The sequence below is a fragment of the Thamnophis sirtalis genome, unplaced genomic scaffold, assembly GCF_051295495.1.
Source record: "Thamnophis sirtalis isolate CommonGarterSnake01/CBP01778 unplaced genomic scaffold, rThaSir2_p1.2 scaffold_1, whole genome shotgun sequence".
NCBI lineage: Eukaryota > Metazoa > Chordata > Lepidosauria > Squamata > Natricidae > Thamnophis > Thamnophis sirtalis.
The window spans coordinates 9,153,460-9,217,578 of record NW_028261381.1 but is presented as its reverse complement, the minus strand read 5'-3'; the positions used below and the strand labels follow the sequence as shown (position 1 = coordinate 9,217,578).

General features: G+C 38.1%; 2 protein-coding genes across 2 annotated transcripts in view; one reads left to right on the top strand and one right to left on the bottom strand.

Annotated features, from left to right (window-relative positions):
• Positions 1 to 3,399: 3,399 nt before the first annotated feature.
• Positions 3,400 to 36,369, bottom strand: BOLL (boule RNA binding protein). Its single transcript, XM_014052742.2, has 11 exons — positions 36,319 to 36,369; positions 27,277 to 27,420; positions 25,666 to 25,757; positions 23,163 to 23,217; positions 21,672 to 21,747; positions 20,175 to 20,299; positions 13,413 to 13,484; positions 12,755 to 12,802; positions 10,793 to 10,921; positions 7,465 to 7,563; positions 3,400 to 3,578 (listed from the first exon to the last, which is right to left on the bottom strand). Exons 2-11 carry the CDS (start codon positions 27,403 to 27,405, stop codon positions 3,420 to 3,422), a joined length of 984 nt encoding a protein of 327 aa, XP_013908217.2. The 5' UTR covers positions 27,406 to 27,420; positions 36,319 to 36,369; the 3' UTR covers positions 3,400 to 3,419.
• Positions 36,370 to 60,764: 24,395 nt separating this feature from the next.
• PLCL1 (phospholipase C like 1 (inactive)) overlaps positions 60,765 to 64,119 on the top strand; it is a 235,793-nt gene continuing 232,438 nt past the window's right edge. The window contains exon 1 of the mRNA XM_087707449.1: positions 60,765 to 61,552. Coding sequence (XP_087563575.1) covers positions 61,289 to 61,552 — 264 coding nt within the window. The 5' untranslated portion in view covers positions 60,765 to 61,288. The remainder of the gene's footprint in view (positions 61,553 to 64,119) is intronic.

Here is a 64,119-nt window from a genome sequence, read left to right as displayed (position 1 = left end):
TGTGCCTGTACAAAGACCTTTTACAGTATTTATTAACAGAACTGCTTACTCTGTGTGTGTACAAAAAAAAAGAAGAAGAAAGCTTTAATAGGTCTTTAATAAATGAACCTGCTTAGCTCCCATTGTTGCTATAATATGTAATGCTGAGGACTATGTTTATTTGGAAAGACAAAAAAGAATACTGTAATCTTCTGCACATCACCTTTGTGTCTGAAATTGACTAATGGCTACAGAAAACGTTCAGCTAATAGGCTTACAAAACTTTCAATGCTGACAAAACATTTTTTCTCTGCATCCATAGTATTTTCTTTAAGGCTGTAGTAATTATAGCAAATGCATAGATTGTAGTGCAATGAAGACATTTTTTTATCAATTTAGGCATAATATTTCTATGGCTAGGCAAGCATTTTTAAAAAAAAATATTGGTTATGATTTACATTTTTATGAAAGGCTTTTTATGATGATATATACATGCCTGGGAAAATATCCCTATATTATAAAATACAATCCTAAAGCCCACTTGTAACTGCCAAATTAAAGGTATTTTTAGAATAATGTTGTATCAACCATTTGAAGAGCACCTTCTTGTATTGAAGCTCAAAAGAAAGTACTTTTTCAAGTTTCTTATATAAAATAATACTGTTTAAAAATACTTTCACAATAATAAAGAATTGGCATATATAAAAATAAATTTCCACAGTAGAAATATACATATTTTACTGAAACAGCTTGTCACTTCTGGGTTTTTTAAAGTTGCCACACTACCAAAATTATTCTAAACCCCTGAAATTACTATTTATTTTACTTAACACTTAGAACCATGTGTTACTATAAACTTGTATTGTAAAACTACGCTAAGATATAGGTAATATAGGTTATATATATATATATATATATATATATATATATATATATATATATATATATATATATATATATATATATATATATATATATATATATATTGCAAAGCCATGTGTTCTGTTATTTAGGACTAAGGTTTAGTTAGAATGTATTTGTTGAGTACTTTATTAAATGGATTTTTGGGGATATTGAAAGCATAAAGAAAAATTGAAGTGGTAGGTCAAATGATTTATTATTAAACTGAACATTTTTCTGGTTCATAAGGTAACATTTGGTGTTCATTTTTTAAAAAAATTTCAAAACAGGCCATTTTTCCAGTAACAGGAGGTTTCTGTTTATTCAACATTATAGCACTCTTTTTCTCAAAATATGGAGTTTTAATCATATTGACATATTATTTAAATAAACTATCTCTAAATCCATGGCTAGTATGATTCCACTTTGTATTCTTAAATAAACATTTGAACAAAAAATGTAAGTTCCATGTATTAAAATATTATAAATCTAGCCTTTCAAGTAGCATATAGTTGTCTGAATATTAAACATACTCAGGAACTACTGCTTTTTATGGAGAAACATAATAAGAAATAGAACAGTAATAGTTTTGCCCAGGTAGTATTCCAAGCTCTGTGATGTGTGAAGTCTATGAAAAACATTCATATATTTTGACAAGAATTGTGATAATCCGTTATAGAACCAAATTAAAGAAGGCAGTTTTAATACTTTTGGACATAATACATTTAAAACATTTGGGACCTGCTTCTTAATTATTTCTGTTATTATATTTAATGGCATGAAATAAACTTTTGACCAAATATGAAACAAACTTGATGTTTTTACTGTTCTTTTATGTAGAATTAATTCACGTGGGAAATATGTATTATCTTACCTGATAGGTATATCAATAACTGTAACACAATATTTGGAATATAGAATTTCAAGTCTATTGTTTTCCAAGTGCTTCCTTGGATATTCTGAAATATTTTCAGGAAATTAACATTTTTTTATAGTCTACAAGGAAAAAAATGGGAACCCAAGCAAAGGATTTAAAATTAACCCTGACTACTTGGATGTTTCATGATAGTAATAAGACCATAATAACAGAACACATGGCCTTTTCATGTCTATTTCTATATTGCTTACGAGAATATTTACAACTGAGCAAATCCTTTCATATATATAAAGCCATTTTAAGAGATGTCAACACCTTTATATATATTTTAAAACCTCTGCAAGTATCAAAACACAAACATTAGTATGGTATTTTCAACAATTCAAAATACTTATATTTGTCATAAAACTACTAGGTCTGTTATCATAAACATTTATACAAAAGGTATAAAATATTTCTCCGGTTGATCTTTTGTCCTGAAGATGCACACCTGTTTATTACTTACAAGAAGTAATTAGTTCTTAGTTACTAGAAAAGCAAGTGTTAGGAGTCTGAATATATACTTAAAAAACTTCAACTATATATTGCATATAGGCATCCAATATAATGTTAAACAGAAAAGGAATTTAAAAATAAATTACTTAAATATTGCTGGCATAACTACCATTGTTTTAAAACAATCCCTTAAAAAGTATTAATAAATAAAACCTTCCAACCAGAAAAATAGTTTTAAAGCTGACTAAACAAATTAAAATATGAAAAATATTTCAGTTAAAATTGGAAAATAATGGAAAAATATTTGACTGTTAATTACAAGAATGGGCTTCCACAGTAATTAAGTGTTTGTTTATTTATTCTGATATATTGTTTGAGAGATTGTAATAAAAACTTTTCTGATCAGTGTAGTGTTGTGTGATATAGTGTAGAGGAATATACTAGACATGATATAGGCAGATATCTTATTTGATTCTGCACTTAAACCGGGGAAATGCTATATCTAAGTGTATGCAGTATTATTTATGCCTGTTGTAATCTCAACATTAAACAAAATACATGTATATGTAATGTTTAGAATTTTAAGAAAATTATCAGCCACAAAAAAACAGAATGTTATGTATATATAAGCTGGCAGTCCTATAGTTTTTAAAAAGGGACTTTGAAAATCTTAAATTATCTTCCAACTTACTGAAATTAACTTCAAGATGTAAAAAAGATTTTTTTAAAAATATATAAAATAAATTGAACTGAAATGGAAAGATTGGAGAAAATGATGTAATTTTGGTATTAACTAGATTTCAGTGAAACTAACAAAAATGTTTTTTGTTGTTTTATTACGTCACCCTTGCAATTTATCAGATGAAGATAAATGCTAGGCTTACCTTACAACATAAAGATGCTGGTTTTAAAATGTATTGTTTAAAACAAGCAATATATGCACAGTGTGCATATTACAAATTGGTTTGTGTCACAATAGTAATATACCAATTGATAACAGTAACCATGATTTTTATCCTGCAGTTTATGTTTACTAACTTTATGTTCATAAGAGCAAGGGTTTTTTAAATACCCTTACACAAGAGAAGAATTTTGCATTCAGCAAATATAAGATGCTATAAAATTACATACCTTTAAGAGTTAACATATTTGGTAGATACCTAACATTTTATTTAACAGAGTCTGTAGAGGAAGAAGTATTGAGCATACTGTCATCTGATCTGTAATCTTTTCTAGGGTGAAAATGAGGAGTTCGTGCATATCGAGGTTTCAAACTCATAGATGAAGGATGAGAAAAATTTCTTCTCACTGAATGTATCCTGGATTCCTAAAAATAATAACAAAACAAAACTCACATTCACAAAAACCACACCGCTTTATTCTGTAATAGTTTAAATAAAAGCATGAAATTCTGCTAAATCTGTTCAATTAAAAAAAGGAAGTTTCCAAAAGGAAAATGAACATATAGAAATACAGCCTGAAAAGACAGACAATAATTTACAACATGTTGTAAACAATCCCATTAACTAAATTCATTTCTTTACCTTGATAAACTACTAACAAAAATAAATTGAATGCTGGTATCTTTAGTTATAATTTGTCAAACTGAATCTCAACATAATTAACATATATAATTTTCAAAGTAAGCAAGCTAATGAACAGCAATGAGCAGTAATATGCAGATAAAATACTTTTAGCAATCACAAAACCACATAACTCCATAAAGTATGTAATTAAATTAATCAAAGGTTTGGGTTGCTTTCCCAGATACTAAACCAATGAAGGAAACCTCAAAGATAACAGCAAAGCACTGATTTCTGAGGAAAAAAACTTCATAAAAAAGAATCTAACTATGAGATAACATAAACTCCAATGACACATTTAGCACTATACTTGACACTATATAATAAAATCTTATTTCAAAACAATTTCAATAAACTATGGCAAAAATAAAACAAAATTATATTTAAGTGAAAAATCTTTAAAATTTTTCTGGCTAGGACTTAAGGCATTAATAAAAATGAACATACTAGCCACTCTAAATTTCTTACTTCAAACTGCACCTTGATTTCTGGGTAAATAAATGCAGGATTGATAAAGGTCAATTAATTCTTTTATACGGAATGGGAGAAAAAAAAGCAATAGTAAAATTCAAAATTTTGCAAGAAACAAAAAACAGCCCAAAAACTGTTCTCAATCTTAGTTATCTATTAAAAAGTTGGACTTACTTAAAATCACAGATAAATCTAATGATTTCGCAACTAGCACCATCATTAAATGCTTTTTATTTCAAAGATAATTATAGTAAGAAAGATCTAATTACATATGCAAACATGAGACATCAAACTGGACTCAAATGGAACTCAAGGCATGACAAGAAATGCTTATTGAAGGAAGAAATCTATTATGGTTAATATATTTGCGAATAACTTGAAAAATAAAGAGATCCTAAAAGAAAAAAAGATGTACTAGAGAAAGAGAACAGAAGTTGAATTAAACAATTTATTAGCAAGTATTACGGATTGCTACCTTTAAGTAATAGAGAGATAGGCTTTGGATTCTACCTGAGTGACCTGTTCCATTTTCACAAAGAACACTTGGGAAAAGGTGGGTTACATCTTCAAAGCCTGAAAAGTACCGTGTTTTCCCGAAAATACAACCTGTCCTGAAACTAAAGCCCTGTCACATTTTTCGTGTGGGCAAAAATATAAGCCTACTCCCAAAAATAAACCCCCTGGACAAACCCCCACCTCCGGCCAGGCAGAGCACCGCTCACCGACATAGCTGTATCCTGAAGGCACCAAGCCGCAGGAGCCGGTGGGGGGGAGAAAGGCACTCACATTGCTTGCTGCCTTCGGGATACCACTAGGTTGGGGAGTGGCGTTCTGCCTGGCCGGAGGGGGGAATTGGCCAGCTCTCCCTGAAGCAGCTGCTGCCACTGCACTCCGGGCATAACGGCTTCTCTGGTTCCAAACTCCCTGCCAAGTCTTCCAGCAGCGACCGCTCTAGGAGTGCGTTCTATGGTTGTGGGCTGGCTGCTGGAAGACTCTCTAAGAGTCTTCTGGACAAAGAGTCTTCCCTGAGCCAGCCCACAACCATAGAGCACACTCCTAGAGTGGCTGCTGCAGGAAGACTCGGCAGCAGAGTTTGGGAGTTTGGAACTGGAACTGGAAGACATTATGCTCGGAGCGCGGCGGTGCCTGCTGCAGGGAGAGTTGGGCCTGGACATGTTGAGGATAGGGGCATGCCTGCTGGGGACGGAACAGGCACTCGCGCAACCCCCTTCTCCAGCCTGGCAGAGCTCCATGCACTGACCTAGGGGGTATCCCTAATATGCTAAACTGCGGGAGCTGGGGAGTGGGCAGAGCACCACATGGCTTGGTGCCTTAGGGATACCCCCTGGGTCAGTGAATGGCGCTCTGCCCAGCTGGAGAGGGGGTTTGCCGGGCGGTTGCTCGTGAGCTTGGTCACCTCATGGCTGCTTCGCCCCTGAGGCTGTGCCCGACTCTTCGGGAGCCAGTTCACAAGAGAGCAGCTGCCCAGCAACCCCAAAACAATAAGCCCTCCCCTATAATAAGCACAAGTCCATATTTTGTAAGTAAAAAGAAAATAAGACCCTGTCGTATTTTTGGGGAAACACGGTAAACATTTGGCATATATCTTGCCAGTCTCATCAGGAAGGCATTAAACTAAAAAAAAAAAGGGTGACGAAGGCCCAGAACATATACTCAGCCAAGAACTGGGGTCAATAAAGTAGAATGCAAAGGGAGAAGCAAAAGGACAAGACTGGGACTCTGAATTTCACAGAAAACTAAAACAGTAGGTGGTGCCACTCAAAACCTGAGTTTTCTACATCAATGCCCAGAAGATATAGAATTAAAGAGATTGCTAAGGAGAAATATGATGTGACAATATATATGTGAAATTTGATGTAATAATACTTGTAACTAGTGCATGCCAATGGAATGGTACAAGTTACCATATTTTTGGAGTATAAGATGCACCGGAGCATAAGACGCACCAAGGTTTTGAAGAGGCAAATTTTTAAAAAGTAGATAGGTAGGTAGAGGGATAGAGAGGGAGAGAAATACAGTAGGTAGGTAGGGAGAGAGAGAGAAAGAGTAGGTAGGTAGGTAGATGTTTCCAGATGTATTTATCCATGTGCTGGAGAAGGAAATCGCTGACAATCTGCAGCACTTGATCAACGTAATTCTCATCAAACAGTTAAAGAGCTTTCCAAAAGGGGAAAAAAAGATTTTGCACTCTGCAAACCTCCCAAAAACAGACTGTTTTTCACGAAAATGGGTCCGTTTTTTAAAAAAAGGCATGAATAGCTGGGTGGGGGGCCGCAAAACTGAGCAAAAAAAGGCCCGTTTTTTTGCAAAAACGGGCCTAGTTTTTTTTTTTTTTTCAAAAAAATTGCATGCATAGCCTTATGGAGGCTTATAGAGTGCTGCTGGGGCCTGGGGGGCAAAAAATGGCCCCTTTTTTACTCATTTCTGCCCTCCCCAGCCCCCAGCACCTCTCTGAAAGCCTCCATAAGGCTATGCATGGCCATTTTGATGAAGGGGCGGGGCTTCGGGAGGCAAAAAAATGCTGTATTCAGTGTATAAGACGCACCCAGATTTTCAGCCTTTTTGAGGAAAAAAGGGATATCTTATACTCCGAAAAATACGGTATTTAAAAGGATCAGAATCAATAGAGTGCTGTCCTGCATGTAAACTATACTTGCACAGAAACTCAAGAATCAGTAGAATTTTTAGTGGATTCCCTATAGCAATCTGTATTCTCTGAAAACTTGCTTTGAATTGCAGAAACAAAAGAGAAAAGAAATTAAAATATATTGCTAGGTTCTTGAAAAGAGGTTAAGGTTCAAAAATGTCATTATGTTGTTACACTATATTCCCAAAACTTGGAATTTCTACATTATATGGAAAATATTTGGACAGATTTGCCTGGGGGTACAAAGCAGATGATAATAGATTTCGGAAAAATGATTATCTTTTACTAGAAGGAAACCTCTGAGGACTCAAAACATGCCTAAATAGCAACAGCTTTCCATTTATTAAATCTGGATCCAAATCCAACCTTTTTTTTTTGTTTGGAGAAGAAAGTATTATGCTCCTCCCCTTTTTTTGCAATAATATTTTCAACTTGAGTTTTTCCTGATTTCTAAAACACGTCAACTGGTACAAAAAAATTAGAAGCCTTACTTTAATAGTCTCCGATTGCATCACAGGGGCTGGCATGGCTATGGCACTTGGAGCATAAACTTGGTGATATGCTGCTTGAACTCCATGATCAGTATATGGCTGGTAGGCAAACAAATATTTCAACTTCTTTTTAGAATTAAATATATCTTCAGTATATGAACAACAATCAAAATTGGATTTTCAGTTTAAACCCTTTTTCACATTCTACTAAGCTAGAAGTCAACTAGTCAACTTCACTGATTCTAGTCTTAACATTCTGCCCTCCAAATTTACATTCTTTTTAATTTTATCATCATGCAACTTGGGTTAGTCTTTTGGACTGGAAAGCAGATTTGGAATTCTATGAAAATATTCTTTGCGTTTCAATAAATTGATTACATGTGGGACAGGGAAGCTTGCCTATGTGGTGACAGCTGCATTGTCACTTTTTATTAGAATGTAAAAATTTTCTGCATTCTATCCAGCAGCTCTGGTTTATCGCTACCATTTTTTTAAAGGAAGAAAATACTTGAAAAACTCTGGTGTAACACCCAGCAGCTTTATTTTCTACAAAAGCCTGTATATTTATATAAACAACACTTAGAAGCATTCTTGTTAAAAAAAAAAAAAAGGAAGGTTGAGGCGTAAACAAATGACTGCAAATCTCTCTGCAGTCAGTCAATTGTTCTCTTGACTTCATCTTTAAGTTCTTCATGTTCCCGCACTAACACATTTTGGTATTTTAACCATTTTTCTTTGTCCATTGTTTCTTAAAATGTTTCTTGTGCTGAGACCAATACATACAAGATGGGCTTTTATTTATTCCAAATGCTTAAAATGACACTTCTCACATAATGATTTAAAATCTACATTAATTTTTAGTTTGTTGTGCCACCTGAATCTCAGGTTATATATTTCTTTTTGTAACATTTTCTTACTTCTCAGCAATACCCACTCTTTCAGCCAAATCAAATCACTCCCTCAAAATACAGTTTGAAATCAGCAATCCTTCTCCCCCCATCTTTTATACATTATGTTATACATTACATATATATGTATGTATATGTTTATGTATGTATGTGTGTGTGTGTATATATATGTATGTATGTATGTATTGTGTCACAACCCCTGGTATGCCTATATATATATGTATGTGTGTGTGTGTGTGTGTATGTGTGTGTGTGTGTTTTATTTGTGCTTCCTCCCATAATTGGGGCTTACCAGGGGTTGTAACACTCTCTCTCTCTCTCTCTCTCTCTCTCTCTCTACATACATACATACATACATACATACATACATACATACATACATATATTTAGTCACAACCCCTGGTATGCCCCAATTATGGGAGGAAGCTAACTGCTTCCATTATCTGTCAATCGGCTCGTCACAAGAGTCCATCATGACAGAAACCCAATATTTTTACTGTTGCCTTTTGTACATTTGTGTTGTATTTTTGCTGATAAATAAACAAAGGGAGACTAGTATAGATCTATTTCAAGCTATTTAGTCTCATCAGCTAGCCATACCCTTACTGGTATTCGAACCTGTGCTATATTACATCTTAGGCAGACGTCTTCGCCATTAAGCCACAGGCTCTCCTCCTTATCAGCTGAAGCCATGGAGGAAGATATGTATGTATGTATGTATGTATGTATGTATGTATGTATGTATGTATGTGTGTATACATACATATACATACATACATACATATATATACACACACACACACACACACATACATACATGCACACACACATCTTTAACTTTTAGCATTATTTGCTATGTTTACGGGTATATACAGTTTTTCACTTTACTATATTTTCTAGGTACTTTTTATGTATTAATTTTTTGTCTAATTTCTAGTGAACTGTACCACCTATTTCAGATCTTAAAGTATTCTGTTTCCTCTCTATCTTTTAATTCCATGGTTAATTTATTCATTTCTGCACAGTTGAGCACTTTTTTTTTTAATTATCATTGCATTTGAAGGAATGTTTTCTTGTTTCCAATTCTGAGCAAAAGTAATTTTGGCTGTGGTTATTATATGGAATATGATATATTGAATTTCTTTGCTTAGGTTTCTCTTTATAATCCCCAGTAGAAACAGTTCTGGTTTCATCTCTACTTTTTGTTCCCTAATTTCTTCTAACCATTTTTTTATTTTCATCCAATATTTATTAGTTTTTGGGCAGGTCCACCACATATGGTAGAATGTCCCTTGTTCATGATTGCATCTCCAACAGTTTGCCAACATATTAGGAAACATTTTGGCCAATCTTGCCGGGGGTAAATGCCAACGCTAAAACATTTTGTACATGTTTTCCTTATAAGCTGCTGACATCATCAGTATATAATTTTTCTCACATAATTTTTCCCAGTGTTCCAATTCAACGTTGTATCCAAATTTTTGGCTCCAAATTATCAGTCTCTTTCACTGTTTCCTCTTCCATTTAAAATTTTAAGAAACAGTTGTATGCTTTAGTTATCATTTTTCTTCTGTCCCAAATGAACAGTATCTCATTGAGACAGACCCTGGATGATAATTTGTAGAGTCTGCACACCTATGTAATGATAATAGGCCTTCCAATAGCAAAAAGGAATATATGTATATAAGCTTTCAAAATGTGTTGAAATCTATAAAATAAAAGCTAGTTTATAGATTGTTGGTGATCTGGAGTAATAAAAATTAAATTAAGAAGTGGTAATACAAAAAACACAATGTCCTATACTGACAAAAGATAAATCAGTAGGCTTAATTCTAAACAGCTCCCTCCAAATTCTTCAAGACAAAGAGACTGCAATCAATAAACTGAGGAGCAAATTCTGTGTGATTTGCCCATTTTCCCCTCCCCCAAACAAGGAACTAACAATACTTTAAACATATACTGCTTTTTTTACTTTACCTGGTATTGATGAATACTAGTTGTTCATTTTAAGAAAAGGCTACAGAAGAGCACAAATCCATAATAAAGCTAATCCTGCCCCCTGGTGGAAAACCCATTATCTAACTTGAAATAAGTGTTTATATTTACAAGATACACAATCTTGAATTTAAAATGCACCTTTCTCCTGCCTCCCAAATCTTATTGTTCCAGGTTCATTTATCATCTGTTATTTTTGATAAACTTTATTTCTTAAAATATTCATCTACTTTTACTGGGGAAATTTATTCTCCTTTTCAAAGTCAGCAATAGTGTAGTAGGCAAACTGAGTGTCCTTTAGGCAGGTTTCATTTGAAGCTGTGAGCATATTTTCTCCCTCAGCTCAAAGTTGAATTTTCTGTGGATAATTCTAAAAATCATAGATTGAACAGAGCAGATACAAATATTTTACTGAATATAAATACCTCTGGAACTGCAGCTTCCATTAGGGAAAGAGGAGGAGGGACACATCCACCATCTTGTGCAATTTCCAATGGTTGATAAGTAATTTCAGAAGGATGAAGGTAAAAGAATGAAGTAGGAGAAGCAGGTGACTAAAAGAAATAAGACAAAAACTGTGGATAATTAATATGTAAATCATATAATTCAACTACATTAGGAAATTAATGTAAACTTCATTATTACTTTGATTACATTTTATATATACATAAATAAAATGTCTCCACAAAATTGAAAAAGCCCTATTTTGAAATAATTGAAAAATCTATGCCAATGTAGGTCATCAGCCAATAAAAGTAGATTTAGTCAAAAAGATTTACAATATATCTCAATATGGTTAAAACATTTTGGTTAGAATATTTTTTTCTCCTTGCTACTTCAACGTTTTTCTTTTTTTTCCCCACCAGTCAACCTTGTTCTGACATGCAAAACACGACTATCCCATACAAAAGTTTGATTTATAGCATGGGTTTCTCTGACTTATGCAGAAAATCAACAAAAAAGTTAGAAGATGAATCCCATTATTCATTCAGCAATTTCATATCATCATAACCCTTTTATGGAGTGCTGCTTTCTAGCATCAGTCTATGGCAACTGCTTTCTGAGCAACTCACAAACCAAGCAAGACACAGAAAGCTGATTTTCTTTCAAAGTCCTCCAGTATGCATATTTTATTATGCCTTAATTTTAAATAAGTATAGAGCCTTTCCCTACTACTGAATTGAAGTGCTATCTGTTCATAATTCAGCTGGCAGACAAGCTACACTAACATTATATTTGCTCTTTCCACTGCTGCTACCATTGTTGATGCCTCTATTTCGACTCACAGATTCCTCTCCAAGGTAATGCAGTATTCTGGACATTTTTCTTAAAACATCAGTATAATTTAAAGACTTTAAATCTATCACGCTTATCAGCTGAGAACAAAGTGAAGGCAATGACATGGAACGCAACAGAAAAATGATTTTACCAGGGCGTGCATGTATAGTGAATGTGAAAGGCACATAATTTGAGCTGTGAATTAAATCTATTAATAACAACTATGTGCCTTAAAAGTTATTTCAGAATGCTTGAAATTCCATAAAGGCAGTGCTTTAGTAATTTGTAGTAATTGTTATAAAACCTTTTTTAAAATCCTATTGAGCTATTATTTAATAAAGATTGCATACTTTCTTTAAAAATGGTATATTTTGAAAAAATATGTGCATGCATATGTGTGTGCAACTAGCTCTTAGTTTGAATAGCTTACTTTAAAAGGTTCTATTTTTCAACTTTCTTCTCCATGCAAGTAGTCCATTTTCTATCTTCCAAAATATTATAAGCAATTAAAAAGCAATCCAAACTCTACGACATTTGATTAGTGTCAGCTAAAATGCACCAAACAATAATAGAGAATGCAATGTTTTTCCATACAAATAAAATGTCTTTCAATTATTTGGGGAAAGTTTTAAGGTCAAAATAGCTGGGTTCTAATCACAGAACACTATTTGACATTGAAACATTCCTAAATTCGAATGGTTTGATTCAAAATATGATCCATATCCTTACGTTCTATGTTAATTTGTTAATAACATTTTTTTTTAAATCTTGAAATGATACAATCTTTCTCAATATAACATGTGAATTCATCTGTCAGAGATTCACTGAAAAGTGGGTGACTGAGGAACTTAGCACATTATCAACCTTAATTCTTATAATCAGTTGCCAGGAATAATCAGAAAACTATGTGGTGTTTTCAACATGATACATCAAAATCCTGTTTGTAACTATGATTTCAACAAACTATACTTAGTGATTACTCAATCATAAAAAGTACTAATAACTAATAATAAATACTACCGTATTTTTGTTCTTTTGTAAGAATTTCATATGGAGATTAAACAGAATAGCAAAATGTGGGAAGGAGATTGAAAAATATTTCAACTTACCTGGGGAATACTCCACTGCCATTGTCCAGGAAGACATTGTGCAGGAGCCTAGGATAGATAAAAACATTTTTTGTTAATACTCTTTCTAATCAAAATTCTAAAGCAATGTATACTATACATTCAGGCAATCTTGACCATATGTTTAATGACCTGGAGATCATTAATGTAATGGAGATGCTGAAAAAACTGACTTACAACTGGTCATCACATAACCATTGCAGCATCCTGTCATGCGATCATGATTCGGACACTAGGTAACTGGCATATATCCAGGACCATATGATCACCATTTCCTAGCTGGCTTCTGACAAGCAAAGTTAATGAGGGAAGCTGGATTAATGATGTGATTTGCTTAATAACCATGGCAAAAATGATCATAAAATCGGGTGCAACTCACTTAAGGACTGCCTTGCTTAGCAATGAAAGTTCCAGTCCCAATTATGGTCATAAGTCAAAAACTGATAATACAAACTTTAAATAAAATAAACATTGAAACCATTACAATTAATAAAAAAGCTAAAATACTATTAATCAATAACATACAAATGGAATACATTCATAATTTTTCAGTGTTTTTGTTACATAAACAAAAAGAAGTGTAATTAATGATTTCCCTTATTTACAATCATATTGAACAAATGCAATCTTTCATTGTTACCTGATAGTGATATGTTGGTTGTTGATAAATTGGTTGAGCTAACATCACAGGAGAACTAGAAATTGAGCGTGACTTTAAAAAGAAGAAAATAACATCAATTAGTATTTTGCAGAGATGGAAATTACCTGTAGGCACATGGTGAGTCAATGTCTTTCTAGCTTTGGCTGGTTAGCAAGACAGTTTTTGCAAGGGAAATAAATGCTAGATCCGAGCTGGCAAAATCTCTCTGGAACAAGGGAGAGATTTGTGGTGATCATTGATATGACTCTGTATAGCCACTCATGTGTAGATCATGAAATTGCAGTTTTTATGGTTGGCTTATGAGTAGACTGGCGGGGATTCAGGATTACATCAAGCTCACACTCATAAACCAGACTTTATGGATATCACATTTGACAGGATCTTATATCTTAAATCACTTGGTTTTTAAAAATTGTTTGTATATTAGAGAGTGTAAAACCTTCAGATCAGCAAGGTATTATTGTATTCATCAGCTGAGTTTTTATCCCTTTAAAAGATGGTGTAAATTTGACTTTAAAAGTTTTAAGGATACTAGATAGATTTTGGAAGATTAATAATTAAGGGGACAGAGGACTTAGAATTATAGTTTTGAATTATTTCGAATATATTTTCTGATGGGAAAATGTAGATTGCGTTGATTGTTTTTTAATGATAAGGAGACCTTGAAGGTTGGACTATAGAGCCAGAGGATAAAGAAAATGGAAATTGAAGGCTTTGGAATATCTCCACATAGGTTTTTTGACAAAATCGTTGAAATGTTTGATAAAATTGACAAAGCATAATAAAGTTGGATATCTATGAAAATAATTTGAATGGGAATTTAAATGTAATGGAAATAGATCTGACGACTTATTACCTAAAGGAGATAAACAGATGCTAAACAGGAAACTGATTTGGACTTTTTCTTCTGGATATAAAAGAACTCTGCTAAGATTAGGAGAGACTTTTTTTAGAAGTGACAAAGGGATACTTTACTAATTGATACAAAAAAAATATGTTAAGTTCTGAAGAATTTTCACTTTGAAGCACAAATGATAGGACAAACTCTAGGACTTTTTTTTTTTGAAGGAGTTAAGTATAATTTTAAAAACTTAGAAAAGGTTTGCAAAATTGGCTTATTATTGTTAAAAATAGCTATATCTGTTTCCCTTTACTGGACTTTTGATGACAAAAGATTTATTGACCTAGAATTTGGACTTTATTTTCTTTATTTAAGAGATATGCTTTGGGGGAAAGAGAGATTATGTTTTATTTAGACAGTGCAGAGCTACCAAAATTGTTTTTATCTGCTAGGATGAACAGGGAAGTTACCATACTTTTCGGTCTATAAGACACACTCCCCCCACCAAAAAAGGGGGTGGAAATCTTAGAGCGAATGTTGCCAAAGCCCTCCTACCTGCCATCCTCCACCCTTCGGCCTCTTCCTCCCAGCAATTTGCCTCCTTGCAGCAAAGAGCAAATAGCCTGATCAGCTTCAGTACAACCTGACTTAGCTTGAGCAGTTGATTGCCAGTTGGATCGGCCTCCCGGAATACCACCAATCAGCTGTTCCAGGCTGCGGGGATTGCCTATCACTGCCTCCGCACACCGTATTTTTGGCCTCTGCATACTCCATTTTCGGCCCATTCCAGATAGTGGGAATCTCCACCACCTATTGCCACTGAATGGCAGTGGTGATCCCTGCCTCCTGGAATGGCCCAAAAACCAGATGTGCGGAGGCTGAAAATGGGGTATGGAGGTGGCGGTGATCTCCGCAGCCTGGAACAGCCGATCAGCGATATTCCGGGAGGCCGATCCAACCGGCAATCAACTGCTCGTGCTAAATCAGGCTGTGCTGAACCTGACCAGGCTGTTTGCTGCAAGGAGGCAAATTGCTGGGAGGCAGAGGCAGATTTTGTTTTCCTCTCCAAAAGCTAGCTGTGTCTTATGGTCCAGAGCATTTTATAGTGCAAAAAAATACGGCACTTATTTTCTCTTTTCTTTCTTTTCCCTTTTCACACCCCTCATTTTTTCCTTTGTACTTTTCTTTTTATATTTTGTATTGATTTTTATTTTTTATTTATAATTCTTAATAAAAATACTTGAAAAATGTATTTTGTTCAGGTATACTCAGGGTTTAAATGTTACTTAGAAATACAGTGTACTCATGGTGTATTGAGATACCCTTCACTTTTGTCAATTTTATTATGCTGCAGCTTGATTCTATAGTTGTTGAAATTCATTTTTTCTCATTAATCTACACTCAGTGTCTGATAATGATAAAGTGAAAACATTTTAGAAATGTCTGTTAATTTATTAAAAAGAAAAAACTGAAATATTACATTGGCATAAGTATTCAGACCCTTCATTCTTTGATACTTCGTTGAAGCATCTTTGGGAGCAATCACAGCCTAGAGCCTTTTTTGGTGTCATGCAACAAGTGTTGCATACCTGGATTGGGAGAGTTTCTGCCATTCTTCCTTCTCAAACTCAGTCAGGTTGGATGGCGACTGTTGGTGGATAGCTATTTTCAGGTCCCTCCAGAGATGGTCAATAGGGTTCACGTAAGGGCTCTCGCTGGGCCACTCTAGGACATTTAGAGTTGTCCCTAAGCCACCCCTGCATTGTCTTGGCTGTGTAATTAGGATCGTTGTCATGTTGGAAAGTTAACCTTCAGTGCAGACTGAGGTCCTGAGCGCTGTGGAACAGGTTTTCATTGAGGATATCCCTGCACTTTCCATCATTCAGCTTTCCCTCAACCCTGACCAGTCTCCCAGTCCCTGCTGCTGAAAAACAACAAAGCTTCACTGTTGGGGATGATATTGGGCAGTTGATGAGAGGTAGCTGGTTTCTTCCATACGATACCATAGAATTGAGATTGAAGAGTTCAATCTGTGTGCACAATTATTAAGCATGCTGTATTTTGGAGGATTAATTTTATTATTGAACAACTACAGTGCTCTTGGTCAATCCAAAATGAAACCTCAAACCTGAATATTTAAGAAAATAAAAGTGAGGTTATAGCTTTCTTAGGAGAATATCTATGTCTGCACAATTATTGGACAACTATTAGTGTGCAGAATTATTATGCAACTAAATGAAAAATTAAATTTTCCCATCTCATTTATTTTCATTTGTAAAAGTGAGAATAATAAACAAACAACTCAAAATTTACAAATAAACATTTCTGACAGTTCAAAAAAATCAGTGACCAATACCGACCAATACCAGTGACCTATTGACTATTTGCAACAAAACACCCCAATATCTTAGCAATTATAAGAGTGCTGCATCCCTCTGAAAGACTTTTTACAATTTTTGACTTTTCAGAGTTAAATCTCTTTTTAGCCCATTTTGTCTGAGGAAAAGAAGTTGCTTAATAATTATGCATACCTTGATATAGGATGTTGATCTCCTTAGTGTAATGAAGATCTCCCTCATTACACAAATACATATCACCCGATCATAAGCATTTAAGTTTATATAGCCTGGAGGTGGAAAATATGCATACAAAGGATGATATGGTCAAAATACTCACTTGCCTAATAATTGTGCCTTCAGTGTAGATTTGATCAGACCAGAGAATCTTACTCCTTACAGTTTGAGAGATCTTCAAGTGCTTTTTTGCAAACTCCAAGTAGACTTTCATGAAGTGAGGAGAGGCTTCCATCTAGACACTTTGCCATAAAGTCCAAACTGGTGGAGGGGCTACAGTGATGGCTATTCTTCTTGAACTCTGTCTCATTTCCACACAGGATCTCTAGAGCTCATTGAGTTATTAGTCTTCTCTCTTACTAAGGCCTTTCTTCCCCTATTGCTGAGTTTGACCAGGTGACTAGCTGTCAGAAGAGTCCTGGTTGTGCCAAACTTCTTTCATTTCAGAATTATGTAGGCCACTGTGCTCCTAGGGATCTTCAGTGCAGCAGAAATTCTATTGTAGCTGTCCCTAGATCTGTACCTTGCAATAATTCTGCCTCTGAGCTCTGCAGGCAATTGCTTTGACCTTATGGCTCTTGTTCTGCTACAGTTTGCATTGTTAGCTGTGAGGCCTTCTAGAGAGAGGTGTCTGCCTTTCCAAATCATGTCCAATCAATTTAATTTACCACAGGTGGACTTCAGAAAGATGTCAGCAACAATCAAGAGAAATGGGAGGCACAAGAGCTAAATTGCAAATGTTGTTCCAAAGGGTCTGAACATTTATGCCAATGTGATATTTTTGATATTCAAATTTCTAGCTTCTATAATATCTCAAGACCTAAAATAGACCCCTAACATCAAAAACGTCCTCAAAAAAGCACAACAAAGAATATTCTTTCTGTGCTAATTCAGGAAATTCAAACTGCCCAAGGAGCTGCTGATACAGTTCTACAGAGCAATTATTGAGTCTGTCCTCTACACCTCTATAACTGTGTGGTTTGGTTCTGCAACCCAACAAGAGAGACACAGACTTCAGAGGATAATCAGAACTGCAGAAAAAACAATTACTGCCAACCTGCCTTCCATTGAGGACCTGTACACTGCATGAGTCAAAAAGAGGGCTGTGAAAATATTTACAGACCCCTCGCATCCTGGACATATATTGTTTCAACTCTTACCCTCAAAACGACGCTATAGAGCACGGCACACCAAGACAACTAGACACAGGAACAGTTTTTTCCTGAACACTGCTAAACAAATAATTCCCTCACCACTGTCAAACCATTCACTAAGGCTGCATTACTATTACTATTAGTCCTCTCATCGTTCCTATCATTCATCTCCTCCTACTTATGATTGCAGAACTGTAACTTGTTGCTTGTATCCTTACGATTGATATTGATTTTGATTGTTTCCTGATTGCTTACTTGTATCCTATGACTTTTATTAAGTGTTGTACCTTATGATTCCTGCTGAATGTATCTTTTCTTTTATGTACACTGAGAACATATGCACCAAAGATAAATTCCTTGTGTGTCCAATCGCACTTGGCCAATAAAGAATTATATTCCATTCCATATTTCAGGTTTTTCTTTCTTTTTAATAAATTTACAGACATTTTTAAAATTCCGTCTTCACTGAGTGTAGATTAATTAGAAAAAAAATGAATTTCAACAACTGTAGAATCAGGCATAACAAAATTGACAAAGTTGAAGGGGGTCTGAGTACTTTCTGAATGCACTGTATACTTGCATTGTTAAAATACTAGTTTTTGTAAAAGAGGATGAATAAGTTTCATTCAGTAACTTAATGCACATCTTGTCTAGGATTGTGTGCTCTACCTGCTTCGTCATCCATGGCAGACTCCCTCATCCTTTCATTTCCGGAGAACCTTGAGTGAATCTTTGAGGGAGATAGGCAGTTCAGAAATGTGAAACATAAATAATTTGTATACGTATCTTTTTTGCCTTCAAACCAGTCTTTATTCCTGGATACTTCCTGGATACGTCTCTACAGTTTTCTCAGCAAAATTTCAGAAGTGGTTTATCACTGCCTGCTACCTAAAAGCTGAGAAACAATGACTGGCCCGAGGCCACCCTGTTGACTTTGTGCTGAAGGTGGTACTAGAACTCATGAACTCCCGGTTTCTATCTTGATGCTTTAACCAGTACACCAAACAGGTTCTCATATGCATCAATACTAATTTATTATTAGAATTTGGGGTTTTTGACTTTTCTTAGATCCCTGTAATAGCCACTTGTGGAACACTACTTCTGTAAAATAAAAAGGTTAAGACCAGAAAAAAAAAGTTTATTGTGACATCTATGTTGTGGAACAAGCTTTTTCTAAAAGTTAAATGGGCCTCCTTTGTATCAGCTTTCTGGAAGCTCTTCCAGAGGGCTTTTAAAAAATAACCATTTGCCTTTTTTCTTAAGTTTTATTTTTTTAGTATTTAATTATAGCTAACAGTATTATAGATCTGTATTTGTGTATAATGTAGTGTTATTTTGTCTTATTGGGTAAACTTTTATTGTATTTAGGAGTCTTTTTAAGACTTGGCAACACACAAATTTCATAAATAAAATTTGAAACCAGTTTTGAAATAAACTGAAGTTGACTATGATAAATATTAACCATCATAAAACCACTATACTGTTTTATACATAACACTTATCTATAATTTGGTTTGTTTATTTTGGGTTTGATGTGAAAAGTAGTTGGAAGCAGTCCACTTAGTTAATCATGATTTAGTCTTTGTTTAGTGCTGTTTGTGAATGCAGTATTCATCAAGCCAACACAATGAGGAAGCTGGCAAGGAAAGTTGCAAATTGCTCCATTAAGTTGCTCCTGATTCTTCACCTGCCTGCAGCATCTCCCCCACCCATAACAGCCTCTGCTGGCTCTTCCTGCCTTCTGTGAAATATGGACAATTTGATTGCCCTTTACCCTGATGCATGAATGGTCTGTATTGGTTCTCCTCAGTCTTCACAATTTAGGTGTGATCTGTGCTATCCCTCCTAGGCCTCCTGCATGGCTTGTGCCAGCTTTCTCAGGCCCTCCTCCCTTCCTGCCTTCCTTAGGTGGGACTCCCATCTCTTCCAGCTTAATGACCCACATATTTTTAGGTTACAACAGCAACCCAAACTTCTCAGGACTGCTATCGTAACCCATGAACTACCTGCATTATTATTATTTGCAACAGCTGCATGGAATAAAATGGCAAAGGCAACACTGTTATAAATCTGCTGCATTAACCACAGTTTACAAAGCATGGTAACACAAAGAGAAATAAAATAAAGCAAATAACTTATCAGAAAATCTGATATTCCTATATAAAAGAATTACCCATGGTTGAGGAACAGACGTAACTTCAGGAGTGTGAAAATAAGCTACTCCATTATGGTAAGTGTATGGATATCCAGTTGAAGTTGTTAAGTACATTGTTCCAGCTGCTGGCATTATACTGGAACCTGAAATAATGACAGAATAAAAATTTGTATCTTTTTATTTTATCATTTTGTGCTCTTAGAATAACAAGTATTTAGTTAGTAAAAATCAGATATATAACATGTGTAAGTTTGAAAATTTGGCGACAAAATAATTAATCAGACATGGAGGCGTCTATTAAATTTCCTAAACAGGAATTTTAAGTGCACACAAATCATTTTATAGGTAGGATTTTATTGATGGAACAGAGAATTAGAGTGGTAATTTTCCTAGAGTCAATCAGTTTGGTGGCTATAACAAATCTAAGTCTAAATCTGCATCATGAGTAACAGGAAAACACGGTACAGAACTTAGAATATAATTCTAAATTAGGCAATAGTGATAAACCGGTAGTCCCTGACTTAAACCTACAACTGGGATGGGAATTTGTTGCTAAGCAAGGCAGTGATAAAGCACATCACATGACTACATCACTTAGCAATGAGGATTTTATACTCGACATTGCCACATTAATTGAATTCTGTGGGTCATTAGCTAAGGACCCGCCCCAATCCAAGCTAATCTAGGCTTCCCTTTCAAGGGACATACAACAGATCCTGGTACTTGCAGCCATTGCAGCACCGCCCAGTCACATAATTGTGATTTCAATCAGCTTGCAATTAAGTTGCAGTGTCCTGTGGTCACATGACTACCATTTGCAACATTCACTGCCAACTCTGGACACCCAAAACCAATGGGGAAATCAGGAGAGGGTGCAAATGGTGATCATGTGACTGAGATGCTGTGACTGTATGGGAATTAGGTGACAGTAGCAAGTGGGATTACTGGAACTCCTATAGTAAATCAGTGCAGTCATGTGATGTCACGCTTTACAACTGTGTTACTTAAGTGACAGAATTCCTGGTCCCAATTATGGTTAGTAAGCAAGGACTATCTGTAGAACATTATTTCACCACAATGCAAATGAAATATTTATTGTCTTTAGCATTTGCATGGGAGAAGTGTGTGTCTAAAAATTTTCCATGGTCAACAGGTTCCACTTCAGGCAAATTTCAAAGTTTTATAATATCTCTTTATCAGGTTGAAGGGAAATATTGTGGTTGTCCCTTAGCAATTTGAATGGCTGAAAGTGAAGAGAAAAGAGTAGTAGGTGGAGAAATAACCCTCATGTGGCCAGACTGAATGCCACATGGAGAGATTCTAGATTGTTGATGTAACATGAATAAATAGGGTGAACCAGAAGGCTCATTTCATTTCATTTCATTTCATTTTCCCTTTATTCATGTGCAGCAAATAGTCTCTTGATTTTAGTAGCTTAATGGTTATGTCTAGTGCTCTGCTTGAAAGGGATTTCACTGCAGCCTGGGCAAAGAGGGAGATAAAACAAATACATACGAGGAATCCCTACTTGTTGTTTTCTTATTGCTGGACCAATGTTCAGTTTCTTATCTTTATAATTTAATTTTTCAGCCTAAACAAAACAAAGGAAATTTGTTATTTATATTACTTACTTCTAAATCTTGTTTTACAAAATGTTTACAAGCAATCCAACATTTTTTTCAGATATTTATTTCAATAAATATCTTACAAAAAATCTCTTGCAATTTTTTGGGGGGATACTTGGTTACTATTACAATTCTTTTGTTCAAATAATTAATATTACTATATAAGGATTTTGAGAATGTAAAATTCAAAAGATATGAATTCAAAATATAAAACAATCCCTAGATCCCCCCCCCCCTTACATTTTCTTCAGGGTACTGACTTTAAATTATAAACTCCTTAATATCTTGGAACCAAGGGTTTTGAAGGACTAGGAATGCCTATTTCTTTATGTTCCTTTGACTAAAATAAAATTGTGTTGGGGGGTATTTGACATGCCATATCATGTTAAGCATTTGATAGCTATCCAAAAGTAGCTTTCTTCAAGTAATTGCCTGTTGCCTCTAGTCCTGGGTCTAGGACAATTTGCCATGGCCAACTTGCCACTGTAACTTGCTACAGCCAACTCATCATGGTCAACTCGCAGTGTGACAATTCAACACTGTATTAATTGTTTCGTTCAGTTATTTTTATTATTGGTGACCACGTTTTCTTCAAAATTATTACTACCGCGTATATTTCTGGATTGATTTTATTTTATTAATATTGGCTACGATTCCATCAAAATTAACATTGTATTTGTTGAATTGTCCCATAGTGAGTTGTCCTGTAGCCAGTTAGCCGTGGCGAGTTGTATCATTCTGCTAGCCCTTCCCAATAAGGTAAGACATTGTCTGTCATCTTTATTTTTTTCTGTGCCATGTAAAAGCAATTTCAAACTTCTAGGTCTCCTGCTGTGATTTTTAACTTTCTACTGGACAATCAGTGCCCCACTGGGTCATTACCAGAGTTATTTTCTTATCTAATGATCATAGGAGGGCAAAAAAGCAGTGGGAGTGACTTCCAACTTCCTGCTGGCTTCCCCATTGAATCATTGTGGGAAGCTAGAAGGGAGCATCAGAAAACTTCTACCCTCCCTTAATTGCCATGGATACATTGACTGGAAACGAAGACAGCTTAAAAAAATCTTTTTGCACATTTCAATCCATTTCTCTGCTTTTGAACATCCCATTCCTATAACACAATGCCCATGAGCATAAGAGTAGTCCAAATGTCTATGGTATCTGAAAAAGACCCTCTGTATCTCCTGTAAGTAACTTGCACAATTCTCTCTTGTACCCATAGCTTTAATATTGATTATACATTATGGCAGCTATTTTTTGATGGTGTCTACCAAATCTGAAAAAATAATGTTCCTACAGACTTCAAATAACGATCTTCACAAGTATGTAAACATGAGAAGATTACTACTATCTATGTATATAAAATAAAATAATCATTTACCTCTTGTAAAATTTTTTGTGCATCTTCCTGAGTTTCAAATGTGACAAACCCGTACCTAAGTAAAATAACAGAAATTATTTTCCTTAAAGTACATTATACATGCACTCTTTCAAAAAGTTAATGTGCCTGAGAATTTTGAGACACTCTGTAGTTATAAAAAAGGAATGTGAAGCAACAAAGTGTTTGTTTCAGCCCATCTAATGAGAACAAGGCTTTTAAAAAACATTTACCCCAAAGAGAAAACAGATTATGAAAAGAAACATATTACTTCCATGTGTTTATAGTATTTATAGAAGAAAAAGTTTAAGCCACAGGCCTAAAACAGTGCCCCCAAAACAAATTCTTATTAACAAGAAAAAAAAACACTATCTCATAACACTATCTTCTTCCTATGTTAATCAAAACAGAATTCTAGAAGTTAAGAACCACAGCACTTTACATAAACACTATCTTCTTCCTATGTTAATCAAAACAGAATTCTAGAAGTTAAGAACCACAGCACTTTACATGTGGAATTGAAAAGTGAAGATTTTGTTGTAACTCTAGCTTGACAATAGACATATACCCAAGTAAGGCTTATGTGAGACAAAAGCAATAATAGATAAAACTCAGAATGGTATGCAAATAAAACTAGCATAAATGCTAATATAAACTTACACCCTTAATGCTTTGGTTAGGTTGTACATTTTTTTGTTTGTCCTTTTTAAAAAATGTGTGATTTCTGGAACTGTTCTGATTTACATTAGGACAGTGTAGCAATATTTGATTCTAGGTCAAATTTCCAAATTCACTAATGCTGAAGAAAAATACATTCAATATAAACTGAAGCTGTAATTAGCATAAAAGATATCCTTCTGGAATTACTTTCAATAAAATCAATCTATTTTTCAAACTGAGAATTCTTTCATTTCAATTTGCTATTTTTATGAAACTTTGCATTGAAATATATGTATCTGCCAACTATAATGATTTTTAAAATAAGGTTTCAAGTGAAGAAATAATTTATTTGCATAAAATGACATATAGCTTTTCAGTGGGATTTGTATAGATGAATAGGATGCTTATTTTTAACTATGATATAATTCTTGATACAGTTGAATGGCTGTAGTGAATTCCAAATGAAAACCATGCAGCTGAAGTTCTTTTCCTTGATTCTTTGAACCAATTATGCTTTACATCATATTCTAAATACAAGAAAAGTAGGACTGTAATCAATCAATAATAGAAAATAAGTTTATTTGTCCAAAATCTTCACGTGCTCTTGGCAGGGTGGCAAGTTATAGTAATAAATGAATATGCCTATGTATCTCAATAAAAGTATAAAGAAATACCACATAGGCAGGTATGAGTATAGCCATAGAAATAAACAAGTGAAATGAAGCACCTTCTGATAAAGATGTACTTGTGATCAGTACAAAGAAAGTATCTATCACAGAAATAAAAATAATTACCTAGAATTCGAGCCTAAATAAGAGGAAAGAGCTTGAAATGCAATGTGGGTGAACGTTTTGCCTTGTGAGACAATTTACTTATATAGCTAATCCTTGTTTAGCAACCACAATTGGAAACAGGATCTTGATCATTAAGCGAAGTTAGGTGAAGCCTTTGACTGTGCTTATGATCTTACTTCAGTTTTCCTTTGCTTTACAGACCTGCAAAGGTTGTAAATTACTTTTTCATCACTGTTGTAACTGCTGTTACTAAACAAGGAAGTTGTTAAAGGGATGGAGAGAGAAGACTATTTGCAAAGGATGAGACTGTCCTCATCTATTTAGTACAGTAATGGAAATAGAAATTAGCACTCTTTACATAGCTGTTACTGGTGTTATTGTACCCTTCCTATGAAAAGATTGTACCAAAGAAGAGACAATTAAAAGATATAGCCATTATATGGTTATTTGCAACAACAATGAGCTATTATTTTATCTGCCTGAACATTGTAAAAGGATATGCGATGTCTAAAAATAATGTCAATGTAAGCTAGCTTGGTGAATCAAATATATTTCTTTCTGGGATCAATTTTGTTCTCCATTGATTGAGTGTAGGAAACCTCTACAATTCTGCAAAACAACAGTATTTTTCTAGAAATATTTTGGAAACATTCAGTCATATGGAAGTGTGATCTGTAATACTTCTAATTATTCAAGAAAATAGACCTGTGGTAACACCTATTACAGGCAGTATGTTTAGTTTGGAATATCATTTCAATATCTTCAAACTGAATAATGAAGATTGAAGAGTAAATCTGTGAATATTGCTACTAAACCTAGAAGATGATAGCCAACACTTTAGGAACAGATTAGATTGGAAACAGAAACATAGCTGATGAAACTACCAATATATATTTTTACTAAAAAACCTAACACAGTTTAAACTTTAAACTTATTTCCAGATAATTTGCTTACAGAATTATAGGACTTTTATGCCATGTTCTTAATTTTTGGAAGACTATATACGGTCTCTCATCAATATATTAACTTAATAAATGTTTTACTTTACTAACCCTTTTGATACTCCAGCTCTGTCATTTACTATTTTTACTTCTTTTACACAGCCGTATTGGGAAAAAAATTTCCTCAGGTCATTCTCGTTAGTCTATTAAAATAAATAAAAGGGGGAGTGGGAAGAGAGAAAGAATAAGACTGTATCTTATAATACTAGTAAATCTAGTTAAAATACAATTATCACTTAATAATGACATTCTTTTAATAACTGGCATGTTTGTTCAATCAAAACTAATTTCAATCTATCCATTTATACACTATTTTGAAAGTTACATTACTTTCCAATTATATTCTTCAGCAGTTTGAACAATAAGGATACCTACAGTCTTTTCTAAAGTGGACCAATTGTTCTAGACTTATCCATATTGTATATAATTTCCACTTCCATCTCCTATGGTATTCTGAAATGTGTTTTTTTTTTAAAAGGGAAATAATAAAAGGAGAGAAAATTCAGCAGTTTCTTTGGATATATTGGCATGCCTGATAATGGTTTTCAAGACCATTTTCCAGAAAACCTACTCTGAAAAGACACACAAAGAAGTGTTATTACAGGAAATAAAATGGGAAGGATTCAACTTTTTAAAAAAATGAATCACTTTGGAAGCGTTTTGTAAAAACAAAGTGCTAAACAGGATACAACAAATAGCAATTGCACTGAGACTTACATACTACTTCATAGTACTTTACAGTCCTCTCTAAACAGTTTGCAGTCAGCATATTGAACCCAACAATATAGGTCCTCATTTTACCGACCTCGGAAGGAGAATGGAACAGCTGGCAGTCGGCAGAATTAGCCTGCAATACTGCATTCTAACCACTGTGCCATGATGGCTCTCTCTATAAATTGAATAATATATTTAAGAGTTAATATTTCATTATTAGCACTTTTAAGTTTTTAATGCTGGGTGCATATTTAGATATTTTACTAAGCTATGATGGAAGGGAATATATTTTCAAATATGTATGTTTTCTGTAGTGTCTAAGAATATAGATACTTTTGCTTTTGCTCTTAATTAATTGCAACACTGGCCTTTGAATAGATTGGAAGTGGCTAGTATACACTTCTCTCAACATACATCTTCTCATTCATAATTGCTTATAGGGAAAAATGCACACTTTTCCATAGAAAAGTGTCAATAGAAGGTCCTGTGGATGAAAGCAGTGAGAGGACGTTACCTGGATATTTTCAAGGATACTACTTGGATATTTTCAAACTCAAGGTGAATAATTTGAAAAACTAAAAAGTGAAATACTTCTGAGTGATTTTATGGGTGAATGAAAGATTTAAAAAACAGTTAAAAAAAGGTAGAACTATTAGAGAGCATGGCTAATAAGTTAGGATGATTCCCTTCACAAAGACACTAGTAAATTTGTTCTGGAAAATCCCGAGCCTACTGAAATAGAGTGGGAGACTGGAATCTATTATAATGACAATACCATTTTATTAGACAGCAACAGCAACAAAGGGATGAGAAGGGGGAGACGTAACACTTATTTTCTGTATCTACCAGACAATAAAATGATAAGAATAAATTCTTAGATATATGTAACAATATAAAAACAATTCTATTACAATAAAAGTTGGACTGTTATTCAGTCATCCAAATTACCTTAAAATCAATTCCTCCAACAAAGATTCGATTAGGAATAACTGTTCCAAACCTTGGGGCACTGGTGGTGTTATTTAAAGGCACCGGCGACACAGTCTTAGGAGATGGAGACAAAGAATCAGTTTGCATCTGATTTGCAGTTTGCTGTTTAAAAGAACATATTCTTGTTAAATATATTTTCAATCTAATATATTATGGATTTTCAAAAAATTAAAATGAGGAAAAAAAACAAACAAGTTATAATCATTTTTAGGGAATGGAAGCATTTTTACTTTAATCCAGAAGTAATTTAATGCTACAATACCAAAAGTTTATCTCTTGTATTATGTTTTCATATACAGGTAGTCCCTCAGTTACGTGCCCTTCTGTGCCTTTTCTCGCCGGCAAACTTAGGCCTGTTCTGTGCGACTGCACTGAAAGCCTGAAGCAATGAAACAGGCAAAGAAACCGGGACAGAGAGATCTTTGCAAGATAAGTGAGTCTCCACAGGCAAGTGTCTGTGAAGACCCAGCTGAGGGGGGCGGGGGCGGGGATAGGCAGGGTGAATGTTGCAGAGCCTCTGTGGTAATTCGTAAGAGCAAACAACTGCCATGGTGCTGCAACATTCGTAATTTTGGGACTTTTTTATAAAAGCTAGGGGGTGCTAACTTCGAACATTTGCTAAGAGAATGCTCATAATCTAGGGATTACCTGTACTGAACTCTTAATTCTATAAAGTTCTAAAAGTTATTATTTTATGTGTATTAAATATTGTCTTAACTTAAAAGAATAAAGTTCTTTAAAAAAATATGTATGAACATTATGCCTGCTTTATTAAATAGGATATTTGTATCCTCTCTTTTCTTAGAACAGTTCATCTGTACAATGAAACTTACATTTAACCTAGAAAGTAAAACACTAATTTAAAATAAAAATTTGAATTCCTCATAATTAAATTGTACATTAAAAACATTTTTCATTTAGCTTTTAAAAAATATATCATTACTTAAGCTATACATTTCAAATTGTTTCGGAAGAGTTCCACTGCATAAAAATGAAGTTATATGAAATCAGATATCTGACAAATAGTTAATATCATATATATATGCTTTTTTAAACAGGGATAAAATAACAACAATGGAGAGAACTCTATCTATCTGAGAAAGAGCTTATTTACTATTAGAATGGGTCCCAGACTTTTGATAATTTTTAATAAATCAATTTGCATGTTTTCTCATTTATAATGCTTGCTTCTAAACTTATTTCAAAATACTGTATGTAAAGTAACAAACATATTTTTGAAACCTTCCAACATCAATGAATAACTTGTTGAAACACAATGAAATTACAATAGTGTTATCAAATAAGAAGATATTTTTAAAAGTTTTATCATTTTACAGACTGTTATATAATTATGATGCAGTTTGAAATGTTAATGTTTCATATTTCTGTTTGTTTTGAAATATTTGGCATTATATATAACACTGTGAAATTGACAAAACTATATAAACACATGGATTCAAAGTTCCATACAATATAATTCAAGTAATATTGAATATACATATAGTATTGGTTTACATATGATTGGGTATATTTTTGGCAAATGAGTGGATTCTTCTAATTAACTATAGATCATCAATAGTTGCTTTAATGAGGAAGCCTTACTTTTTTTTTTTTTGAAGAGACACACCTTTGCAATATACTGTTTGGGATCAAGTCTGACATAATAAAATAGAGGTTCTCCTTACAAATTACACATTGATCATAGAGGTCTATTTGTATATATGATCATTCCTATCACATACAGAAGAATATGTCTACTTTGCTTGCTATGAACACGACAAATTCAAATGTTTCTGAAGCATAAGGTGAGAGAAGGGCTATTTCACAATGTATTTTAAATGCATGGTAAACAGTTTAAAAAGCATTGAATTCAGTAGGATGATAATGACAGACATGATGAAAAGATAAATATTGCTGTGGTTTTTACTTTCTCATTTATTTCTTTTACAATGGCAAACAATTGTACTAGAATGGTTCTAGTTAAGAAACTAATAGATTCTACACTACTGTTTCCGGATTCTGTTAGTAGTTTTCCAATTGGTATGCTTGGTGACCGAACCATACATTTCATTTACACCAACAAGATCAAACCAGTTTCCATATACAACTTAATAGGATATAGGATCTTGATTAGTAGGAACAATAAAACTAGTAGGAAAAAACTGACAGAATTATATATTAGACCTTATTATCCACTCTATGCTGTGATTATGCCAAAGAAGTTCTTTTCTATCTAGGGCATTTGTAATGTAATCTGCAAAGCAATGCTGTCTCAGACAGTAAGTGGTTTATTACAATCAGAACTGAATTGGAACGGGTTCTACCTTAAGTGAATTGTTATAAGAAATTCAGCAGATATTTGAAGAAAAAATCAGCAATATTCATCATGACTCCATACACATTGTAGCTCTATTATTGGAGGCAATGAACTATTCAGTCCACATTTTGAGTATTAAAACCTAAAAATGCAATCAGGAATCTGATAACTTGAGGACTTATAGGGAAGAAATGGCAAACTGAAGCAGAGTTGTTAACTTCAATAGAATGAAGAACCACCATGTAGATCCGCATTTAAAATACAATTCTTCTCAGGTCAAGGAGGGGGCTTGAAATCGCCCACAAATGCTCCATAGTGCTACCCTTCATGAGGAGAATATAAGATACCAGCATCTGGAGTCCTGAGAGGGAAGGAACATTGGTCTTACCTGAGACATTCTTTCTCCATGCGCTGCGGGAGAATCCAAGCATGGTTTAATTTCTGCCTATTTGCTCAGAGACTGACTTAGAAAACAATTCTTGACCACGCCTCCTCTGGTCAACTGAGCTCAGTTTTTTCAACAATGGTGCAGCCGTTCAGTAAAGATGGAATCGTTGAAGGTAAAAATCCTCTCCTGGCCCTGGACCAGATGGATCACAAGGGCAGGTTTGGATTCTCCTGCAGTGCACAGGGAAAGAACATCTCAGGTAAGACCAACGTTCCTTCATCTGTGCGCAAGCATGGGATATACCCAAGCTTAATGTTTCAAGGGCAGACTGGTCCAGGGTCCCGAAAGCCAAATGAACCATCTGTAGCACTCACCACCCGAAAGATACCTCAGTCGAGGTGAACATGTCCAGTTTGTAATTTTTCATGAAGGGCGATGGGGAAGACCACATCGTCGCTCTGCAAATCTCTTTGATTGAAGCTTGCGTAGCCCATGAGGCCATTGTGGCAGCACTCCTGGTTGAGTGTGCCTAGACACCGGTCTGGCCTGAAGTTCATAGGCTTTGGCTAAGCAAGCCTTTAACCACCAGCCTACGGTGGATGGAGTCATTTGGAAGGAAGTTGTTTGCTTGATGTACCTACGAAGAGCCCTCCTGACATCCAGATGGTGCCATTTCCTCTCTAGAGGGTGAGTAGGCTGTGGACAGAAGTCCGGGAGAATAATTTCCTGGGCCCTATGGAACCAGGAGTTTACTTTAGGAAGGAAAGAGGGATCCAGCCGTAGTACAATTCTGTCCAGGTGGAAGATGCAAAGATCCCCGCAGACCGATAGAACTGCCAGTTCCAAGATCCTCCTTGTCAAGGTAATGCCCACGATGAAGGCGATCTTGAAAGTCAATAGACAAAGGCTGATTGTCCGCAATGGCCTGAACGATGTAGAGTTGATGGCTTGCAACACTATGGCCAAGTGGGGTAGCAAAGAACCACAGGAGGCCTCAGGTTGGATGCCCCCCCTCAGGAAACTGCGTACCCTTGGATAATGAGCAAGGGTATGGCTATCTCCACCTGCCAGAACCGTGGATAAGGCGGTCACCTGCCTGCAGAGAGTGTTGGGGGACAAACCCTTGTCCAACCCCTCCTGCAAGAAGTCCAGATCTGCGGAATCGATGCTGAGAGAGGATCGATATGATCAATGTGGCACCATCTGCAAAAAACAATCCAGGTGGCATTATACATTCGAATAGTGAAAGATTTTCTGGCTGCCTGGATAGTTTGAATGACCTTCCTGGAAAATTTATCCCTTCTTAGGATGTCTCTTTCAAGTGCCAGACGGCTAACTGGAGCCAATGAGGCTCCGGATGGAGGAGTGTCCCCTGGCTGAGGGATATACTGTTGTCAGGAATTCTCCAGGGCAGGATACTAAGAGGTTGACCAGGTCTGCGTACTAGGGGTATCTGGTCCAATGAGGAGCAACGAGAAGAACCTCCGCTTTCTCCGCTAGCACCTTCCAGATGACCCTCAGGATGAGGGGAAGGGGAGGCGTACAACAATCCCTGAGGCCACGGGCAGCGGAGAATGTTGACTCCCTCTGCCCCTGGCAAAAAACCTCAGTAGTTGAGTGTTTGTCGGATGAGTGAAGTTCACTGTCAGTTGTCCAAATCTCCGGGACAGATCCTTGAACAGGTCCGGGTGAAGGCGTCACTCTGAATGGTCCATGGTGGACCTGCTCAACCAATCTGCCTGCAAGTTCGTGAGCCCGGATATATGCTCCGTCCTGATGGAAAGGGTGTGCATCTCCACCCATAGACCCAGTCTCTCTGCTTCGAGCATTAGGGATCGGAAGTGGGTGCCCCCCTGGTGGTTGATACGGGCCTTTCTGGCCACACTGTCAGTGAGGATCAAGACATGGAGGCCTGTTACCAGTTCCTGGAAATGCCAAAGTGCTAGGTGGGCGGCCAAGAGCTCCAACCAGTTTGTATTGTTCAATGGCTCTTGTGGGCTCCATTGTTCCTGCGCCACCTGAGTCTCTGGTTCTCTGAACAAACACCCTTTTGCAGATCAGGGAATGTCCACCATTTTAGTTGGAGAAGCACCTTCGGTGGCCGAACCCTGCTGTTGGAGCTGCTGCCGCCGGTCTGCTGATATGGGAGCAGAAACCACTGCATGGTCCACAGGTGCAGCCGTGCCCAGGTAATGATGTCTAGGCAGGAAATCATTTTCCCCAAGAGTTAGGAAAGAACCGTCAAAGGAACTGACCGCTGTGTCCGAAGTTGGTTTACTAGTGACCAGATGCTGAAATGCCATTCCTGGGAGAGGTAGGTCTTGGTATTTATCTCTGCCGCCAGGTGGAGAAGACTAGTGGAAGGCTCTCCTCCCCTTGAGAGAAAACCAATAGCTGCTAATTTAGGAGAATCCAAGCTTGGTGATATGCCTTTTGCTTTGGCTGAGCTTGAGAAAGGATAATCAGGTCTCACTAGGCTAGACTGAGTTCAGCAGAAGAGGCGTGGTCAAGACTTTTTTTTCTAACTCAGTCTCTGGGCAAATAGGCAGAAGTTAACCCATGCTTAGATTCTCCAAGCAGCGCACAGAAGGGAATAGCCATCTTGCTGAAATCATGGTTAGTGCCATCAAGAGGACAATGGTTTTGCATGCTTTTCTAATCACTTATGGAAATTGCTTCTTAACTGCATTTTAGGTATTGGGAACCTTTTGGATCATTGTTTTAAAGTACCAGATGAGTTTCCTTCAATTTTTAATGAAAGACATTTGAAATACAGGCAGTCCTCAACCACAATTGAGCACAAAATTTATATTGCTAAGTAAGATAGTTAGTTTTGCTCCATTTTATGACCTTCCCTGCCATAGTTGTTAAGTGAATCACTGCAGTTAAGTTAGTAACACAGTTGTTAAGTGAAACTGGCTTCTCCATTAACTTTGCTTGTTAGAAGATTGCAAAAAGTGATCACATGACACCGGCTACTGCAACTGTCATTAAATGAATGCTAGTTGCCAACCATCTACATTTTGATCATATGACTGTGGGGATGCTACAACGATCGTAAGTGTGAAAAAGTTATATCATTTTTTTCAGTGCTGTTATAACTTCTAACAGTCATGAAATGAATGGTTTTAAGGGGGAAACTACCTGTTCAAGTTTAGACTTAATTATTTTGGAATCACCAAAGGACTGATTAGAACTTTGATTCTAGAAAGTTAAAAGTGGGCTACGGGTCCAGATAGATTTGAAATAAGATTTTGGTATTACTAATAAGACTTTTCTCATGAGAAAATGTTTTTGTTTTGAATTCTCTAAAAAAAAACATAATAGGATGAGACTATGAAGGTTAGATACTAGAGAAAACCAGAAGTACCTAAAATTACAATTAAAGGAGAATACTGACATTTTAATTACTAATTCAGAATGAGCAAAATATTTTAACATTGGAAAATACTGAAGTTTTTTTTAAAATGGAGTTAATTTTAAGAGTGTCTACTTCCATTGATAGACTGCTTCAAAGAGGTTATGAAACAGGATCAAATTTTACCTGACAAGATTGAGATTGATCTCAAAATGGATTTTAAAAAGACAGGCTACAAAAATTATATGGATGATGCCACATGGACATACAAAAGAAATCAGCTTAATAATTAAGAAGGCTGTACAAACAACAAAACAACAAAACAACAATGACCTGGATAATTTTCCTATATTGAATTTAAAAAAGAGGGTAGTTAAAACTTTGAAGAATTTTGGGAAAAGAGACAAAGAAAAAAATGAAAAGAATTCAACTTCTAGAACATTATTTGAAGGGACTTGTAGATCATTAAAAGTAAAATGAAATTGGTTTATTTGATCAAGGTTTGAATACATATGCTGTTATTCCTAGTAACCTGTAATGGGTTTTAGCTAATTAGGGCTGAAACAAGATTTTAAGGATTTTTAAAAAAATAAATAAGGGGGTATGGGAAGAAGAGTTCATTTATTGTATTTTAAGATAGGGTGAAAAGTTAATAGCTTATACTTGTGATGAACAGGGAACTGATTTCTTTATATATTTATTTTATTTTCCTTTACTGTCTTCTTTTTTGTTATTTTTCCTGTTTTTTTCTTTTATGTACCTTTTATTTTTTAAGTTTGTATTAGTTTTAATAAAAAACTTTTAACTTTTAATAAAACTAACTATAAAAGGGAATCTAAATACTTGCATGTTGAAAGTTTGTTGCTTCTAATAAATAGGGGACTACTATTTGTATCTTTAAAGTTACTATTCTTTCTTTAGCTGTCTATATAGTACCACAGTACTAGGTTCTTTTGAAAGGGGCAGCAACTGGGCCACTTCTAGAAAAATCTAAATACGAATGAATGGAGAATAAAATCTTTAGCAAGTTATCAATAACCAATTTTAAATAGTGGATGATGAAATATACCTCTTTAAATTCCATTTGAATAAATGGGGATTTAAAATACCTTGGATCAAGATGGGCCATGCAATTAAAAGTCTCATCTTTTAAAAAACATACACTGATAATGTTGCAAATTAAAAAGGGGGGGGAAGGGCCTCTCAATTGTTCAGCTAAAGCCACCATATTTAACCCACTGTAGAACGTCCCCTACCTTGAGCACCCCATGGTTGGGAATATGTAATCTTACTTAACAATAACATTATTGTTATGTAGTCTTACTTAACATAACATTAGTTATGATATCTTTCTAGTTCAGCTGTTTAACCTATATACATTATTTTATAGTGTTTCTGTTCCTACTTGGATAGCAGATTACAAAAAGGGTGGTTTACTCTGTGATAGTTATGTATCAGAATTCTTCATTCCATATTATCATCTGACCTATTTAACATCCATAGGAACTATGGGATAATATGCAGTACAGGAAAATGAGTGAAGATTTAATTAATATTCATACAAAACCAAACAATGGGCGAGATATATGACTTACTGGAAGAGAACAGGAGCACAGTAATTAACAGACTAAATCCAGTAACTAGTCAATCCTGACAAGTTATAGCAGCATTGTCATCAAGTAGTCAATTTCTCTAGCTAAGATATTTGATTTGAAAGTGATACATCTCTTGAACATCAAATAAATCAGAAGCATCCCTAACTGAAGAGTGGGAGAGAGAGGGAGAGAGCCTGGTTTAATTTAGTCATGTTCTGGTAATCTCCCAGTAGGTAGCTGTAACTTGTGATGTACTGGATAACATATAAAATGTCTTGGAAATTTCCAACAGATAGACAGCTCAATTTAAATCACAGTATTTAAAAAGCAATCTCCTTGAATATGTTCTTCATAAACTCTAGGTTCCTACAACAATTTGCCACCATGGCCAAACCCCAAATTTCAATATATTTGAAAAACACCAAACTGGAAAAGCTTCCCAATCCGTAAAAAGAGGTTTTTCTCCAGGGTTCTTGTTGAATGAAGCTTGGTGAGAATCACCAGAAAATACATTTCAAGATGCAATATTTTTAGAATGTCCAATGAAGACACAAAAACAATCATGTCAGGAATCAGCTTCCATGTTTTATAGTTCAGACCAGAGAATTTTAAATGCCTGTACCTTACTATAGGAATATTTTTTAAAAAAATCATGAGATATTTAATTCTTTGTTCAATTATGACTGCCCATCTCACCAAGCAACTCTGGGCACTTTAAATGACTGTTCAGTTTAAATGCAGACGTTAAGCAAATGTGTTACCGGAGTGCTTCTTCGGATTGAACTTGTTTTCCTTTATAAAAGTGCCTGCTTATTTTTTTTTAATTAACTTCCTAACAAAATAAAACATTCTTGAGCATCAAAATTTTTAAACCTTTGATGAAAAAAAAATTGTGGAAGAGATAAGGTGTAAAATATTGTCCATATTCCCTGCATAGATCTGTTTCGTGTTTTCCCCACGAATGATGAATGAATGTTGCTTACTATTTTACTTCTATGTATTGTTGTGTCTATTGTCTGTATACCCCCCCCCTTATTTTATGTAAGCCGCCCTGAGTCCCCTCAGGGAAAAGGGCGGCCTATAAGCATTAATAAATACCAAATACCAAAATTTTCCTTTTTTGTGTACTTTGTATGCGCATAAATCACACCGGAGTCGCGCTCAAACCGAAGGAGAATTTTACCTCCACCTGCCCAAATATTTAAAAAATCCCCCCCCCCCGTCACCTAAAATAAAGAGCTGGAACTCCTAACGAAATCGAGAATATTGGATCGCTTTCGGCAGAATAAAAAAAGACGGGTTTGCAAAAGCAAAGCGAAAGGCTAGCGCCTCTAACACTTACAGGGCGCGGAGAAAGGCAGCACAAGGCAAGGAGCCTCGACTCTCCGCCGCCCGAGAAGAACCGCGGCTCTCTTCCCTCCCAACCCCCCCCCCACCGCCCCCAACCGCCTTCCGCTGCCGTTAGGGGGCGCGCGCACAGGGAGGGCCGTTTCTTTAGCCCCAGCTGAGGGCCCCTCCCATTTGCGAGGGGAGGGGTGGGGTATACAGAAGCGCCTCAAGGAATGGCGGGGAGGGGAGGGAAAACGGGGAGAAGGGGCGCTGCGCCTTTCTTGCTCGAGAGTGCTAGGGAGGAGCAGCGGCGGCGGCGGCGGCGGCGGCAGCAACGTTCCCGAGCGCTCGCGTATTTTGGCGGGAAAGCGACGTCAAAACCATTCGTGCCTCTGAGTCTGAAGTGATTTCTCGCCCTTTCCCCGCGTCGTCAACTTCCCACCCCAAAGACGACTTGCCGCTTCCCTCCCCGTCCGATCCTAGGGCCCCATTTCAAGCCTAAAGCGCGCCTTTCCCTCAGGAAAACCCACCCCCTGTGGGCCAACTATCCGGCCCTCGGCGGCGCGAACTCTGTCCGATGGGGGGTCGGAGTGTCCTTTGAAACGCTGCAAGGTTTCGTACTAACCGAGGAATCGGGCTCCATCGTTCGCTTCACACGTACAGACACGGCACGCCTCAAGTTCTGGGCAGCACGTTTCCCGCACGCAGCTCTCCTTCTCACGCAGCTGCTGCGCCTCCGTTACTAAGGGGCAAGGCACGAGAATCGGGGTGGGCGGGCGCGGCAAGCTTTCTACAGGTGCAGTGGCCCCTCGCTGGGCCAAGAGGTGGGGCTGAGGGAAAAGGCTTGTAGCTACGTTTAGGCTGGCGTCGGGAACTCTAAAAGCGAGGTGGGCGGGAGGGAGGTTTAATATCTAGCTCTTATTCATCCCTTCCTGTTTAGTTGGGCCTCTTGAATAATTTCAAAGTTTTTTTTTTTTTTTAGACAAAACCCGTCATTTTTTTAAAAAAAAATCTGTGTTAAATATTAAACTTTTGGTGGTGTGTATATTCGTATGGAATATTTATTGGAGCTTTCTAGTTTCCAATTTTATAAAGCCTTATATACACAATCCTTAATTCCAGCAAATTCACGTTTTTGAATGTTCTTTAAATTCACATCTGAGCCATTAGGGATAGAGTGGCACACAAATGTTACAACTGAATAAATAAATAAATTTCGTGTTGGTTTGACCTCCTATTAGCTGAGGAAATAAATTATCTATATTAGTGAATTTGATCAAGTGGTAATTTATGTCAGTGACCGTTGTCATCCTTACTCAGCTCACAAATCCATGGTTTGTGCATCAGGAGATAATAATGAACTGCCTGCCTTACACTGGCATCATAAATTGATTGGTTCAGTTATGGTGTGCATTCCTCCTCACAATTTGGAATGGCAGAATCCATTTGAAGATGTTCTTTCATTATGGACTATTTAAACTATAGTAAATTTGCAAAAGGAGTGTCGAACCCGGATGTGTAACCAGGAGATGAAGCTCAATGTTACACAGATTTGGGGTAAAAATACTGTTTATTTATAAATCACACCATCTATTCCTGTTCAAATTCCTTCCTGGTATCTTGCCAATCTTTTTTGCTGTTTTAAATCTGTCAGTCTAGAATCATACAAAAACATGCCTTTGCCTATTACCTGTCCATGACACCTTCTAACTTGCTTCGTGCTTAGAGGAGGCCAGTGAGATACCAAGTCTGTTTTTTACTTATCATTGGGCTTTAATTTCCATTATAGTGCCAGCAGTGGTGGGTTTCAAAAATTGTTGGAACCTACTCTGTGGGTGTGGCCTCCTTTGTGGGAGTGGCTTGCCACCCATGTGGCCGGATGGGAGTGGCTTGCCGCCCATGTGACCGGATATGAAGATGCCGACGACACTTGTCAGAACCACCTTAAATTGCCTCACACACAGCACTGGCATGCATAAGAATAGGATGTCAACTTGTTTTTCAAAAGGCATTTTTGGTTTGCGTTAAAACAACTTCAACACACGCAATGTTCTGATTGCACCACAAACGCAGTAGTCATCCTTACCTTTCCCAGAGGCACTGAGGTTTATAAATATGAGCATGATAGTGTAGAATAATCATATCCAAGGACCAGTGGTGGGTTTCAAAAAATGTTGGAACCTCTTCTGTAGGTGTGGCCTGCTTTCCGGGTCCACTGGTGGAACCTCTTCTAACCGGTTCGGTAGATTTGACGAACCGGTTCTACCGAATAGGTGCGAACTGGTAGGAACCCACCTCTGAGTGCCAGACAGAAGACATGCTTGAGACAGAAAATGCCAGCCCTTGTCCCTGTTGCTGCTGTCACTCTCTCCACAACCCTAACACTTCTGAGATAGAAAACAGTTAACTTTCAAGAGTTACCCGGACTCCAATTATAATCTTCTCATTCAAAAGTGTAGGAGGGGGGGAGTGGAATAATTACCTCTGTGCAAGACAAATACTATACTTTAGTAACAAGGACAATGTCTTGTTCATAAGCTTGAAGGAGTAAGAGCAACATATGTGTTGGCTTCATTTTCTGTGTGCTGCGTCTCAGCTTTCTACAACATACATTACTCCTCCCCCAGTTTGAGTATCATTTTGCCAGCAGTTCCCAGCTATCTGCATACACGTACCCATGTGACAGTAAGTCAGGTCTAGTTTCTGCCTGATTTCAGCCTAGTTGACAGATCTGAATGGGAATCATGCAGATGTAAAGTGTGGTGCCACCTTTGTGTAGCTTGGCTGCTTCGGTGCAGACATTTCATTTACCCAAACTAGATACTGATGATGTTACCTTGTTATCTTCCTACTTGAGAAAGACATATATAACCCATATGGGTGAGAAGGGAAGTTTTTAAAATCCATTTGCTCATTTGTCTCCCAGGGGGAGAGCCTTCTCTGTGGGAGCGCCTTCCCTCTGGAATGAGCTGCCCCCGGAGCTTCGTATAATCCCCGACCTCCGGTCCTTCCGACCCGCCCTAAAAAGTTGGCTTTTCCAGCAAGCCAGCCTGGCCTGAACAAAACAAATCAAATTATTGATTACTGTTAATTTTAATTTTAATTCTTTAAAAAAAAAAGTGTCATTGTCAATTTTAATTGGGTTTGGGATATCCTATTTAATTTCTTTTTAACTTTTGCATTATGTGTTTCTTTTAATGTTGTACGCCACCCTGAGTCCTTGGGAGAAGGGTGGCATATAAATCGAATAAACCTCAAACCTCAAACCTATAGGTTTAGTGGAGAAGCTATTACTATATTCAGCCTACAACTTCTCAGAATTTATTATGTAATACTAAATCAAGCAGGTCGGTTTTATATGTGCTGCAAAACCCAACAGACAAAAATACTTTTAATTATTTACACTGAGAGCAGTGTGTGTCCAAACACACTTGGCCAATAAAGAATTCTATCTATATCTTAATAAGGTGATTTTACTCTCCCAGAGATTTGAGGAAAGCCTCTGGAGCCTGGGGAAGGCAAAAATGCCCCCCCCCCCGCCATGGTGCAGGAGGCCAACTAGGCCGCGCCCACCATGGCCACATCCACCTAGCAATCGGGCAGAGAACCTGTTGCTGTAATTTTTAAAGCCCTGATTAAATCACAGCCATGACTATCAACTGCTGTTTTGTCAGTTAAGATGCTACATGTCAGGAAAACTAAACTAAGAACTTTACTCACAGAAATCTTTGTTTCTTGGGGATTCTCTCTCCATTTTTTTCTGAATCCATGTCTTTGATATGTTTTTGACTATCCATTTTATGGAGTTTTTCTACAGTCTGATAACTGATAACCCTTACTGTAGACTCATTTTGACCTGTTCTATTATAAAGTATGGAACAAACATTTTGTTATAATTATAAAATATGGAACAAATATTCCAGAAAATCATAATATGGGCAGAAATTTCAGAACATATTTCAGCCTAAATATAATTTTTAAATGTATGGTTAACTATACTTTTAAAAATCATATTTATGTTGAAATATGTTCTGAAATATAGTTCATCTATAATATACCAGAGGTGGGTTCCTACCAGTTCGGCATGGTTCAGCTAAGTAGGTAGTAACTCGGCCTGCCACGCACCTGAACTGGTTCTCTCGGCAGCGCCGTAGGGGCCTCCGTCTTGTTTTTTGCTTCTGCGCAAGCACAGAAGCATTTTTTTAGTACTGTGCATGTGCAGATAGCAGCAGCTGGGACCCACCCCTGTAATATACCATATTTAAAATAGTATTATTTAATGCAAAGTGACAGATATTGTTTAAAACATAAAACACAAATATACCTTGTACTCTTAGGTATATATTTAATTCTCTGTAAAGCTGAATAAAAAGTATAAATGTGTACATAGATTTTAAAAAATGCTCCTAATATGCTTACAATGTATTTTCAAAGAAAAATAGACTTCTCTGCTTTCAGAAGTGCCCCATAAATGAATATTCTTGGGGACTTCAGTGTAGTCACAATCAATCATAATAAAAAATAGCTTTCAATGACAGTAATACGTTTTTAATTCTAGAGTTCTTCCTTATGCGTCAATAATTTTGAAATAAATGTGTCAAAAGTGTTAAATATTTGATCGCTGAAATTGGGTTTCAACAGAGACCCATTATACTTATTTTCTGCTATCGGTGGAACTTAGTGGAAACCCTGTGTTATCTCTGATAGCTTGATACCTTTTTAAGAATTAAATAATTAAAATCAATATTGCCAAAAAAAAGGCAGTAAGCTTGCTCAGTTAATATAATTTAAAAAAAAAACCAAAGGTAGCCTTTCCCAAATTAGGCCGTCCTGATTTTTTAGACTCAGAATATTTTAAGGGTTGAAGTTGAATACATATAAAAATACATTTTCAGACTGAAGAATGATGTAAGAAATTCATGCCCATATAAGCAAATATAAATTCTATATAAATATAGAATTTATATTTGCTTAAGAGGTTTTGAATATGTGGAGAACTGGAAATAAATATTCAAGAATAAGAAGAAGGAGGCCAATGTATGAAAAAAAAAGGAAAGAAGAAAATAAATGAACAAATCAAAGCTATTACTGAATGCAAAAAAAAGAGAAAATTATGTAACTTGTGACTTCTAAAACCTAAGTGACTTCAGAATGGACATCAATATAAAACTATATAACCCAAATTATAATCAGACTGTAAAGCAGACTGTAAAGCAGTATATCTGTACCATTTCTTATAATTTTACCATTTGTTACAATCCTTGATAAAGGTAAACAATTTATGTGAACTAAGAAAAATACATGTAGCAAACATAATGCATACAGGATATTAGGAAGAAGATAGTGTTGAATGCAGATTACCGTCTTGGACAAAATTTAAGTAATTTGATAGGATGTGGAGACAGAGGAATGATTTGAGCTGTCAAGTTGAAGAGCTAGTTTTAAAGCTCATATTGAATATACTGTATGTGGGTTGAGAGATGATGCATTATTTGAACAAAACTGAATTCCAATCAGCAAAATGAGGCTTTTGAATGTGGAAAACTGAAGGAGAAAGACATTTAAAATCTTTATTAGCTTTATTTAGGCACTGCCTGAATGCTGGCTCTTGATGGCAGGTATATACTAGTGCTGAATAATAATGATCAGCAGAGTTACAACCATGTTTGTTGAGAGGCAACTAATCAGGGGTGGGTTGCTAATCCCGTTCCAACCGGTTCGGTTGGAACGGGGCCGGCGGCGTCCTCGTGCACGCGCGCAGTTCACGCATGCGTCTTAGCGCCTGCGCGATGCTCCAGCTGCTCGTGGAGACTTGCGCAGGCGCTATATGTGCCATCCAGCTGCTCGCGGAGAATCGTGCAGGCGCTGTATGTGCCATGCGCCTGTGTGGAAGCGCAGAAGCCTTCAAAGACTGGTAAGGAGCGCGGGTGGGCGGGTGGGCCCTTCGCCGTTCCCGGAGGTTACTTACTTCCGGGTTCGCCGACCAACCGGTTCGCGGGGACCACCGCGAACCGGTTGAAACCCACCCCTGCAACTAATATATGGCGGATGCTATCCTACCAATTCGGACTTAGGGGCCTCCTGTCTTTTGTATTAGGGTCACTGGAGCCTTGGTGACTCCAGCACCTTAGAGTAAAATGAACTGGACTGACTTTAGATATTTCTCTAGCTCTATTGACATGCCTTGAAGCAGAAAAATATCGTTTCGAGATGACCTAGAAACTTTCTCCTATCCCTTTCTTTCTCCCCCTGCCTTAAATTTCATAATGTATATGATTAATTGACATGATATGTTAATATATCTTTATAATTTTAATTATGGAAAATGCATTAGTATATTAAATGTAATTGCACACATATTAAACAAGGCTGCACATGTCTATGCTTTAAATTTCCAGAGTGATATTAGTTAAAATTACTTATATTCCAAATAGCATAGATACCGATGAACTAACAAGGTACCATAGAAATAAAATTATTTTTATTTAAAATCTAGTTTTTACATAATAGGTTCATATGTTTTTCTTGGCAAACAGACCACCTTCTGGGATTTAAAAAAATTTTTTTTTCCAGGCTAGATACAACCCTGGTATTTTCTTTACATTTCCAGAATTTTTTAGAAGCAACTGATGACCGTCCTTGCAACCACTTCCTACAGATGTGATTGTAATTCTCTGAATGGCTCAGGTCAGGGGTGGGTTCCTGCCAGTTCTAACCTCTTCTATAGAAGAGGTTCCACAAATCTACACTGCCATTTAGAACCGGTTCCAGCTCCTTCCCCCTGCCCGTCCGCACATCATCAAGATGAAGAGCGATAGGAGGAATTCTGGGAGTTGAAGTCCACAAGTCTTAAAGCTGTCAAGTTTGAACACCCCTGGAGTGTTTTTTTTCTAAAGAGTTAGGGTGCAAGGGTCTTGTAACTTGACAGCTTTAAGACTTGCATGCTTCAAATGTCAGAGTTTCTGAGCCAATATTTTGGTTGCTAAGCAAGAGCATTGTTAAGTGAGTTTCACCACATTTTACAAGTTGGCCATGCCCACCCAGTCACATGGCCGGCAAGCCACTCCCACAAAGCAGGGCACACCTACAGAAGAGGTTCTAAAAAAATGTGAAACCCGCCACTGGCTCAGGTTCACAATTAAATTAGAAACCACTGTGAGCCTGAGAATTTTTCATGAATCATTCTGAAGCATTAAAAAGGTATGAGACCACCGGCTATTTTTTTGTAAGTTCTTGTTGGACCATTTTGTGAAATCATGCTATATACTGTATGAAGAGGCCTGAAGCAGGGTTGGAGTTATGGATGGAAAGATGCTGGCTCTTTGGCAGCTGATGACCTACTGACCCCAAGGGGAAATGGATTGTAGAGTTGCAATTATAATTGAGGTAACCTATAAGATCAACTAAATAACAGAATGAAAGAGTTGGAAGGGATCTTGGAAGTCTCCTAGTCCCCTGCACAAGCAGAAGATCCTATTCCTTTCTGGACAAATGGCAGTCAAATTTCTTCTTCAAAGCCTCCAGTGATGAAGCACCCACAACTTTTAAGGCAAGCTATTTCATTGGTTAATTATATTCACTGTCAAGAAATTTCTCCTTACTTCTAGATTGGTTCTCTCCTTGATTAGTTTCCATCCTCTGCTTCTTGTCCTGGTGCTTTGGAGAATAGGTTGGCCCCCTCTTCTTTGTGTCAGCCCCTCAAATATTGGAATCCTGCTATCATCTGATTCCTAGTCCTTCTTTTCATTAGATTAGACATACATAATTCCAGCAACTGTTCTTCATATGTTTTCGCCTCCAGCTTCCTTATTTATTTATTTATTTATTTATTTATTTATTTATTTATTTATTTATTTATTTATTTATTTATTTATTTATTTATTTATTTATTTATTTATTTATTAGACTTATATACCGCTTCATAGGGCTTTCAGCCCTCTCTATGTGGTTTACAGATTTTTAGCAAATTGAGTCAGCAAATTGCCCCCACAGTCTGGGTCCTCATTTCACCCACCTTGGAAGGATGGAAGGCTGAGTCGACCTTGAGCCGGTGAGATTTGAACCGCTGAACTGTAGATAACAGTCAGCTGAAGTGGCCTGCAGTACTGCACCCTAATCACTGCGCCACCTCGGCTCTTCTAATCATCTTTATTGCTGTTCTTTGCACTCTTTCCAGAGACTCAACATCTTTTTAATATTGCGATGACCAAACCTGGATCCAATATTCCAAGTGTGGTCTTACCAAGGCATTATAAAGCAGTCAATTTGATCTTGATTCTAAATCTCTGTTAATTCAGTCTAAGACTGCACTGGCTTTTTTGGCAGCTGCAGCACACTGAAGGCTCATATTTAAGTGATTATCCACTAGGACTCCAAGATCCCTCCTTCTAATGAGCCAAGTTCTGCCTGTTGTATACCTGTACATTTAGGTTTTCTTGCCTAAGTGTAAAACTACTTTTCTCAGCACTGAATTTCATTTTGTTAGATAGTGCCTAGTGTTCAAGTCTGTTGAGATCTTTCTGGATCTTGAATCTATCTTCTGAGATATTGGCTATTCCTGCCAGTTTGGTGTTGTTTGCAAATTTAATGCATTCCCCTTCTATTCCCTCATCTAACTTGTTTATGAAGCTATTGAAGAGTACTGGGCCTAAGACAGAACCTTGGGACTCTGTAAATTGCTTAGAGAGGGCTGTAAAGCATTATGAAATGGTATATAGGTCTAGAGTGCTATTGCTATTGTGAGCTTTAGCTTTCCTGATTTGTCTTTGCAGATTCAGGCTATATTCTGCTATTCTGTCTTACTTATGTGCCCCTCTTTCCATTTTCTATACTTATTATTTTTGTCTTTGAGTTTATCAGAGAGTTATTTATGCAACCATGCTAGTTTCTCGGATTTCTTGTTTTTCTTTTTCAGCAGTACTGTGGTGGACTGGGCTTTTAATAATGACATTTTTCAGAGTTTCCCAAGCTTCTTAACTTGTTTTCCCTTTTAAGATTTTCATCTATGGAATATTTCCCAAGCTCTCTAAGTTTGCTGAATCAGCTCTTTTATAGTCTAAGACACTAATTTGATTTTGTTCTATTCCTTGTGTTTGTATTATATTGAATTCCAATATGACATGGTTGCTCTCCCCCAAAGTTCCTGCAACTTCACCCCCCTCTATCATTTCATCTTTGTTAGTAAGAATTAAGTCCCACATATCTGATCCTCTAGTTCTCTCCTCTACCTTTTGGATGGCGAAGTTGTCATCAAGGCTCATAAAGAATGAAAAATGAATGGAGAGGTAAGAATTTATACCTTTTTATTTACTATTCAGTCTTTTTTGGTAGTTATAAAATCTGCTTCACTAGTTATTGTTCAGGTTAGATTCTTGATCTTGGGAATCCTTCCTCCATCGCTGTTCAAATCCCCCCCCCCTTTTTAAAATAGCATAAAGATTATAAACCTGAAATATCTATTTCAGCATCAGGATATGTTAAGTGCATATTCTTATCTAAAGCTTTAAAGGACTTATGTCCTGTATATTTGAAGGAGGGTCAATCAGGAGAATGGATCTGCTCAGAAAATAGATAGGTTTGAGAGGCATTTCTGCTATGATGTTTTGTTTTGATAGGATATTTCCATGGGGACATCTTGGATATCAATTTTTGATATATATTTTTCTTCATGAACTAAAGTGCTTATTTGCATTGGGTTTATTTCTTTGCTATGTGGCATAGTTTTCTTATTTCTTTATATTTATTTGCTGTAAATTTATTTAGTTAAATACATACTTGACGATAATTCCACTTTGGACTCATACTGTGTTTTGAATTAATTAGATATATAAAATACTTACGTTTTGGTTCACTTCAGAGCCACTGGTCATAACAGAACAACAACAGCACTACGTGGTAGTTCCATAGAAACAGGAGTCACCCCACTAAACAGGACCCGATATGTAGACTTTACAGAGATGCCTCAGAGACAGTTCAACACATAGTGGCAGGATGTGAGATGCAGGCAGGCACTGCATATAGTGAATAATACAGCCAAGTAGCTGGCATTGTGTACTGGAATATCTGCCCAATGTATGGGCTAGAGCAGGGGTGGGTTCCTGCCAGTTCTAACTTATTCTATAGAAGAGGTTCCACAAATCTACAGTGCTGTTTAGAACCGGTTCCAGCTTCCTGCCCCCGCCAGTCCACACATCATCAAAATGAAGAGTGAGAGGAGGAATTCTGGGAGTTGAAGTCCGCAAGTCTTAAAGCTGTCAAGTTTGAACACCCCTGGGTTTTTTCCCCTAAAGGGTTAGGGGTGGAAGGGTCTTGTAACTTGATGGCTTTAAGACTTGTGTGCTTCAAATGCCAGAGTTTCTGAGCCAACATGACTGGAGGAGGAGTTCTGGGAGTTGAAGTCCCCAAGTCTTAAAGCTGTCAGGTTTGAACACCCCTATGGTTTTTTTTCCTAAAGGGTTAGGGGTGCGAGGGTCTTGTCACTTGACAGCTTTAAGACTTGCGTGCTTCAAATGCCAGAGTTTCTGAGCCAACATTTTGGTTGCTAAGTGAGTTTCACTACATTTTACAAGTTGGCCATGCCCACCCAGTCATATGGCTGCCAAGCCACTTCCACTCAGTCACATGGCCAGCAAGCCACTCCCACAAAGCAGGCCACACCTACAGAAGAAGAGCCGAGGTGGCGCAGTGGTTAGAGTGCAGTACTGCAGGCCACTTCAGCTAACTGCTATCTGCAGTTCAGCGGTTCAAATCTCACCGGCTCAAGGTTGACTCAGCCTTCCATCCTTCCGAGTTGGGTGAAATGAGGACCCAGAATGTGGGGGCAATATGCTGACTCTGTAAACCACTTAGAGAGGGCTGAAAGCCCTATGAAGTGGTATATAAGACAAACTGCTATTGCTATTGCTAGAAGAGGTTCTAAAAATTTTTGAAACGCACCACTGGGCTAGAGTCTAGACTCTGTCAAACCCACAGCGAGGATTACACAGAAGGTGTAATTGAATTACAGGGAAGGTGTTATTCCCTGTAATTGAGAATAGCAGGGCTTCCAAATCCAGATCAACACGCAGGTACTGGCCAGCCAACAAGACATTGTGGTAGTAGACAAGAGCAGAAGATAGTGGTGGTGGTAGATGTAGCTATGCCAAGTGACAGCAACATCAGGAAAAGAGTATGAGAAGCTGGAGAAACATCAGAGCCTGAAGGAGGAACTGGAGAGGATGTGGGAAGTAAAGGTCAAAGTGTCCCAGTAGTGGTTGAAGCACTCAGGGCTTTGACTCCTAAGCTGCAGGAGTTGCTCCAACACATCCGAAGAACAACATCAGAGGTCTCTGTCCAGAAGAGTACAAGATAAGATACTGTGCAGAACCCTCAAACTTCCAAGCCTCCTCCTCTACCAGAGTAGCCCAGGTGGAGGAAGATATATACCAGCCATAGGGATGAGATGGGATTATTTTCAATTTTTTTGTTGTTCTGTGGTTGAACTTGTGGGAAGTTATCATTCAGCCCTCTCCCAGAAAAATGAAATATCCTAGGAAATATTGAAAAGGCAGAATATTTCTCTGGAAGTGAAAAGAAAGAAACAGGTTTTAAAAGACAGAATAGTTGCCTGTAGCTTTCAGCCCATCCTCAGTTAATGGGCCATTAAGAAGGCCAGGCTAGCCCACTTTACATAATAAAGACTTCTCTGCTGCAGCTGTAGAGGGAAGGGATATTACTCAACTCTCCACATGGCATCTGAGAACTCATCTATGGATTCAGAACAGCCTAGAGAGTAGCCCCCTGCATGGCACCATGGGAGTCTGACTACCAATCAGAATACAGTTCTTACACAGGAACAGGAAATAGAGAGGTGGGACTAAACAGGGTATAAAAAGCCTAGCAAGCCCCTTCCCCAGCCCTCCTTCTCTTCTTCTCCATCAACATTGAACCATGTGACCACCTTTTCTGTTCAGGGCTCAAGCCATGTGGTCCTGTCCAACAATAAACCATCTTTCCAAGCAGCCTCCATGTCTCCAGTGTCTTCTTCCCCACTTGGAGCTGAACCCAGAAGGACATTTCATTCAACAAACTCACTTTACTTGTATAATATAATCTTTAATAGTGTTATTTGAAAAAAGAGAGAGAAATTAGAATATTTATCATAACACATCAATATGCCAAAAAATATACAGAAAAATCTCTAAATTATCAGATCAAAAGTGCAACCATATAATATTTATCTGCAGACAACCGAAGTGATATGTATAGTCCCAGGCTAACTACAGCTCCCATGTTCTTAACATTTAAAATCAATAGCATTTTACTTTATGTTTCTCATGGTTTTAAGATTTATGATAATAATAGGCAAAACTGAGAATATAAGAACTGAAAGTGGATATTCTTTTTGAGCAACATCAGTTTGCTAATTCTTTGCAAATCAAAGCTAGAGGGCAATCTTGCTCATGATAATTTTCTCTTATGAGAACCTTTACATTGTGAAGCCCTTAATTTTTTTTTCCTTATTGGCCTTCAAAGTTTTGAAGTATTAAAACATTGACAGTTTTGGCTGGCCAATGAGGGGCAACAGTAGTTCTGTATGGCATTTCCTTTTGTACTTGAAAGCAATTAAGATGAGCTGAACCATGGTTTTTTTTGCGTAGATATATTCAGAAGAGACTTTTATTTTGCAGTCTTCATTTTGTTGAGAGGAGGCAGATTATGTGATCTTCTATTTGTAGCCCTCTGGAAAGTTTGGATTGTTTCTTCCTCTTTCCCTCTTGATCAATCAATCAATCGAATAAACCATTAAGGAGTAAAAAGATGGAAGAGCTGCATTATCATTATTATCATAATACTGGCAATTCTAAGAACATTCTGTCTGGAAATCCTGTAAATGTCACCATGTTGGATTTTGGCTGAATAAATTATTCCTAAAACCTTCACACATTTTGTCTGCAGTCTCATACTGTATATTGCTGTTTTGAAACAATGTCTTGTGATTTTGCTCCAATTAAAAGACCCAGACTGGTCCTGCCTTCAAGCTACAATTTAAAAATAAAAATATATAAGATATGCGGGAGAAAAGAGTGGACATAAAATGGAGAAAAGGGAATAAGAAATTATAAACAATAGTTGAATCATTACATACAGTTGTGCTAGTTGATCTTTCTCTGTGAAGCTTTTGTCCGAATAGCAGTTTATAATCCTTGCTCCTGAGTAGGGCAGAATTTATTTGGCTAGTAAACTTGGCTATCGCTAGTATGATCTTTACTTTAGCCAGCAAGAACAAAGGAGCAGAGCAAATTCTCTTTACTGGTAACCGTTCTACTCTGGCCACTATAAGGATCCTGGTTGTGTCTTATGACTATCATACTTTTCTTCGGTAAAGTCACCTGGTGGTCTTCAGGACTTAATGACAATCTGTCCCATTGATTGATAAAGGGCATAAAGTAAAGCACTCAACTCTCCGCCAATTAATAATAATACAACGTAACATTAATATGTGGCACGACAAAACCACGCTCCACTAAAGCGCGCCCGATTAAACCGCATCACTGACGTCATCAGCAGCGCGACAACAGCGACCGTGGAGAAAAAAGGGTGCTTTAAAAAGCGCTTTGAAAGCAAGCCAATTCAAGTTAAGGTAAGGGTTAGGGTTAGGGTTAGGGTTAGGGTTAGGGTTAGGGTTAGGGTTAGGGTTAGGGTTAGGGTTAGGGTTAGGGTTAGGGTTAGGTTAAGGGTTAGGGTTAGGTTTAGGGTTAGGTTAAGGGTTAAGTTTAGGGTTAGCGTTAGGTTAAGGGTTAGGGTTAGGGTTAGGGTTAGGGTTAGGTTAAGGGTTAGGTTTAGGGTTAGGTTTAGGGGGGTTAGGTTTAGGTTTAGGGGTTAATTTTAGCTTTAGCGTTCACAGCGTGCTTTTTTCATCGCACTGTGATGACGTCAGCTACGCGGTTTCGTCGAGCGCGCTTTAGTCGAGCGCGGTTTTGTGGTGGAACCCATTAATACTGTTAGAAATATATGCAATGAAAAGACATTTTAAAATTTCAACATAAAGCTTCTCATTCTCTTTCTTGGCCACTGGATATCATAAGAGGGGGAAAAAAAGTGAAGCTCGATCTCTGGACACATCAAACTAACAGAGCAGTAAGTACAAAAATGTAATTATAATTAAGCAATCTGCCTGTGCGTTCTCTCTTTCTCACCCAATTAAACGGTCATTACAAAACTCTATCAAAGCCATTCATTGTTTCCTGTATCTGCTAGATTTTATGTGTAAAGGTTACTGACAATCCATTTTTATAGCTGGGTAAAACTTGAGAGTTTACCAACTCTTCATCTTCTTATATCAGTAAAATGATGAATTACAGTATATTTCATTTATTAAACCTAGTATAACCTAGCTCTGTCCTTTTTCCAGAAAGAAAACAGCTGCAAGGAACTAATTTTCTCAGGGAAAAAAAAACATTCAGCTTGAATGATTAGTTGCCTGCAGAACTAAAGGAGAGGATGTAGTGCATTCCCCCACTGACCATTGGACTAAATGCCCCTTGGCTGCCTCTCAGGAAGAGCATCATAGTAAGGAGTAGGTGAGCCTAATTGCAACATGGCCAAGTTTTCCATCTCTCAGGCTGGGGTACGCCCCTCAGACAGGGTTCGCAATTTGGGAGTCCTCCTGGACCCACAACTGACTTTCGAACACCACTTGTTGGCTGTGACCAGGGGGGCATTTGCGTGGGGCAGCCCTTGAAGAGCATTCGGAGACTTCACCTTGTCCAGAATGCAGCCGTGCGAGCGATTGTGGGTGCACCTCGGTTCACCCACGTAACACCTATCCTCCGCGAGCTGCACTGGCTGCCTATTGGTCTTCGGATACGCTTCAAGGCGCTAGTCGTCACTTATAAAGCCCTTCATGGTATTGGACCTGGGTACTTGAGAGACCACCTGCTGCCAATTACCTCCAATAGACCGATCAGATCCCACAGATTAGGCCTCCTCCGAATTCCAGCCGCCGGCCAGTGTCGACTGGCGACTACCCGGAGGAGAGCCTTCTCTGTGGCTGCTCCGACCCTCTGGAACGAGCTCCCGGTGGAGATTCGAACCCTCACCACCCTCCAGGCCTTCCGCAAAGCCCTTAAAACCTGGCTGTTCCGACAGGCCTGGGGCTAAAGAGTTTTTGCCCCCCTTCTCGAATGGTATGGTTGTTGTGTGTTTTTAAATTTTGTATTGTTATGTCTCGTCTTTTTTATCCCCCTGTCTGTACCTCCTTCCCTGATTGAATTGTGAGCCGCCCTGAGTCCCCTTCAGGGAAAAGGGCGGCATATAAATGTAATAAATCAATCAATCAAATCAACATAATTAGTGAAGGAAAAAGGCAGAGACCAACCTATATATCTTTGTAAACTGTTTGGAAAACATTTTTTTAGCTGAAGAGTAAGGGACGAGGTGGCTCAGTGACTAAGACACTGAGCTTGTCGATCAGAAAGGTTGGCAGTTCGAATTCCTAGCACTGTGTAACAGAGTGAGCTCCTGTTACTTGTCCCAGCTTCTGCCAACCTAGCAGTTTGAAAACATGTAAAAATGCAACTAGAAAAAATCTTTGCAACTCAAAAGAACCTTTGGTGGGAAGGTAACAGTGTTCTATGCGCCTTCGGCATCTAGTCATGCCGGCCACATGACCATGGAGACGTTTTCAGACAGCGCTGGCTCTTTGGCTTTGAAACAGAGATAAGCACCGCCCCCTAGAGTCGGGAACGACTAGCACATATGTGCGAGGGGAACCTTTACCTTTACTTAAGGGATGATGATGATGACTTTTCCTATGGGAAATGGTGGCTAGAAACTTGACACGTTAGTTATGTTTTAGAACATTTACAAACAATCTTGGATAGCATAAGATATTTAGATGGATTTGGATGCTACAATTGCACTTGCGAAAAATAATTAGAAAAATCATTTCATTTCTAGATTATTTTGTTTTAAAGCTGTTTTTTGTAATAGCCATTAAAGATTGTCAGTTACAATGCTCTCCATGATTTATTATTAGTATTTTTTTCTCCTCTTTATGTTCTAACATCTCTTAGTCAAAGTCTGACCTATAATATTTCCTCAGAGAATAATATTACTGATTTGATTACATTTATGTCTGGTGGTGGGTGGATACATTTTAAATGTACGCTGTCAGGAATGTTTCATCATTGCTATTCTTTTCTGGAAAATCAATAAACAAGAAGTATTAGAAATCTAGGTTGTCAGTTATGGAATCACCTGTAGAAAAAAATACGTTGCAATGTGTGGAGTGCTCCAAATTGCAAAATGTCTTTTTTTTTTAAAGTGCTATGTTGACGCTTCATTTCAAAGTAGATATTTAGCCTTTAAAATGCACATTCCAGAAGAGACAGTCCAGCATCAATAAATGAAGGAATTTTATTTCGAGAAGAATGAAAACAAGTACCAAGCACTGTAATGTTTAAATTAAATAGCTTTAGTTTTTTTTAAGTATTCTCAGAGGTGGGTTCCTATCAGTTCGCACCTATTCGGTAGAACCGGTTCGTCAAATCTACCAAACCGGTTAGAGGAGGTTCCACCAGTGGACCCGGAAAGCAGGCCACACCTACAGAAGAGGCTCCAAAAATTTTTGAAACCCACCACTGGTCCTTGGATATGATTATTCTACACTATCATGCTCATATTTATAAAACTCAGTGTATCTGTGAAAGGTAAGGATGACTACTGCGTTTGTGGTGCAATCAGAACATTGCGTGTGTTGAAGTTGTTTTAATGCAAACCAAAGATGCCTTTTAAAAAACAAGTTTACATCATATTCTTATGCATACCGGTGCTGTGTGTGAGGTGATTTAAGGTGGTTCTGACAAGTGTCGTCGGCATCTTCATATCCGGTCACATGGGCGGCAAGCCCCTCCCATCCGGTCACATGGGTGGCAAGCCACTCCCACAAAGGAGGCCACACCCACAGAGTAGGTTCTAACAATTTTTGAAACCCACCACTGAGTATTCTCTAATGTTCTAGGTGTTGTTAGGTAGTAGTTATTAAAAAAACCTGAATTAATACATTTTAGAAGGGAAGGTAATACGTCAACATTACAGAGAGATGAGAGAAAGTCATGCAAACAGATAAAAAAGGAATGAGAAGAAACTGTTATGATTCTAGCAACAGAGATAAAGCATACCAGTTAGAAAGTGAGAAATCAGGACTATGCCTTATTTGGAAAGTTAAACTTGAGATTTGTAGAATTAGGCATTTGCAAAGTTGTTGTTATACATGGCTATAAAAAAGGGTATCGCACCCCTTGCATGGGACTTGCCACATTTAAGGCACAATTAATTTAATGCACAATACAATATTTTGCCTTGTTTGCAAAATATCTTTTTTTTCTTTTTAGAATCCTGAATGAAGGCATTTGGTGTTTGACCTGAGCAATGAGCAACGTAAGGAAAACAATTACTCAAAGAAATTGGAAGAATGTATTCTGAGCCTAGAATATAAATCTTCTTTACTGAATTCACCAACCAAAAGATATAATGACAAATCTCAAGCGCTGTGTTTCTCCCCACCATTCTAAAATAAGGCTCAGCAACTCTTTTTCTAGCCTGATTGCATCGCTGCATTTTATTTTCAATTGCGAAAAAATTGCAAAATTGATACAGTTCTACAGTATTTATTCAGTGAAAACAGTAAAATGAACTTTATAATAAGCATACTAGGTTTAAAAATGAAGACTGCCCGGAATAAAAGAAAAAAAGAAAAACTCTGCACCATCTATATAATTAATTTGGTCTTGACTATTTCTCATAATTATCTAGCCCATTTTGGTCCCTATTACTCTCTATCACCAATCCTCCTCTAGCAAACATTACGGACATCTTTTAAATTCAGAATATATACAGTCACAAAGATATTCTGTTTCCAGGTTTGCAAATTAATGGAAAAATATAAATACAAAAATACAAATCATGCTGAGTGAAGTTTTACTTAGTAAGATGTTCTGCAGTATATGGAAGTTCTATTCTTGTTTATAATGTTTTGCTTTACGTACTGTTTAACATAGCAATTTTTCACTCACCTAAAATGTACTAATAGGAAATTATAATATTGGTCTGATACTGCAATGTGCTCTACATGGGGCTGCCCTTGAAGAGCATCCGGCGACTTCAGCTAGTCCAGAATGCAGCCGCGCGAGTGATTGTGGGCGCACCGCGGTTCGCCCACATAACACCGATCCTCCGTGAGCTGCGCTGGCTACCTGTTGATCTCCGGGTGCGCTTCAAGGTGCTACTCACCATTCATAAAGCCCTTCATGGTAGTGGATCTGACTATTTGAGAGACCGCCTTCTGCCAATTACCTCCCTGCGTCCCATCAGATCGCATAGAGTAGGCCTCCTTCGAATTCCATCCGCCAGTCAGTGCCGACTGGCGACTACGCGGAGGAGAGCCTTCTCGGTTGCAGCTCCGACGCTTTGGAACGATCTCCCCGTGGAGATTCGCACCCTCACCACCGTCCAGACCTTCCGCACAGCCCTTAAGATCTGGCTATCCCGTCAGGCCTGGGGATAAGATCCTAATCTCGCCCCGCCCGAATGTCGAATAAATGTTGTGTTTTATTGGTTACTTTCCTTTATTCACATTTCTTTTGTGTCCTGTCTTACACCCCCCTCCTATGAAATGTAAGCCGCCCTGAGTCCCCTTAGGGAAAAGGGCGGCCTATAAATGTCAATAAAATGATATATATATAAAAAAAGATAAATGATTTATAGTTGCTATCTTGTAGCAGGCAATGCCCCAAATCAATCCAAATCAAATCAACCATATACATTTGCAGGGGTACATTCATTACTGTGCTGCTAACACGACATTTACAGCAGATTATTACCACATTCTTATGGCTGTCTTCAGACAACTCATTAAGCCTCAAAAGTGAAATTGATGTAGGCCATCATTATTCTCCTCCCGTCATATAAAGTTGTTAAAGTAGGCTTACTATGTTATCTGAACCCACAGCAGCCTCTATTTTGGATTTATTGAAATTAAAATTTGTAATCCATGACAATAATATATTGAATTCAGCAAGTGACTTAATTATTTCAGGATTTTTATAGTACATTTTAATTTTATTTGTTTATTTAGTTCTTCTCTGCTACAATCAAAATTATCCTCAGCAGCTTACAGTCTACAATATCCAAATTAAAACTTCCATGGTTAGATTACTGTAAAACCATTCCTAAACATAATTACAATAATAATATTTTAGGTCCCAACATTTTGCTAGCAAGATTGTTTTTTTATATATTTTTATTTTTATGTTTTATTAATGTTTGTTCATTAAATGTATTTATATACATTGTATTTATTAATGTATTATTTTGACAGTCTTACTGTTTTAAATAACTTTAAACTGTTAGGAGAATTGTAGTTATTAGTGCAAATAAACTAAATAACTGAAACACAATGTTTCAATCAACTTTTAGCACTAATGCATGACTAATAAGTTAAACTGAAGCCTACCTGCATTTTCTAATATACCGTATTTTCACGACCATAAGCCGCACTTAAAATCCTAAAATTTTATCAAAAACCGGCAGTGCGGCTTATAACCCGGTGCGCTTTATGTGTGAAAAAAGATCGAAAATCTCTCCCTCCCGACGCTCAAACTTGAAGCTCGCAAGCATGCACACGTCCCTCGGGTCTCTCCCTTCAACCTCGCTACTTTCTGAGTCGGAGCAGAGAGCCACCCAGCTCCCAGCCCCTATGGACTGGGCTGTTCCGTCACCCCCGCCGCCGCAAGAAGGGACGGCAGACCGGCGCAGCCCTTCAGGATTTGCCGGCGCCAAGCACCCCATCCGCCCCGGCAGTCGCCCTGCCTAACTCCGCTCCGCGCCCCAGCCGGCTCTGCGCTGCCGGTCAAGGGCGCGCGGGTGGCCGGTGCGGCGCCGGTCTTCCCAGCACACCACGCCGGCCGGGCAAGAGCCGGGAGAGCAGCGGAGCCCGAAGCCTCCCGCGCCAGAAATGTCCCGCTAGCCGACGCCTGCCACGTGCGCCCACCCGCCCGCCTCGGGGACCGCAACCCGGGCGCCCTGCCCGCCCCCATCCCCCCCCGCCTGGCTCACCGATGCGGATGACATGGGGCATGCCGCAGCAGGCGTGCAGCCAGAGGACTCCGAGCAGGGCGGCGGCGGCGGCAGCGGAGGCGCAGGAGCGGGCCAGTGGCGGGCGCGGGGCATGGCAGTAGGTCAGCATCCTGGGCGGGCGGGCGGCGGGCAAGGCGCGGGAGGCAGAGAGGACAGAGCGACCTGACCGCGGCGCCCCAGGCCCCCGCGCTGGCGTGGCTGCGCGGGGCCGCTCAGCGGAGGAAGGCGGCCGCCTGGCGGGAGAGGCTCGGCCGAAAGGTGCCGGGGCTGGAGGCTGCCTCCCGAAGAAGCCGCCGGAGCGTCCCAAGCCAGAAAATGCCCCAACTCGGGCAGATGGAGTTCCAGTTGCAACCTGCGCACGTGATTCGATGAGGAACCAAGGGGAGCCGGGTCTCTGAGCGCGGCTTATAACCCGGTGCGCTTTATATGTGAAAAAAGTTTAAAAAAATAACATTAACTGATACTGCGGCTTACAATCCGGTGCGGCTTATGGTCGTGAAAATACGGTATATATATATATGTGTGTGTGTGTGTGTGTGTGTGTTTGTGTGTGTGTGTGTATTTATATGTATATGTATATGTATATGTATATGTATATGTATATGTATATGTATATGTATATGTATATGTATATGTATATGTATATGTATATGTATATGTATATGTATATGTATATATATGTTTTCATAGATTTTCACCGGTGTAAGTATGCTGGTCTTGTTGTATTCGGATCTTTTCCTGTGTTAGATTGAGATTGTCTTGGCAATGTTTCGACGAGGTCCAACTCGCCATCTTCAGGCTGGTGTGCTTGTGCGAGTAAAGTGTGGTTGGAGCTGCTGTCTCTCTATAAATCTTGGTGGGGGTGTGTGGAATGCTGGCTTTGTTGCTGTAAGTGGGTTGATTGGCTGTGTAGTTGCATCCTGATTGGTAGATGGAATTGATGTTTGTAGTTGTTACAACACAAAAGAACAATGGACACACAGCCAGCACCTCAGCCACACATGATACGAAACAGCCAACCAATCTACAAACATCAACTCCATCTACCAATCAGGATGTAACTATACAGCCAATCAACCCACTTACAGCAACAAAGCCAGCACTCCACCCACCACCCTACCAAGATTTATAGAGAGACGGCAGCTCTGACCACGTTTTACTCGCACAAGCATGAAGCCGAAAACACCAGCCTGAAGATGGCGAATGGGACCTCGCCAAGACAATCTCAATCTTACATGGGAAAAGACCCGGATACAACAAGATCAGTATATATCTGTGTTTGTGTGTGTGTGTGTGTATTTGTTTTGTAGATTTTCACGGGTGTAGGTATCCTTGTCTTGTTGTATTCGGGTCTTTTCCCGTGTAAGATTCTTACATGGGAAAAGATCTGAACACAACAAGACCAGCATACCTACACCCATGAAAATCTACAAAAACAAATACACACACACACACACACACACACAAACACAATTTTTATGTCACAAAAATAGAATAAAATAACTTGCAGTGGTCCATACCCAGAAAGCAAAAGACCACATTATTTTGACAAATATCACATTTCAAAATTTTTTAATAGGTTCTATTCTTCCACTGCTGGTGAATATAAACTTATTATTAGAGATATTGGAGTAGATTGTGCTTTAATAAATGAAAGCTGCTGACAGCGAGTGCAATTTTATTGAACTAAAGCAATGAAATGGAGGTACCTGTCCAAAATAATAAAAGAGGCTTCGGATAATTTACAGCCTTGGGTTTTTCAGCTGTCAATGTAGTCCACTGGTTGCCACAGACTAACTGGCTACCCTTGTCAATGTACAAATAATGATGATCTCTTTTTTTGGTTTTGAACCCATATCCATGCTTATATTCTGGTGCGATAAGTTTGTTCAAACAATTCTGACATCTGTACTGGATCTGTCCTTTGGGGTATAATAATTTGACTTCTGTTCCATTGTTTGAATAGCTGATGTAGGAAAGAAACTTGACAGATCTACAGTATTGATGACTTTGCAATATACTGAAATGTTACTTGATATTCTGTCCCCTCACATTCTTAAAGTATAGTATAACTAACCTGCAGACGTCTACATGTTCCTATATGTTGCTTTCTTATCAGTTTATTTTGATGTTAATCTGTTTAGAGTTAATCTATCTGTTGTACAGTTGATTTTTGTGACTAGATAGGCAAGGAATTCATTATAGATGTCTGGACCACTTTAAAATATTACACAGGGAAGCACAATGTGGAAAAAACCAACAACACTTCTCAATTAAGTTGGAAGTAATTGAGAACATGGGTGTTCTTTCTCCTCCCATTTGCATGTCAATCCAACACTATTGTCTCGGTTGAGGAGATTTCCCTTTTTTTAAATTATGCCATTGATAGTGAGATTATGGCCTTCAGTTATTAGACTGCAGTCCATCATTCCTTACCATTGGCTTGAAAACTTCCTATATCTGCAGGAAAAAATCAATCTCATTTCTCCAGAAAGTTTGCATGTTGCAAAGATAATTTTAAAAAGGCAAAGAGGTTGTCCAAGAATTGTCTACGACTAATCATTTTCTCAAATGCATGTACTGTTGCCTCGTAGGTGGAGGTTGTGGCCAGATAGGCCTCCAACTGGTATGCTGGTTCCAAACATATTACTAACAGGGTAGATTTGTGCAGCATACTCTAAATGAGGTATCTTGGAAGATTGCTCTGAAAGCAGAAGGCAGATTTTCTTAAAAGTGTGTGAAATATTTTTAATTTTCAATATTTCTTCATAAACATGTTCCCCACATGTCCTAAAATTACATAGAGAACCCACTTAAACAAATGAATCAGAACCATTATATTTATTCATTGATATTTTTTTTGAGGAAAATGATCCAAAGTTACACATTTGTGCGTGGCAAAAGTATTTAAACCTTTCCTTTAAGCGACTAATGCGCTTGTCAGGCCTCGGCCAAAAATGGCACCTGGTGATTCTTTCAAGCTGAATTCTTTATTGTTCCACTCCCTTAGACAAAATCTTGTGAAATTGAGGACTTTACTATCCTCAGTCATATGACGATGATATAGAAATCCATAAGGCCCTAAAAAGGCTATTTTTGTACTGTAGTTCCATTCTGATTCTTCTGGTAATGTTTGCTATACCGAAGTATGTAACAAATTTGCACTAAACAAATAAGATATTGCACCAAGCAGTATTTCATCCTGAAAAAGAAAGTGCCTTTCTTAAGAAAGAAAAAGTCCAGGCATATCATTTTAAGTTCAGCTTTGTCAAGGGTTTGGTCCTTCTACCAGATAGATGAATGTCATGTTTACAGGAGGCAAAGGGAGATGCTGTTTAACTTTGCTGGAATATATAACAGGTTGGAAAGGGTGTGCGAGCATCACCTGTTGGCAATTTTTCATGATTAAATTGTGATTATATTTTAAACCACTTTGGAAGGATCTGTATTCTTCACAATCAAGCTAAAGGAAGAGGCAGCAGGTAAGCACAAGAACACTTTCCCCTCGAAGTTACTCTGGGCGTAGCATGCCAAAGAGGATTATTTTGACGTCTATCAGTCTTGTCTGTCAAAAGCAGTCCAGGCTCTGTCTGTCACTGAGCCGAGGTGGCGCAGTGGTTAGGGTGCAGGTCTGCAGGCCACTTCAGCTGACTGTTATCTGCAGTTCAGCGGTTCTAATCTCACCGGCTCAAGGTTGACTCAGCCTTCCATCCTTCCGAGGTGGGTGAAATGAGGACCCAGACTGTGGGGGCGATATGCTGACTCTGTAAACCCCTTAGAGAGGGCTGAAAGCCCTATGAAGCGGTATATAAGTCTAACTGCTATTGCTATTGCTATTGCTATTTTGCCATCTAACTCGATTCAGTAGGCTACCTGCCTAAGACTTTTCACTGCATGGCACATGTATTTATTCGCTGCTATTCTGTGGTGCCTTCCAATACAACAACTGCCAAAGGAGCTCGCAAGCAAATATAAATAAAATAAAATAAAGCCATTGCAAACGCATGTTCAATGACTGAGACCCGCTCTCAACGAAGAACGCGTTCCTCTTTCTCTTTCAATGTACACCAGCCCGCGCCTCTCCCCCCCCCAACCCCTGCCCGCGCCCCGTGCGCGCGCGCGCGCGCGAGCAGAAACGCGCGCACATTATCCCTTGGCCACGCCCCGCGGGGCAACGATAGGCCGCGCCGGCTCCGATCAAAACGCTTCTCCCGCGATTACTGGCCCTGGCTGACGTCTATCAGTCTCGTCTGTCAAAAAGCAGTCCAGGCTCTTGTCTGTCACAGGGGAGAAGAGTAAGAACGGCTGCACTTCCTGCTGGTTGGCGGGCTTCGCATGGCTCGGAGAGCGTCTTCCTTGGCGCGTACTTGAGAGCAGCGCGTCTTTCTCTTTCTCTGTTTGCCTATACCTACCCATCTACCTACCTATATATATAGCTATAGCTATAGCTTTGTCTAGCTATAGCTGCCTCGTGTATGTATGTATATGTGCATATATGAGATGCGCGTATTAATCTCAGACGGCGAGGAAGAGCGTCTCCGTTTGGATGGGCGTGTGAGGGGGGTGGCTGTTGCTTTGTAATTCTCTGCGGCTGGAAAACTCCCTCATTGTCCAAGTTTAGCGCCTTCCTGCCCCTCCCCTGCCATCCACCGCTTCTCTCCTGCAGCCGCGCACGGGCAACTACTAACCTTGGGGCTCCTCGAGCCAGCCGTGGATTTTGAACCGCGCCACCCTCCCCATGACTCCCCGGGAGAAACTTGGCGGGTCGGCTGCACTGCAGTGAACGGGGCTCTCTTTCCCGCCGCTCTTTCTGTCGAAGTGGCCTCCCGCAAGTTGAGACTCGGCTTGGTGGAGCGGGACCCGCCATGGCCCAAGGCTCGGCGAACCGAGAACCTCCGCCCGTGATCCCTCCCAAGGGCGAGGAAGACGCGGAGATGTCTTCGGAGCCCGGAGCCTTTGAGATGTCCGCGGCGTCTCTAGGGAAGAGAAGGGAACGGAGGAGCGGAGTCTTGCTCGCCGGGACCGGCACCGTCGCCGCGGAGCGCTTTGCCAGCACCCTGGCAACCGACTCGGACTCCGGGCTCTTGGAAGCGGCCCGGGCGACCCCTCGGAGGAGCAGTATTATCAAGGTACGTTCAGATGGCTTTGCCTTGCATTGAGGTGCCGGGGACGCGCCCAATGCTGCCCCGACCAGGGCAAAGGTAGCAGCTGGCGATCGGGCAGCCGGGAGATGCCCGCTGGGCGCTTTCCTTGACCGCGGTGGGAAGCCCCGGAGGGTGTCTTCGCCTTGGAAACGAGCACCCGGGGAGTGCAGGAGGGCGATGGGTGGGGAAGGAAGGAAGGAAGGAAGGAAGGAAGGAAGGAAGGAAGGAAGGAAGGAAGGAAGGAGAAAGAAGAAAGAGAGAGAGTCAAACGGCGACTCCGAGGCTGCGTGTTGTTCGGCGCGGCTGCTCCCCGAGAAGGTCAAACCAAGAGTTCATTTCAAGCCCTCGGTGGGAGATTTGAGGAATGGAGGTTGAAACGATGCTCTGGCGAGAAGCCCCTGGGGCGGCAGCGGCTCTTTAACTTTGCATTTGATAACCAGCCCGGTTTAGGCTGTTTAGGGGAAGGAGAGTCGACTCGGGGGTAATTTCATTTCAAAGAGAGAGGATTGGTGGGGGGGGGGGGAGAGAAACTATCGGAGGTGAACCTCTTCATCTCTTCTGCGATGGCTTCTGATAGAGAGAGATCGAGAGATAGATAGAGAGAGATAGAGAGATAGATAGATAGATAGAGAGAGAGAGATAGAGATAGAGAGAGATAAATAGAGAGATAGATAGAGAGATAGAGAGAGATAAATAGAGAGATAGAGAGAGATAAATAGAGAGAGATAGAGAGAGATAGAGAGAGAGATAGAGAGAGAGAGATAGAGAGAGATAAATAGAGAGATAGATAGAGATAGAGAGAGAGATAGAGAGAGATAGATAAATAGATAGATAGATAGATAGAGAGAGAGAGAGAGAGAGATAGAGATAGATAGATAGACAGATAGATAGATAGATATAGATAGATAGATAGATAGATGATAGATAGATAGATAGATAGATAGATAGATAGATAGATAGATAGATAGATAGATAGAAGCACGGGCACCGTCCGCTTTGCTTCCAATAAAATGATATCGGATTATTTTTTTTAAAAAAGGAATCTGCCCACGAAACAGTCCATCCCTTTCAGTACAATGGGTCTGTTTTCTTTCCAGGATTTCCCCGTTAGGATCGCCTTCTCCAAATAATTACCATTCAAATGCCTTGGGGTTTTAATTTCAGGCATTTCCGATGAGCACACGGTGGCTGGAGGACTAGGGCATTCTGGGGTTGCAATCCCGCATGGCCTTCATCAGAATAATGGGGACGGGGTTTTTTGTTTTTAATTCCTCGATCAGATCTTGCACGTGAGAAGGTTACTCTCTCAACGTGACAGTGTATGTGTTAATGGCTTTTTAACTGCTTTTCATAAGTCTGAAAAAGTAAATGGATGAGTGAGAGGAGAATTCTGTGGAGGAAAAGTTTTTTAAGTTTGCTTTAATTTCTTGCCTTTATTTCTCTGTGGCATGTTGTGCTCTTTATTAGTGCATTAAACATCTGGAGGGTGGTACAGACCACATTAAGCTATTCTGTCTAAGGAAACATCAGTTACTTCAAATCCTGCATTCATCTATTTGTATGATGTCTTAAAATATTAAGAACATCTGGTGCACACACATTATGTATAACTTTCTTTAAAATCTTTTTTTAAACCTAAAAGTATATTTAAGCTTAATTTATCATTACAGAAACAGGTAGACTCATATCAGAGATGCTCTTCCAATAGTAGATACATCTATAAACATTACTGGTATAATGGTGACTACTAAATGGGGACCAGTATAGAGATGATCAAGCACAAGAATCCTAGTTAAATGTAGAGAACCACAGTAGTTTTAAAAACAAAATAGATATACATGTGTGAAGGATTGTAGGTAATGAGGCAGAAACAGGCAGAAGTGAAACCATTTGTGTCCTATGCAATAATCTGTACACACACTCAAAATTCATCAATTTCTCATTAGTATTCATATGCAATCAACCACCAACTCTTTAGTGAAATCAATTATCTCACACAATCTGAATCAGCTAAGATTAATATGTGTTATTTTTAAAATTATATATTAAAGGCTTTATTGATTGAAATATATTGAAATATTTGTTTTACTAGAATCACTGGAGAGGTTAGTGTTGACAGAAAACGACACCATTTAAAAAGGGGGAAATTAGCTGTTACAAATGCAAAAACATTAAAAAAATGAAATAAAAATTTTTTAAGTTTAGAAATGCTGGGCAATTTCCTTTAATCATTTACAACAGAATATGTTAAAAGCTAATATTTTAAAAGATTGCATTCAATTTGTTTATATCTATCCAACCAGCCAGTGTCTCTGCTGTATAAAAATAACGTGATTGTTTCATAAGGATTTTAGAAAAGTTAATTTTTTTACCTTCTTGCCTTTTTTTCTGAAAAATAATTTGAATCACGGGATAGTGAATGAAATATTAGGTAGAATCTAAATGGTCAAAGTTGCAGTCCTATGTACAATAACTTGAGAGCAAGAATGATTGAATTCACCTTCATTAATTCTGAACATAATGCATTGGACTGCAATGCATTCTGTGCACTA

What these genes read in the sequence shown, in the direction of transcription:
- BOLL (XM_014052742.2), bottom strand. Translation starts at nt 27,405, where the DNA reads ATGCAAACTGATTCTTTGTCTCCATCTCCTAAGACTGTGTCGCCGGTG. An exon ending in TTGGAGGAATTGATTTTAAG is followed by an intron (nt 25,758 to 27,276) that starts GTAATTTGGATG and finishes TTATTTTAATAG; the next exon opens with ACTAACGAGAATGACCTGAG. An exon ending in ACAACAAGTAGGGATTCCTC is followed by an intron (nt 20,300 to 21,671) that starts GTATGTATTTGT and finishes TCATTATTTCAG; the next exon opens with GTTCCAGTATAATGCCAGCA.